This window comes from Zea mays, chromosome 6 (genome assembly GCF_902167145.1).
Source record: "Zea mays cultivar B73 chromosome 6, Zm-B73-REFERENCE-NAM-5.0, whole genome shotgun sequence".
Classification (NCBI taxonomy): Eukaryota; Viridiplantae; Streptophyta; class Magnoliopsida; order Poales; family Poaceae; genus Zea; species Zea mays.
In genome coordinates this window covers 159,313,686-159,385,096 of record NC_050101.1, presented here as the reverse complement: position 1 = coordinate 159,385,096, position 71,411 = coordinate 159,313,686, and the positions used below count along the sequence as shown (strand labels likewise).

General features: G+C 50.1%; 2 protein-coding genes and 1 non-coding gene across 6 annotated transcripts; 1 reads left to right on the top strand and 2 right to left on the bottom strand.

Annotated features, from left to right (window-relative positions):
* Positions 1-24,980: 24,980 nt before the first annotated feature.
* On the bottom strand, positions 24,981-28,825 carry LOC103630385 (uncharacterized). Of its 2 annotated transcripts, none has more exons than XR_002262902.3 (3): positions 27,048-28,825; positions 25,371-26,968; positions 24,981-25,295 (listed from the first exon to the last, which is right to left on the bottom strand). XR_002262902.3 is itself a non-coding variant. In XM_008651440.4 (3 exons), exons 1-3 carry the CDS (start codon positions 27,744-27,746, stop codon positions 26,765-26,767), a joined length of 834 nt encoding a protein of 277 aa, XP_008649662.2. In that variant the 5' UTR covers positions 27,747-28,825; the 3' UTR covers positions 26,114-26,764. The 2 variants fall into 2 exon arrangements, 1 of the variants encoding a protein (XP_008649662.2); XM_008651440.4 differs by lacking the exon at positions 24,981-25,295 and having other exon boundaries at positions 26,114-26,968; positions 27,048-27,208; positions 27,278-28,825.
* A 2,037-nt stretch (positions 28,826-30,862) lies between these two features.
* Positions 30,863-34,440, top strand: LOC100193321 (uncharacterized). 3 transcript variants are annotated; one of them, XM_035959381.1, is made up of 4 exons: positions 30,863-31,066; positions 32,238-32,290; positions 32,777-32,969; positions 33,050-34,336. In XM_035959381.1, the coding sequence occupies exons 1-4, from the start codon at positions 31,033-31,035 to the stop codon at positions 33,181-33,183; spliced, it is 414 nt and encodes a 137-aa protein (XP_035815274.1). In that variant the 5' UTR covers positions 30,863-31,032; the 3' UTR covers positions 33,184-34,336. The 3 variants fall into 3 exon arrangements, with proteins under 3 accessions (XP_035815274.1, NP_001353950.1, NP_001353951.1); NM_001367021.1 differs by having other exon boundaries at positions 30,915-31,066; positions 32,238-32,449; positions 33,716-34,440; NM_001367022.1 differs by having other exon boundaries at positions 30,917-31,066; positions 32,238-32,449; positions 33,050-33,639.
* Positions 34,441-55,906: 21,466 nt separating this feature from the next.
* On the bottom strand, positions 55,907-55,990 carry TRNAV-CAC (transfer RNA valine (anticodon CAC)). Its single transcript is given in 2 exon segments — positions 55,907-55,942; positions 55,953-55,990. It is a non-coding gene; the product is annotated as a tRNA-Val (tRNA).
* Positions 55,991-71,411: the final 15,421 nt, after the last annotated feature.

The window sequence follows — 71,411 nt, the reverse complement described above, 5'->3', positions numbered from 1 at the left end:
CGTCGATCCGGTGATCCGAGAGAGCAGGGTGAAGAAGGTGTCAGTGGACGGGGGAAGCAGCATCAACGTCACCTTCCCCCGGACACTCCAAGGCTTGGGAGTTCACCTCAAAGAGCTCCGCGAGTCGGACACTCCTTTCTTCGGCATCGTGCCGACCGAAGGGGAATACCCGCTGGGCCACATCTACATGCCCGTCACCTTCGGAACTCTGGAGAATTACAGAACCGAGTTCCTGAGGTTCGAAGTAGCAAACTTCGACTACGGGTACAACGCCATCATCGGGAGGCCGGGATTGGCAAAATTCATGGCCATCCCGCATTACACATACATGATACTGAAGATGCCAGGGCCACAAGCAATCATAACTGTGCGGGCTGACTTCCAAGGCGCCGCAGAATGTTTCCGAGTGGCCATCCAAGCAGCCCTCACCACCAAACCGTCGCCGACTTCTTCAGCGCAGGCGAACTCTAAGCCTGAGGAAGACCTTATGGCACCGGCGAACGAAGCTCAAGCCGCGACCTCTATGCGGCCGACTGAAGAAACTAAAAGGATCAACCTGGGGTTTGCTGATGAACGCAAGACTGCCATCATCAGCTCCAGCCTGAACGATAAATAGGAAGGCGCGCTCGTCCGGTTTCTGCAAGACAACCGGGACGTATTCACATGGCAACCTGCGGATATGCCGGGAGTCCCGAGAGAACTGGCCGAGCACAAACTGAAGGTCTACCCCCAGGCAAGGCTGATCCGTCAAAAACTACGTCGCTTCACGCCCGACAAAAGAGAGGCCATTCGCGCTGAATTGGCTCACTTGGTCGCGGTCGGATTTATTAGAGAGGTGTTACATCCCGAGTGGTTAGCCAACCCTGTTCTTGTACTCAAAAAGAATAAAGTGGATTGGCGCATGTGCGTCGACTATACAGATCTCAACAAACATTGTCCAAAGGATCCCTTCGGGCTCCCTAGGATAGATCAGGTGGTAGACTCCACCGCTGGATGTTCTGTGCTGTCTTTTCTGGATTGCTATTCCGGATATCATCAGATCAGTTTGGCAAAGGAAGACGAGGAAAAACAGCGTTCATCACTCCATTCGGTGCTTTCTGCTATACCTCCATGCCATTTGGCCTCAAAAACGCTGGAGCGACTTCTCAGAGAGCCATTCAAACATGCTTAGCCGATCACTGGGGCAAGCGTGTGGAAGCCTACGTGGATGACGTAGTAATCAAAACAGAGAACTCGGAAAACTTCATCGAAGATTTACAGCTGGTTTTCAACAGTCTACGGCGATATCGATGGAAGCTTAATCCCGAAAAATGTGTCTTTGGGGTACCGACAGGGAAGCTACTCGGATTTATTGTCAGCCACCGGGGAATTGAAGCTAATCCAGATAAGATTGAAGCTATCATGAAAATGGTAGCTCCATGATCACAAAAGAAGGTTCAGCGACTTACCGGATGTATGGCAGCACTGAGCAGATTTATATCCAGGCTGGGAGAAAAAGGTTTACCATTTTACAAGCTACTCAAGAAGGTGGACAAGTTTCAGTGGACTTCAGAAGCACAAGAAGCCCTAGATGCGCTGAAGAAATTCTTGACAACCCCACCAGTACTGAAACCACCGCGGCGAGCCACATCAACTCAACCAGCTGAAGACCTGCTGCTGTATATCTCTTGCACGACTCACGTGGTAAGCACCGTGTTGGTAGTCGAGCGAGCAGAAGAAGGACATGCCTACCCAGTGCAGCATCCTATTTATTTCATCAGTGAAGTTATGGGTCCCTCGAAGAAAAAGTATCCTCAAGTTCAGAAGCTATTATACGCAGTACTTCTAACTACCCGCAAGCTACGTCACTACTTTGACGACCACAAAGTCATAGTAGTCACTGGTTTCCGATAGGGGACATCCTTCACAACAAGGAAGCCATTGGCCGAATAGCCAAGTGGGCCTGCGAACTGGGATCTCATGACATCGAATTTCGACCTCGCACTGCCATTAAAACCTAAGCATTGGTTGACTTCATATCAGAATGGACTGAACAACAAGTACCAGAAAACCCAGAAACTGCAGAAGTATGGTGGATGTATTTTGATGGCTCGCTGAAGCTGCAGGGAGCAGGCGCGGGAATTCTCTTCATCACACCTGGAGGCGAGCACCTCAAGTATGCCCTCCAGTTGTTATTTCCAGCCTCCAACAATGCAGCCGAGTATGAAGCTCTGATCCATGGACTAAACATCGCCATATCATTAGGCATCAAGAGACTAATGGTATACGGAGATTCTTTGGTAGTCATAAGCCAGATAAACAAAGAATGGGACTGTTCGAATGATTCAATGGGAAAATATTGCACTACCGTCCGAAAACTAGAAGATAAATTTGAAGGCCTGGAATTTCATCATGTAGAAAGAGATCGAAACACGGCAGCCAATGTATTGTCCAAGCTAGGATCCAGTCGAACTCAGGTCCCACCCGGAGTCTTTGTACAAGAAATACCACAACCAAGCATCTTAATGGACCAGGCAGAAGAGTGTAATATCGTGAAACAACCAGAGTCAAGCTCTGATGACTGGAGAAGGCCGATCATCAGATATATAAAGAACGAAGAGGAGCCAAACGATAAAAATGCAGCCGAGCGTATCGCCAGACAGTCGGCTCACTGCACACTCATTGGGGAGACACTATACAGAAGGGATGCATCAGGCATCTTCATGAAATGCATTCTATCGTCCACTGGGAAGCAACTTCTGGAGGAGGTTCATGCTGGACAATGTAGAATACACGCAGCGTCCAAGACACTAGTCGGGAAGGTCTTCAGGTCGGGATTCTATTGGCCAACGGCAAAAAGTGATGCCGCCGAGTTAGTTCAGAGGTGCGAAGCTTGCAAGTACTTGTCGAAACAACAACATCTACCAGCACAGCAACTGCAGACCATATCGGTGACTTGGCCCTTTGCATGCTGGGGGCTAGATATGATTGGACCTTTCAAGAAAGCTCAAGGAGGATACACTCACGTGTTGGTAGCAATCGACAAATTCACTAAATGGATAGAGTTCAAACCCATTGCTTCTTTAACCTCAGCTAAAGCCGTGGAATTCATACAAGACATAATATTCAGGTTTGGAATACCGAACAATATCATAACCGACTTGGGGTCTAACTTCACAAGTTCAGAGTTCTTCGATTTCTGCGAGCAAAAAAGCATTCAGATCAAGTATGCTTCGGTAGCACACCCGAGAGCCAACGGGCAGGTTGAACGAGCTAACGGGATGATATTGGAGGCACTCAGGAAAAAGGTCTTCGACAAAAATGAGAAGTTCGCAGGAAAGTGGATAAGGGAATTGCCTTACGTCGTTTGGAGCCTAAGAACCCAACCTAGCCAGGCTCTGCATGGAAACACTCCTTTCTTCATGGTCTACGGGTCAGAGGCAGTACTACCTGCTGATCTCAAGTTTGGGGCGCCGAGGCTGATCTTTGAAAGCATAACAGAGGCCGAAGCAACTAGGCTGGAAGATGTTATTGTACTCGAAGAAGAGCGGCTAAACGCAGTAATTCAATCGGCACGGTACTAGCAGACCCTGAGACGCTATCACGACAAGGTCGTGCGACAACGATCCTTTTCAGTAGGAGATCTCGTCCTCCGCCGAATTCGAACGGGGGAGGGACGGCACAAGTTATCACCCTTATGGGAAGGACCATTCATAGTAGCAGAAGTCACTCGGCCGGGATCATATCGTCTCACTCAAATGGACGGCACAGAAATTGGGAACTCTTGGAATATAGAACACCTCAGGAAGTTTTATCCCTAGTTGTATTTCAAAAGCTATCGGGACGATGATGTACTCTGTAAAATGGGAAATATGTCATCAATAAAAAAGGCTTCAAAGATACTCAGTTTGTTCACGATTGACTTGCATTCTTACTTAACTCGGGGTGACCACTATGCCCTACCTAACGGAGCAATCGGCTTAAGTCAGCAATGACTTAAGGCAGTGCAACATGCTCGCGCTTACTAAACTCGGGGTGACCACTATGCCCTGCTAACGGAGCAATCGGCTTAAGTCGGCAATGACTTAAGGCGGTGCAACATGCTCGCGCTTACTTAACTCGGAGTGACCACTATGCCCTGCTAACGGAGCAATCGGCTTAAGTCGGCAATGGCTTAAGGCGGTGCAACATGCTCGCACTTACTAAACTCGGGGTGACCACTATGCCCTGCTAACGGAGCAATCGGCTTAAGTCGGCAACGACTTAAGGCGGTGCAACATGCTCGCGCTTACTTAACTCGGGGTGACCACTATGCCCTGCTAACGGAGCAATCAGCTTAAGTCGACAATGGCTTAAGGCGGTGCAACATGCTCGCGCTTACTAAACTCGGGGTGACCACTATGCCCTCCTTACGGAGCAATCGGCTTAAGTCGGCAACGACTTAAGGCGGTGTAACATGCTCGCGCTTACTTAACTCGGGGTGACCACTATGCCCAACTAACAAAAGCGATCGATTCAAGTCAGCAACGACTTAAGACGATTTCGCATGCTTACGAATACTCATATAGGGGTGACTTCTATATCCCATAAACAAGCTCCAAAACCATCACATATCACTTTACTACTGCAAATTTACGTACTGTCGAATTCCGAAACAATAGGGGAGTAACAATATCATTCAAATGCTGAACTGGTGTCTTCTAACAAATATTCGATCATGCTAACCACACGCTCAAAGCACGCAAAATGTTTCTCTATTTTGCAATATCTTTCTCAGGAGCGACCGACGAAGAAGGGTGACTTGAGGAATCAGGAGCAGCATTCACGTCAGCCCTTACGTCTTCATGAACAACCACGTCGGGTCTCCTCATCAAAATTCGCCCCGCGCGAATGGCTTTATCCATGGCTCTGTCGCGCTGAGCTCTCAGAGTAATGGAAGTTTCTTTAGCAACTTTGGCAGCCAATTGAGCGGTCTCTAGCTCCTGGGCGATGGATTTCTTGGAAGCACGGAGTTCTTTGATAGCAGCATCCTTAGCCGATATCAACTGCCTGAGACGGATCATATCATCCGTGGATTCCTGCAGCTTGCAACGATGATTGTCTAACTCCTCCATGGTAAAGCGATGACTTCTCTCCAAGATGGTCAACGAGTTGCTAGAATCACGATACAGTCTGTCAAGATTGTCGCGAGAAGCGACAAGGGTACTTTTTTCTTCCTGCAAACAAGAATCAACTCCTTCAAACATCAAGCGGACAATAAGAACACAGTAATACAAGGCACAGTTTCATAAGTCACCTTTTTAGAATCAAGCTGAGCGCGAAGAGCCGAGTTCAGCGTTTTAGCGTCATTTAGAGCAGCAGAGACCTGGGCCAGTTCAGTCTGGCTTTGAGAATACTTTTCCTCAAAATCAGAACACCGCTGGACCAATTCAGCCTGACCTTGAGAATGTTTTTCTTCAAGAATGGAAATCTGCCGAACCATATCTAGCAAGAGACAACCAAGCAAAAAGAGTCAAAATGTAAAGCAGTTCAATAAGGTAGACAAAGAGAAGCAAAAGAGTATTAACCAGCATTCGTCGCCTCCAAGTCAGAGACACGATGTTGGAGCAACACTGGATTCCAACGTGCCAGAGATGAAGCTCCTTCTGGAACAGAAGCACCTTGCAACCTCAGCTGACTAGTCATTCCGTCCACCAATGCCTGATATGCAGAACATATGAGCGTGTTGGCAGCAGTTCGTATGACGTAAAAGTCAGGCCAGAATATACCACAGTACCTGGAGATTGGAGAAGAACGAAGGGACTCCCAAATCGTGAGAAATCAATTGACGACCTGGTGTAAGGTCGCCACCCGAAGCAGCTTGCAATGAACCAGAAGGGACCAACTCGGTACCATCAACAGAGCCCAAAACTTGGTCAGCGGGAGCGCTAGCCTCTAAAGCGACTCCCTGGCCCAAAGCTTGGGCTACCACCATGCAACCAGAGCGCGGAGAAGATCCTACGTGAACATCCATGGAAGTACAAGAGGGAGACCCCGCTCGGACACCCTCGGGGGCTGGGCTATAGTTTGCGCTACCCACTTGAGCCAGATCATCTCCGGCAGTACCCTCGGGGGCTGGGCAGTGGCTTGCGTTTCCCACCCGAGCCGAGTCATCCCCGGCAACATCCTCGGGGGCTGGGCAAGTGTCAACACCATCCTTGAGGACCAATTTCTCCGCAGTAGCCACCTCTAAGGCTGAGGGTCCCTCAATTACTTCCATGGGAGCAAGACGATCCAAGTCAGTTTCCTAACCCTCGAGACCGCGCTCTAAGGTCGACGAGGCGCGGGACGCTGCCCGGGATGATCCCAACCCGACGTCGAGCACGTCAGCACAAACCTCCATCACACCATCATCTGCCGGCTCTGATAGCAGGTCTTCTGGAACCATATCTTCAAGAGTCTGATCAAAGTTTGCCATGGACAACCCTTGTAGACCAATGAGGGCAGACATAGCAGGAGAAGGAACTCCACTACTTTCCCCGCTGACGACATACCGCCGACTGTTCTTCCGAGTCAAAGGGACCTCATCTTCTTCCTCCCCGTCGTTTTCATCAGCAACACAGACAACACACCCATTGGGGTCAGCAGCAGATGGAGCACCCCCATTGGGGTCAGCAGCAGGTGGAGCACCCCCATTGAGGTCAGCATCAGTAAATTCAGGAACAGGCACTTCTTCAGCAGCAGGAACCGAAGGACCAACATCCCGATCCAAACTAGATACTCGCCAGAGACGTCTCTTTTTCTTTTTCTGCTCGTCAACAGGAGGATCAAGTTGATTGGCTCGGGAAGGGCGTCTCGGGCGAGCACTGACAGGCTTCTGAATATCCAAGGTTGTATCAGTTTCTGGGGGAGGTGCCACCACCAATGTCCCAATAGGAGCAGCATCAGAAGAGTCCTCAGCCAGCAAATCAAGCATAGCACTTATTTCTGCGTCACTGGGATCCAAAGGTACCTCAAAATGGACTTGCCGCTCTTCATCAGGAATTTCCCCGAGCGAGGCAACCAAGGCGTTAACTTCTTCAGCAGAGGGTCGCACTCTAAGGCCCAAACTGCCATCAGCGACAGGTGGATTCGAAACAAAATGAGTGAAGGCTTTGGAAGGAGGCAGGTTCCAGGCCGAATATGCCACTGGAGCACCAACGTTTGATACCTTGCCTCTAAGAATCATTTCAAGTCGGTTCACCAAGTCTACGGAGGGAATTTTTCTGTTGGTAACCCGAGTTGAGTCAGCTAGGCCTCGGTACAGATAAGCCGGGTGAGCCATGTCCTTCAACGGCTGAATGTTCTTAAAAACAAAATCAGCAATCACAACCTCAATAGTCAGACCCCTCTCTTTCAGCAGTCCAACTTCAGCTAGCAAAGCCCCTGCCTCAGCTACCTCCTGATTAGCGGGGACTCGGTCCAACTCGGAGTGCGAACATCCGGCTGTCTTCCCGACCGTGGGGGGAGAGAATTCCCGTGGTTCTCAACAATAAACCACTCCAAGCGCCATCCCTTGATACTGTCTTTGAGAGGGATCTCAAGATATCCAGTCTTCCTTCCACGACGCATCTCCAAACTAGCACCCCCAACCAGCTGATGCTGCCCCCCGGCCATTCCAGGGCGACAGTGATACAGATGCTTCCATAATCCAAAATGTGGCAGGACGCCAAAAAAAGCTTCGCACAGATGAACATAAATGGAAATTTGCAGAATGGAATTGGGGTTTAGATGGGTCAAGTTAAGACGATAGAAATCAAGGAGGCCGCGGAAAAAGGGAGAAATGGGAAGACCGAGACCGCGGAGAAGAAAATGAACATAAATTACGGATTCGTGGGTATCCTCTGTCGGGACAGTGACCCCATGGCAAATCCGCCAAGAACAAAGCTCCCTCGGGGGAAGGACCCCGATGGATACGAGGTGGAGAAGGTCAGGCTCGGAGACAACAGACATATGATTACCTGCGAAAGGCAACTGGCTGTTGGGATCGATGGGGGGAATCACCACAGCGGATGAACTCGAGGCCTTTCGCTTGGGCGCCATCTCAACTCTACTGACGAACAGAGCGGGAGCCGAATTGCAGAAAGGATTTGGAGGCAGGAAAGCAAGAACTAGGGCACGGAAAGCAGAGGCGGCTGAAAGCGCAGCACATATGGGATATTCCCGAGTCAGATACCGTTTCCAAAAGCGCCCAGTCAGCACCCGGCAGTTACTTCTAAAACACCGGTGTGCCACGTCGTCACCCGGTGGCTACTTCTAAAACCCTGGTGTGCCACATTGTCACTCGGCTATTATCCTCAAAGTGACCGACGCGGCTCGTTCTAACTCGGCTGTTATCTCTAAAACACCGACGTTATCCCCAGTCGCTCGGCAGCTATCTCTAAAGCGCCGACGATATCTTCAGTCGCTCGGCGGCTATCTCTAAAGCGCCGACGATGTCTTCAGTCGCTCGGCGGCTATCTCTAAAGCACCGACGTTATCTCCAGTCGCTCGGCACCTATCTCTAAAGCGCCGACGTTATCTTCAGTCGCTTGGCTGCTATCTCTAAAGCGCCGACGATGTCTTTAGTCGCTCGGCGGCTATCTCTAAAGCGCCGACGATGTCTCCAGTCGCTCGGCGGCTATCTCTAAAGCGCCGACGACATCCCCAGTCGCTCGGCATTTATCTCTAAAGCGCCGACGATGTCTCCAGTCGCTCGGCATTTATCTCTAAAGCGCCGACGACGTCCCAAGTCACTTTGTTGTCACCTCTAAGATCGCCGACGTGGTCAACAGCCATTCCGACACTGACATGGCTTCGTCATCACTCGGACTCTATTTCAAATGCATAAATATTGACAAAAATAGCTCGGCCATCACCCCTGAAGCGGCGATATGATGCCCGAGTTATTCAGATACTATTCCGAATGAATCAACTTCACAAATAAGAGATCAATTTACTATGAAGCAAAGCAATTGGCACAGGAGGAGACAAAGTCGTTCTTCATTAAGGGAAGTAATAGTACTTACAAATCAACTCATTATGAGTTGATACTCCCCTACTACTAATACTACTACATTATTTCACTATACTACTTCTAATCTATACTAATATCTAAAAACCAGTGGCATTTAGCCACTGGCCTTATTGCTGCCCTTGCTGCTGCCGCCTCCGCCGCTGCCCCTGCTGCTGCCGCCGTCGCCGCCCCTGCTGCCGTCGTTGCCGCCCCTGCTGCCGCCGTCACCGTCGTCGATGTCGTCGCCTCCGTCGTTGTCGTTGTCGTCGTCGTCGTCACCTTCGCCGTCCTCCTCGGGCGAGTCCTCCTCGTCCGAGGAGTACTCCGACTCATCTGAGCCCTCGAGCCCGGAGCGCTCGACGGCCCGGATGTAAGTCCAGACCTCCGCGGCAATAATCTAAGAGTCGTCCGAGTCATCGGACGACGCTGGGGGAGAGACGGGAGCCGGAGACCCCTCGGACTCAGAGGAGAACTCCTCCTCTGAGTATTCCGAGTCGCTAAAGTCCTCTGATGGAGGAGTCGGCTCGCGCTTGCATTTGTTGTTCTTGCCCATGGTGGAAATGCAAGGAGAGGAAGAAAGCAAGCAGCGGAGAGCAGCAAGGGTGTGATAAAACCAGAGAGGCAAAAGGCACTATTTATAGAAGAAGAAGGCAACCGCTCACCTCCAACCACAGTCACTGAACAGTCGCGAAGCATTCAATACACACTTCAACCCGTTTGAAGACACGTCAGGCGGCTGACGCCGTTTCACGCAACACAACACCCATTGGGGCTCCAGTCAACAACGCGGATGATATGATTACACCCACCGTCACATCACATTACTACTCAGAAACAGCCGGCTAAAACACTCAGCGTACCAAGCCGTCCCTTGCCCACACCCATTGGGGGGGACGCCCAGGAATTATCAGTATATTTTTCAAAAACTGTCACATCCGTGCAGGGCATGCAATGAATACCTCAAGACAAAAATGAGATATCAGTAAGGATCAGAGGAAAGCCAAATATAGCCAGTGAAGTACAAAATCTGACCGACAGAAGCGACGTGAAGACTAGCCAGAGAACGTCCATCAAATGTCCAATCAGTCGTAGAGCAAGTAAATTACACCACCTAGCAAGATATGAGCGGATCGCGAACTCGGCTGCAAAAGACAAAATGTATGCTGACCTCTAAAGCATAATATTGATGACATAATGCTGACCTCTAAGGCATTCGGAAAAAGAAAGGGTTACTCTCAGCAAAAAGACACGAAATGAAGACCTTCGAGTGGATTATCTTCAAAAACCCACTCGAAGCTCGGGGGCTACACCCATTGGGTGCACCTCCGGTGCACCCAATAAATCACCATTTCGAGATAAAGCAACGCCAGTTTCCAAGGCATAAGACAAAACTGAAGGCAAGATTTCTGATGAAGACCTTCGAGTGGATTATTTTCCAAAATCCACTCGAAGCTCGGGGGCTACACCCATTGGGTGCACCTCCGGTGCACCCAATGAAGTTCAGGCTCCTACAATATGAAATGCCGACTTCTAAGGCACAAGCATGAAACAAGGCTCCAGTTCACGAGTGATCAAAGCAGGAGGAGATAGTAAAAAATCGTTTTTGACAAACTGCTTGGAAAGCGTTTCTCGTCATAAACAAAGACTGTAAGCTGGACCTAGGATCTTTGGGCTGATTATCTCAAAATCAGTCCGAAGATCAGGGGCTTGTGGGGGACAGATATCCCCCGGGTCCACTAGAAGGATAAAAGACCTCACGAAAGGCCCAAGGGCCCAATAAATCATAAGGTCACTCCTTCATGGGCCTGGGGAGGAGCAACTAGTGAAGCAGATCGACATAAGGCCGGGTTGGTGCAAGCCCGGATGGCCCCACAGCGTTGAGCAAACGACCGCAACAGAAGATCCGACTTTCCCGCGCTGGAGCCCCGTACGACGTAACCAGGCGAGGATAAGTCGGCAGAATCATAGGAAGATAGACAAAAATGGTTCACTATCTTTTAGGTGCATATCCACATGTATTGCCTCACGGTCGAATATATAAGGCCTAGGGGGCACCCCTTCAGATCGATCGACCCCATTACTATTCAACCATCCACCTCAACTCTCTACGCTTTAGAGAGCTACCTTGTAACCCATACGCAAAGCATACTCACCAGGACGTAGGGTATTACGCATTTCCAAGCGGCCCGAACCTGTAAACATTGTCCATTGTTCCTCGTGCACCAGGCACGAACCATTTAGCTACAGTCGGTGACACCGTCCTACCCCTAAAACACCTTGAGGGGCAACCCTGGGTGTGCGGTCGGATCTAAAACACCGACAGAGTCTCATCCGGTGACTGTGGTGTCATCCTTCCCCCTGGGGGAGATCATCCAGTGCCGAGAGGCCTCGGGTAGGATAGCAAAATGGGCAGTGGAACTCATGGGCGAAACACTTTCATTCGCTCCTCGAAAGGCCATAAAATTTCAAGTCTTGGCAGACTTCCTGGCTGAATGGGTCGACACCCAATTGCCGACAGCTCCAATATAGCCCGAACTTTGGACCATGTACTTTGATGGGTCGCTGATGAAAACAGGAGCAGGTGCTGGCTTGCTCTTCATCTCACCCCTTGGGAAACATGTGCGCTACGTGCTGCGCCTCCATTTTCCGGCGTCAAACAACGTGGCCGAGTACGAGGCTCTGGTTAATGGGTTGTGCATCACCGTCGAGCTAGGGGTTCGGCGCCTCCATGCTCGAGGTGACTCGCAGCTTGTCATTGACCAAGTCATGAAAAACTCCCACTGTCGCGATCGAAAAATGGAGGCCTACTACGACGAAGTTCGGCGCTTGGAAGACAAGTTCTATGGGCTGGAGCTCAACCATGTTGCTCGACGGTACAACGAGACTGCGGATGAGCTGGCGAAAATAGCCTCGGGGCGAATGACGGTTCCCCTGGACTTCTCCAGGGACATACATCAACCATCCGTCAAAATCGACGACGCGCCCAAACCAGAGGAGACCTTGGCCCAGCCCGAGGTACCCTCGGCCGCCGAGGGTGAGGCCCTGCGCGTTGAGGGAGAACAGAACGGGGTTACGCCAAACCAAAACTGGCAGACCCCGTACCTGGAATATCTCCTCTGAGGAGAGCTGTCCCTCGACAAGGCCGAAGCTCGGCGACTGGCTCGGCGCACTAAGTCGTTCGTTTTGCTGGGTGATGAAAAAGAGTTGTACCACCACAGCCCCTCAGGCATTCTTCAACGATGCATATCCATTGCCCAAGGACAAGAGCTGTTACAAGAAATACACTCGGGGGCTTGCGGTCACCATGCAGTACCTCGGACCCTCGTCGGAAACGCTTTCCGACAAGGTTTCTACTGGCCGACCGCGGTGGCCGACACCACTAGGATTGTACGCTCCTGCCAAGGGTGTCAATTCTACGCAAGACAGACACACCTGCCCGCTTAAGCCCTATAGATAATACCAATCACTTGGTCGTTTGCCGTATGGGGTCTGGACCTCGTCGGTCCCTTGCAGAAGGCATTTGGGGGCTTCAAGCACCTGCTGGTCGCCATCGACAAATTCTCCAAGTGGATCGAGGTCCGACCCTTAACCAGCATCGGGTCCGAGCAGGCAGTGGCGTTCTTCATGAATATCATCCATCGCTTTGGGGTCCCAAACTCCATCATCATCGACAATGGCACGCAGTTCACAGGGAAAAGTTCCTAGACTTCTGTGAAAACCACCACATCCGTGTGGACTGGGCCACCGTAGCTCACCCAATGACAAATGGGCAGGTGGAGCGTGCCAACGGTATGATTTTGCAGGGACTAAAACCGAGGATCTACAACGACCTCAACAAGTTTCACAAGCGGTGGATAAAAGAACTACCCTCGGTGGTTTGGAGTCTGAGGACGATGCCGAGCCGTTTTTCCTAGTTTATGGGGCCGAGGCCATCTTACCCACAGACTTGGAATACGGTTCCCCGAGGACAAAGGCTTACGACGGCCAAAGCAACAAGACCAGCCGAGAGGATTTGTTGGACCAGCTGGAAGAGGCTCGGGACGTAGCCCTACTACACTCGGCACGGTATCAGCAGTCTCTGCGATGCTACCACGCCCGAAGGGTTCAGCCCCGAGGCTTCCAAGTGGGAGACTTGGTACTTTGGCTGCGACAAGACGCCCGAGGGCGCCACAAACTTACTCCTCCCTGGGAAGGGCCCTTCATCATCACCAAGATTTTGAAGCCCAGGACATACAAGCTGGCCAACGATCAAGGCGAGGTCTACAACAACGCTTGGAACATTGAACAACTACGTCGCTTTTACCCTTAAAATGTTTCAAGTCGTTCATGTATCTCGCTCTCTTTACATGCATAAATAAAGTCTAACCATCAAGGAAGGATCAGCCTTGCCTCGGCAAAGCCCGACCCTCCCTCGGGGGCTAGAAGGGGGAACCCCCTCTGCGTCAAATTTTTTCCTCGAAAAACTCTTCTACCAAAATGACTTTTGTGCTTTTCAACTATATCGATAACGGAATCCTAAAAACGACGAGAGAACATGTAAGCGTCAAGGCCGACCGAGCCGAGGGACTCCTACGCCTCCGGGATACGGATACCTCACTCACCACCTTCCGCGAAAAGTGACTCACGCTCGGATAAGCGATTCTGCTACCGAACAAGTCCGAACGCACGAAACAAGAGAAAAAAACGCAGCTTTATAATCCAACAATTAAAATGTTTAGGCCTCAGCGGCCACAAAAAACATACGCATACTTCAAGCAAACTGTTCTTGCAGGCTCAGACATCTACAGGGGGAGGAGCGACACCCTCGGCGTCGTTTCCACCCACGGCAGAATCCGACCCGGCCTCAGACGGCGATACGGGCGGAAGGATCTCCACCTCGAAGGAGGAAGCCAGTGCCGCGCTTGGGCCCTCGATAGCTACGTCAAGCCTCTGGACCTCGGCTAAGGCAGCCTCCTCTTCGTCGGGTAAGCAATACCCCTCGCTGACCCGCTCCAGATCCACGTTGTAGTGGGAAGCGAGCACGGTGAAGGCCCGCCTAACGTCGTGGTGCAGCGCCCCACGGAGTCTGTTGCGCACATGGCCGCCCAAGGCCCACAGATGACTCTAGGGGGAGCTACCCGAGGGGACGTCGTCGAGGCCAAAGGCCTGGCAGAAAGCCGAGATGGCCTCAGACATGGCCACACGGTCGGCCTCCTTCTGCTCAGCCGCCTGGGCAAGCGCCTGGCAGTTCTTGACGGACTCGTTAAGAGCCGTCTCGAACCCTGCAGACAACAGGACAACATTCTTCAGACGCAAGGAGAAGGATGGAGACAAAAACAAAGTCGCAAAGCAGGCAAAACATACCTTCGGCACGAGCACGCTGCTGCGAGGCCTCGGCTTGGGCGGACTGGGCAGACCCGACGGCCTCGGCCAGGCTCTCCGCAAGGGTCCCAGCCCGAGCGGACGCCTCGGCTAACCTGTAATACTCAAAAGTGTAATAAAGAGAATAGAGATAATCTCAATGGTTTGTGGCCTCTACTATTTATTGCATGTGCTCAACACTAGTTAAAAGTGGATGAATAGAACAATGAACACATAATTAATCTGTGCATCATGCTGAGTTTTTTTTATTGATTGTGCATTTTGTGACGATATAAAAAAAATGTGACAAGAAATATATTAAAAAGCCCAAAAGTGGAATTTAAGTTTTAAAGGAAATTTAGAATTTGAGATTTGAGAAAAGAGAAGAAATAATATACAAATGAGATGAAATAGATATATAAAATAACTAGATTTGGTTATTTAAATTTAACCTAAGTATGAACTCCACAAATATAAACTCAAAGTTTGAATTTGAATTTGAAAAGGAAAGAGAAAGAGAAAAGAAAAATAGAATTGAAAAAGAAAAGCCTGAAGCGTCTCTTGGGCCGAATTTTCCCTCCCTCGGCCCACCTAAGCAACTACCCTAGCCAGTCCGCGCGCGCTGGTTAGCTTTCTCTGGCGCGTGGCCCCGCCTTGACAGGGTGGGTTCTTCTGCGGTCGCTCCGCTCTGCTGCCACTGTCCTATGGACCCCACGACGTCAGTGCCGTCGTCTTCATCCCAACGAACAGCGAACTCCGCGGCGCCGAACCTGGAGCAAATCCCGCGCAAGTTTGACGCTGGTACGCGGGACCGCGTCGTCGGGGGTACCCCTCCCCACGTTGGCTCCACCGAAAAGCTCGGGGAAAATCCGGGCGGCAGTTCGGTAACGGTTGCGCGAGTTCCGTGGCGGCCACATCTCGTCGGCGGCATAAATTCTCCCCTCGCGAGTCCAGCTCCTGTTCCTTCCCCGCTCTTTCATCCTCCTCGCTGCCTTAGTACGCCTCACTGGATTCGCCTTATCTCGCCCAGTACTCACCCTTCCTCTCCAAGCCGCGCTGCACGAGCTAATTGCCGCCACCGTCTGGAGCGAGGTAGATCGACGATTGGCCCTTGGGGAGGGGATGATTGGAGTCGTGGGCATCTCTTGATGCTGGTTGTTGTGTCGCGGGACCTGGCGTACCACTGGGGAGCTTCCAATTGCTCGTCGTAGTTCATCGCCACCGTTGATCCGCACCGCGCCGTGGCCGACCAACCCTTCGCCTCATACACCCTTGGTAAGCACTTGAACCAGTTCGGCTCATCATTGCGCACGAATTGGACCCATCCGCGCTCGGGTTGTTCCATCAGGGCGCCGGATCGACTGATTCCGGCTGTCCGCCGCCGTGTCTTGTGGGCGGCGCCGCCGCGCTCTGCGGATTGGGCTGGAGATTTCGTGTGGGCCGTTGGATCCTAGTTCAACGTACGAGATTAGAAAGTGCGCGTCCCCTTTCGTTTGATTTGATCGTAGCCGTCCATCTGGATCGAACGACGAGCAGTACAACGATAATTTGGGGAATCTTCAGCCGTGGGATTTTTACCAGACGGCTGAGATTCAGTTCCAGTATGGAAAACCTAGATCTAATCGGAGCCATTCCTTCCTCATCCAACGGCCAGATCCATCCCATACCCCCTTCGCGGGTACATTTTGCTAAAGAAACCCTAGGGTATTTTATAATGAACCCGCCGTCCTACTTCCACTGTTCTCTGTGTCTAGGACGACTTACCCCGAGCCCCCTGCGCTTTCTAGGATTTGAGGCCCAGTCCATAGCTCTTTAAATTCAGTTATTTAATTATAGAAATTACTTTTTAATACAAAATAATTGCTAGAACTTTGATAATTCATAGAAAATACATATGAACTCCAAATTGAACCATTTCAATTTCTAAAATTTTGTAATATTATTCTCTAACACTTAGAGTCACTGTTTTGATATGAACTCTGTTAGAAAATTTATTTATCATTTAATCCTATTTCAAGCACATTAAATCTTAGAAAATCCATAACTTAAAATCTATAACCCCAAATTTAATGATTCCAGTTCCTGTGATCTTATTTTAATGTCTAGATTATTACTGTGTATTTTATTTACATGCTTGGTGTAATGTTAATTTTGCCTATACAATGTTTGTTTGTATTGCTACGACTAGAGCGAGGACACGTGTCATCTGAAAAGCAAGTTGGTACCTGGATTCTCAAGTGCCAGGCAAGTTGTGCCCTTGATCACCTCTTTTTACCTACTCATGTTCTGATTAATCATAATGATTTGCATAGGTTAATTTTGATGGGACCCAATAGGTTACCCTAGTTTGATTATCTTTATACCTTGTTTACCACTGAACTTTTTGGGTAGTACTTGCTAGTGCTTTATGTGGTTTTGGGTATGAAGATACATTGTTCACGATTACACTTTTATTATCTGTTTATTATTACTGTTCATGATAAGATCATTATGTTAATTGGAACATGGAGCGACCACCCGGGAAAACAGTGCTACCACAAGGGTTTAATGGGACGCCCTTGGCCGATTAATTAGGAAAGCTAGTGGAAGACTACCTTACCTGAAAGGGGCAAGGGCAGTAGGGGAGTGGTCAGTGTAGGGAGGCCCTCGGGAGGATTTTGCTGCGATGGCGGTCCTGCAAGGGATTCCTGCATTGGAGCTTCCTATAAACTGTAGCGGGTTTTCTGAAGCTAGTGGAACTTGTAAAGGCCTCGTAGTGTTACCCTGCCTCGCCTCCTCGGTAGAGGTGTATGGGAAGTCGCGATCCCTTGGCAGATGGGTAACATGACTTGTGGGTAAAGATGCGCCACCTCTGTAGAGTGTAAAACTGGTATACTAGCCGTGCTCACGGTCATGAGCAGCTCGGACCCTCACATGATTAATTTATGGAACTAAATTCAATTTGTCATATGCATTGCATCGCAGGTGATGTTGTTACTTTTGTTCTACTGCTTAATTGGGTTTGGTATTTACTTATACTTAGTAACTGCTAATAAAATTTTGACCAACTTTAAAAGCAATGCTCAGCTTCAGCCATCCTCTTTGGTAAGCCTTACACTTCACATGAGCTCCCACCTTTGGCGAGTTCATACACATTATTCCCCACAACTTGTTGAGCGATGAACGTATGTGAGCTCACTCTTGCTGTCTCACACCCCCACAGGTCAAGAACAGGTACCGCAGGATGAGGCGCTTGGAGGATGCTGCGATGTGTTCGTGAGAGGTCTAGGTCGTCGTCTCCCAGTCAACTTTGGGTTGCTGGACCGTTGTCTCCTTATGATGTAATTATTTAATTATTTTGTATAGAACTCCTGTTATATAGTAAAGATGTGACATTCGATCCTGTGCCATGATTCATCATATGTGTGAGACTTGGTCCCAGCACACCTGGTGATTATGTTCGCGCCCGGATCTTGGACCCCTAAAATCCGGGTGTGACATAACCGCTCCATAGCCTCCGCCAGCTGACCCCTAAGGGCCTCAGCCCGGCTCACGGCCTCGACAGCCTGGCTCCGAGGTTGGTCCCGCTCACCGATAGCCTGGCCGAGCTCCAACTACCGCTGCCGCATCTCCTCGACCTGGGAAGCCACCTCCTCCCGGACCGACAAAGCCTCCGCTCGTGCCAACGCCGCCTCTGTCCATGCCGCTGCTGCCTCCGACTTCAGCCCGTCACAAAGCAACCGAAGGTCCACCGCCTCGACGCTCCGTTGGGCAAGGCGCTCATTGGCTTCGGCAAGCACGACCCGCTAGGATCGCAGCAACTCCCAAACGTCACTTTCGCGGCGGAGGAACAGCGACTTGGCGGTGCTTGCGTCTGCGAGCTCCTGAGGAAGGAAAACAAGATGTCGCGAAGAATGCCCTAGTCACGCAAGGTGTACGTCTAATCCTTACCTGGAAAACCCTGGGAACGTCCCTGGAAAGGGTTTCCATGATCGACCGAAGCGACCTCATCGCCGCCTCGGTATACTCACGGAAACTATCCCGAGCCTTCTCCTCCAACTCGTCGTTGAGGAAGAGGAGGGCCACCGAGGTGCCATGGCCCTAGAACTGGAGCGGCTGCCCACGCCACTCGTTGGGATTGAGCTGCGTGGGGATAAGGCCGCTGCTCCTTGAGATGGGCCACGGCTCTGCGCGCCCCTCAACCGAGGCGTCGGGTCCCCCTACAGCCGATGCATCAGGTGCCGCCGAAGACGACGAGCTGGGCCTCTCCCCGGCTAAGGTGACAGGCCTCCGATCGCCAACCTCGGCGACGACGGCCGCCCTCTCCTCTTGGCCGGGAACGGGGAGGTCGGGGATAACCGCGGGCAACGGTGCCTCAACCGCCCCCGACGTCGGCGGCGACGGGCGGCTTCGCGGGCGGATCAGCGATGACTCCGGCAGGAGTCGATGTCGGCGCCGGCAACAAGTCAGCCGGGCTCGAGGCCGTGGCCGCATCAGCAGCCTCACCGGCGTGATGGCCGCTCCAATAGGGGGGTCAGCCAAGGAAGCTTGCCCCATGGCAACTCGTGCCACCTGCCCGCCCCACTGGAGGGCGCCTTACGCGGAGGCCAACCAACTTGCATGGCACGCCGTAGCACCGGCCGCCGAAGCTGCCTTCGTCTTAAGAGCCTTTGTGGGGGCCAGACCAGCCAAGCCCTGCCTCCGCTTGTTGAAAGAAAGAGAGAGCAAGTTCAAGGCACACAACAAAAGACCAAAACAGAGGTATCCTCAAATACTTACCCGCTCCGGGGCAAGGCCAATCGTGTATGTGGGGAGGCCCCTCAGGCCCCTATCCCCTTAGGCGCTGCCGAGGGCTGCCCCCCCGCCGGCTTCGGCACCGTTTCCGCCTCGGACGCCCGAGGCGCCGAGGGAGCGGCCTGCCCAGGCGTCGTCACGACGGCCGAGGACCGGCCTCCTGTGCAGCCAGCGCGGGGACCTGCTCTTGGGGAACAGGTGGATCGGCCTGACCCCCCGGAGTCACAACAATTATCTCGGCCAAGGGGTCAAGCACCCCCTCGGCCTGCCTCCGCTCCTCGGATTAGGACCTTGGTGTCCCGACCCCAAGCACTGGTGGTGCCAGCCCACTTGGAGGCTGGCTCGGTGACCCCTGGCCCAGCCTCGGGTCCGGGCTGAGGCCAAGTCGGGCCGCCATGTCGTCGTCTTCATCGTCGTCATCATCATCATCATCATCATCATCGTCGTCGTCGTCGTCGTCAGGCGTCTCCGGCGACGGCTCCCTCGGGAGCCCATCCCTCGCCTGCCTCCGACGACGCTTCTCCAAGGCTTCCCGAGCTAGCATCCTCTCGTGAGCTCGGGCCTTTTCCGCGTCCTTCTTCTCCTTCTCCTTCTTCGCGGCAAGCCTCCGCGCGGCTCGGTCCGCCGCGTCCTCTGGGACCGGTGGCCGGACGTGTTTATAGATTCTCAACCCCTGGTGACGAACAAAAATCCCAACAGTGAGAATCAAAGGCGTAGAGAACTCAGTGCGAAACAGAAGAAGGACCGGGTGCTTACCAGGGACACATACCCACGCTCGGGACGCATCGCGGGCTGGCTAAGGGCGCCAGCATCCAGCCTCCCAACCGTACCTACTACCCGCTTGAGGAGGTCGTCGACGGAGAGGGGGGTCGAGGACATCTGCGTGCCCTCCAAATCGACCCCCGACTTCATCTCCGCAAGCCGCAACCGCCGCTCCGCCAGAGGGAGCACCCTCCGACGATGGATAGCGGCGACGACCCCCGCAGCGGTAAGGCCCCCATCTCGTAACTTCTGCAAGGCCTGCAGAATAGGCTGGAGCTTCTCCTGGTTCTCGCGCGTGGCCCCCCAGCGCCAGTTATTGCCGGCGGCGGTCACCACTCGTTGAGAAAACGGCGGAAGCATCCCGCCGTTGTTCCAGAGATAAAACCAACGGTTCTGCCACCCCTTGTTCGAAGACACAAGGGAGGCAGGAATGTACAGCTGCGCGCGCCCCGGCCTCAGCTGGAGGGTGCAGCCACCGGCCCGCACCGCCATACCGACCTTCTTCGCCTCTGTCGTCGCGACGAAGAACTCCGCGGAGAAGAGATGGGTCCACAGGTCCCAGTGAGGATCAATCCCCAAAAAACCCTCGCAAACCGCCGCGAAGATGGCCGCTTGCGCGATAGAGTTGGGGTTGAGGTTGTGCAGCTCCACCCCGTAGTGGTGCAGGAGCGCCCGCATGAAGCGGCTCGCTGGCACTCCAAACCCCCGCTCATGGAAGGGGATGAAACTGACCACATACCCCGGTGGCGGAGTCAGATCAGCCTCGCTCGCGGGGGCCATCCACTCCGGCTGCGGCCCATCGGAGAGGGGACGGAGCAGACCATCGGCAACGAGGGCCTCCAGATCCTCCACAGCGACGGTGGAGAAAGGCCACGGGTCACGCGGCGGGATGATGGTCACCTTGTCAGCCATAGCCGAACGGAGGTGGTGGAGGCGGAAGGGATGAGGTGTGTGGTTTCTCTGGCTACTCTCTTAGGTTGCGGAAACCAAAGCAGAAGGCAAGCGCAAATGGCAGGGTAAAGAACCACCACCGGCCCCTCGTCCGGGTATATAAAGGCCCGGGCAAAATCCACCCAAGGCTTCGCCCGAACCCGTCGCGAAATTCAAACTCGAAGGTGAAACGGTCTTTCTGTTCCTCGAACGACTCGCGCACGCGCAACAGACGCCCCGTGAATCGTCCGTCCCGTCGCATTAACTCCTTGGCAGGGCAAGCGACACCTCCGGCAGGAGAAGCGGGCGCCGTTTCACCTCCGTCATGATGGTCGCGTCAAAAAAGGTGCGCCACATTATTTAAATTCATATCCTTTTTCTTTTCCTCTCTCTCTCTCTTGTCATAGGGACCGGGAAAGGGGATATTTCGAAAAAAGAACCTTCCCAGCGAAAGAAACGGGCCCCGAGCCCTCCTACTGATCAGGGGTTCGAAGGTTGCGCCCTCCGGGGTTCGACAACCACCCGAGGGCACTCGGGCTCCGAGCCCTTTACTGATCAGGGGTTCGAAGGCTAGCCCCTCGGAAGGGTTCGGCAGCCGCCCCAAAGCACACGGAGTCAGGGATGACCTTGGGTACGTCAGTTACATGGCCGAGGCTCGAGCTATGCTCCCGAGGTACCCTAGGACATTTCTGAGACCAGCAGGAACGATTTTGTAACGGAATCCCACCGGAGGGAGGCATCGAGCCCTCGGACCCTATCGAATGGGTCCGGGTCCGGCAAATCACCCGCATGTACTTTTGGAGCACGCCTCTGGGCCACTAGCCGACCCTTATCGAACGGGGCTCGGGCGTCCACTCGGATCACCCGCTAGCAACTCACCGGAAACACCATGTTCGGTGCCCCCCGAGGGTAACATGGCTCTCCCCCCTTCCTCCTTGCGGAAAGGCGACGAAGGGGCGTCCAATAAAAGTCGAGACGGTCCTTGATCGTCCTCTCGCTCCGTGCAGAGGCTCGGGGGCTGCTCTCGCACTAGGCTACGGCCAAACTGTTGACCACGTCAACAAACCAGCGTAAAAACTCGGAGCCTGACCGTGCACCCGGGCTACGGCCAGGCCGCATGAGGGAACAACAAGGCCGACCGAGGCATCGCAAAAAGAATTAAGACCTCAGAGGAGTCAAAACACTCCTCCGAGGCCTCGGGGGCTACACCCGGCGGGTGCGCTCGCGCGCACCCACCGGAACAAAATATAACCAAAAAGGGCTGGTCCCCTTGCAAAGAATCCGACAGAACCTCCAAGCGAGTACCAACACTCCCTTCGAGGCTCGGGGGCTACTGTCGGGGACCGTAATTAGGGGTACCCCCAATGCTCCTTAATCCGGCTGGAACACATCTTCAGAACGAACCATACATGGCTGATAGAGCGCGGTCCAAGTCAAGGCCACATCTACCAAGGGACGCGACCTCATCCAAGCCCAGCCTCGGGCGGCAACAGTAGTCCCGGACGGATTCACGCCTCGCCCGAGGGTCCCCTCAGGCAGCAGACGCACCCTCGGCTCACCCGAAGCCCAGCTCGGGCAGGCTTTGTCGTACAGCGACCTCGGCTGGATCGCCCTACCAACCGACCGTATCGCATGCGCATTTAATGCGGGGATCGCCTGACACCTTATCCTGACACGCGTGCCTCAGTCGACAAGGTAGAAGTGACCGCAGTCACTTCGCCCCTTTCACTGACCGTTCTGACAGGAAAACAGCGTTGTTCGCCCCGCTCCGGCTACCGTGCCAGTCACCAGGATAAGACTAGCAATAGCAAGTCGTGACCTCTCCCGAGTTCGGCCTCGGGCGCAACAGGGAGCTCCGCCTCACCCGACCTCAGGCCTCGGCCTCAGCCTCGGCCTCGGGAGAAGGTCTCCGCCTCGCCCGACCCAGGCCTCGGCCTTAGCCTCGGCCTCGGGAGAAGTCTCCACCTCGCCCGACCTCGGCCTCGGGCCGACTACGCTACAGGGGATACATCATTACCCTACTCCTGGCTAGCTGCCTCAGGCTACGAAGGAACAAGACCGGTGTCCCATCTAAGGTTACTCCGGTAACAGGTAATGATGGTTCCCCGCGTGCGCCCATGACGTCGGATTGCTCCCAACCTCCTACGAAAGCAAGGTGAAAGCATCTAGGCCCCTGGTTGGTTTTAGTGATTAATGACAACATAATATTATATGTGACTAACGTATGTTTTGCAGAGACAAATGGTAAGTTAGGTCGCATGACAGGTAGAAGTACTACAACGGTGAAAACAATCCCAGAGATAAGAACTCGAAGCGACGGCTAAAACGACGAAACAAAAGGTGAAGGTCTACGGAGTCCGAGTGTGAAGGAGATGTGGACACTCGCGATTTAGTTAGGTCTTTTATTCTCTTTTAGTCGTACTATAAAGAGGGGTTGTCGATGAGTAGTTTGACCAAGAGAGTTCTAGTGTAGTGTTGGTGCACAATAACACTCACATACAGTGCTAGGTGTCACTCTAGAACTCACTCACAAGTTAGAACGAAAACCGATTTGAAAATCAGCTGAAAAACAAGAGTTAGGGTTTCTGGCCCTGGGGCACCGGACTGTCCGGTGTGCACCGGACTGTCCGGTGCACCCTCTGCCAGGTGGGGCCAGGCTGGTCCGGGGAAGAAGCTTCCCTTCACAGAAAACCCGAGAGCGCCTGTTTCAGAAAGGAATTTTAGTGGCGCACCGGACAGTGCACCGGATTGTCCGGTGTGCACCGGCCAGTGACTGTTCACTGTCCAGTGTGCCATGAGTCCAACGGCTATCTATCAGAACTAGCCGTTGGAAATGACTGTTGGCGCACCAGTGGCGCACCGGACTGTCCGGTGCGCCATTGCGCAGTGAGTTGTCTGTAACGGCTAGTTGGTGGGTGAGGGCTATTTATACCCCTTCCACCCACCATATTCAATGTCTTGCACTCCACATTTATTCCAGCACATTGCTAGAGCATTGCAAGCACCAAAAGCCTAGTGAGGAGATTAGAGAATCTTAATCCGCGTTTGTTCCTCATTAGCGCTAGCGAGAGCCACCTAGAGCACACACCACTTGCATTAGGCTTCTCTTGGTCAAGCGAAAGTCTACGGCTTGTTACTCTTGGTGATCGGCATCACCTAGACGACTTGGTGGCGTTGGGAGCTCGGTGATCACCGTGAAGATCTTGTTGGTGACCCGACTCAAGTTTGTAAGCGGTTTCGAGGGATCCACCGCGCCGGAGTGGCAAAGGATCATCTCGTAGTGAGCACTTGGTTCTTGCGAGGACCAAGGGGGAGCGATACCCTTGCGCGGGTGCTCCAACGAGGACTAGTGGAGAGTGCCGACTCTTCGATACCTCGGGAAAAATTGGAGGAGTCTTCTAAACCTTGCTTTACATTCCGCACTTAATTCAAGCACTTTACATTGTGTATTTGTTTAGCAAGTATTTGAAGTATTGTCTTAGCATTGTTGCATTTCTAGTATTATTTTCTTAGTGCTAGTTGTTGGGGGTGAAGTTGGGCTCTTGCTTAGCTCTTGCTTAGGTTTTAATTAGTGTTGATTTTTAGAAAAGCCCAATTCACCCCCCCTCTTGGGCATCGTGATCCTTTCACAAGGGAACGTCAGCAGGATCCATGTCGCACCGCCAGCTATGCTTCTACAGGGCTCAAGGCGCCTCTCCGGTGGCCACGCTTGTACCTGTACAGGGCTCAAGGTGCTCCTCCGACAGCCACGTTAGCACACAGGGCTCAAGGCACTTCTCCGCCAGCCACGTTAGCACATAGCTACACCCCATTGTACAGCTAGGCATCTCCTTGTATCTATAAAGGGGGATGTTCAGGGCCTTCCTAAGGCACGTTGACGCAGGACGTTGACATAGGGGGAATGCAGGGACGCGGGGTAGACGAGATAGGCAGAGACGAACGCACATAGGGACTCTCTCCCTCTCTCGCTCTCACCCTCGCTCCCTCGCGATGCTTGTAACCCCTACTACGAGCACCCCGGTGCAAGATAATATAAGCCTCATTTCCCCGCTTGTGTTCCATCTTGCATCAACCCATCTGGGCAGGGGCACGCAGCAACAAATTCATTGGTCGGTTGACGGACCTCGCGTGTCTGAAACACCGACAAATATTTTACCTGTTAATGTATCTGAAGAACAATAAGCTGAAACTGGAGGCACTTCATTATCTTTTTCTTGCACCTTCAATATAGAGTTATTTGCATCCAAGTCTAGCTTATCTATGGCGTTCTCCAAATCATCAAGAAGCTCTTTAGATAAAGAACACTTCAATGCAATAGATGTCGCCTTTCGTGAGATACGTGCAACTTGAGTTGTCAAATTCTCCTTCTCGAGGCCATGTTTCTCAACAAAAAATCTGCTTTTCGCATATTTAGTCCATCTGTTGAGTATATATTTCGATGGCAAATAAAAAATATCCTTTTTGTTGAAGACTTTGAGGGCGTGCTTGCATAATATACCTGACATATATGTGAGACATTATTCATCAAACTATATCATAAAAATATATCATAGTTTAGAATTTTTGTACATACCTATAAAATCATACTTTCTGCAAGAACATGTGATGGTCATATTTCAATGTTGAACAGAACTGTTGCCCCTTAGTCTAATTGTATATGTGTAACCATATATGTCAAGATCAATCCCTCAATCTTTAACAATTGACCAGTTAATACAAATTGATCTTTAAATTCTGTCTCAAACTCCAAGTACATTCTCCTTGTATATAATTCAGCTGCAGTCTTCAACATAGGTAAATTTGGGTTGTAAGTAACTAGGATCTTACGACGTGAATGGAAATCTTCATTCACCTCGTTTTCACGAAGATTGCCGCACACCTTCTCACAATCTACAAGGAGTTCCGAAAGACCTAGTTTCCTACGAAACCTTTTCTTGAAGACATTATTCATGCCTTCGCTCCTTTGAGTAGAGGTTATGTCGGCTATAAAAGAGTCACGGTAGATAATAGCCCATTTCCCCCTCAAGTTATAAAGGTTCGCCATCTAGTCATTGTCCTCGAGGTCGTACTCCCGCACAAATCATGCCACTTTTATTGAAGTAATATTCTGATCTATCCTCATAGACATAACTCTTAAAAGCAGGCAGAAGCTCCTTATGCTTACTAATTACATGTATGAGATGTTTAGCATCATTAATATAAATATGCCATATACAAAGACAATGGCTTGTGTTGGAAATGCATAAGCAATAGCACCTGCCATGGCTGCGTCTTGATCAGTGAAAATTGTGCTTGGGTGCTTACCAGACATTACTGTTAAAAAACTTTCAAATAGCCATACAAATGATGGAATTGTTTCATCAAATAGCAACACAACTCCAAAAAGTATGGTTTGCTTGTGATGATTGGTACCAAGGATTGGAGCAAAAGGCATTTCAAACTTATTAGTTTGAAATGTGGTGTCGAATGACACACCATCACCAAGACATGCATAATCCATAATAGATTGGCCATCTACCCAAAAGAAATTAGCTATTTGACCTTTATCGGGTCCATCTTCCTGATCTATATCAACTGCATAGAAAAATGTTGGATCCTCACGCTGCTTATTCTTCAAGTAGTTACATAGTGTTTGTGCGTCATTGGATTCTAAGTACTTCTTGCGTTCATGACCAATCTCATTATTGCAATCCATCTTTGAGTATGGCACTTTGTCGGCTCCTCCATAGAACTCTTTCATGAACTCATACACTTGGGCAGGCCTCATTCTAGCTTCCTGTATCTGGCCTATTAGCTTTATATCTGCTTCTGAGACATGTCGTTGGGATCTTAGATTTTTCTTCTTATTTGGACTAGCAAGATAATGATTATGCTCAAGTACAACCTTATTGACTGTCTAAATTCCCTCTCTGTTGACAACAAGCTGAATGCGAAGCACCACATCCCGTCCGTCGTGCCTTTTGATGACTAAGTTTTTTCATGTCCTTCGGCACTGCAAACTATATATTTATGATATATAGTACCATCTGGTCGTAGCTTTGAGGAGCTCTTTCTAATGCTGAACCCAATTTTGCTAGCATAGTTGTTACACATCTCATAAGCATTGTCCCCAGATTCAAAAGCCATTCCAACTTTAGGAGCGATTGAAATATGCAAAAATTTATTAGCCACCTGTAGTATAACCTAATCCCGTGTCATACATTATCTACTATATGACAAAAAAGCGATCAAACAAACTACGTGAGCTTACTTGAGCTGTGTGATCCCCTTCATGAGTTGCATGAATCCCTGCATCTACACATTCCATGGTACGAGACTGTGTGTTGAAATCAACATCCTCATATCCGACGACATCACGATCTTCAACCGGAGCAGCGTCCTCACCGAGAGATAAATCAACCTCCATGACGACTAGGGCTAAGAAGATTAGTAGATGATTAAACAGGAACATGCATTTTTACGGTGGACTGCGGGCCTCACCACCACGACGACGACGATCGAAGGAGTCGCTTGAATTGGAATCGCACGAGCGGCGACGCAGGATCAAAGAGTCTCCAATCTGATAGACGATGGCGACGGAGTCGTTTCTAAACAAGAGAAATATGGAGTTGTGAACGGAATCGAGCCAAGCTGTGCTTGCGCCAACCGTCCGATAAGATTGGGGCACCACGGAAGTCCAGGTGGCGTCGACAACGAGTGGACGGGTGGTGGAGAACCCTGGAGGAGGCTTCCTGGGGAAGTGGGTCAGTGATAGAAGGCCGGTAAGGGCGTCAAGGGACGCCGGGTAGCCCGGTAGGCCAAGCCCGGAGGGGACAAGGCCGCCGGCGGTGGCAGCGCTGGGCGAGGAGAGGTTGGCGGGCAAGGGCGTAGCTGGGCGCGCGGCTGCACCAGTAGGGGCAAGGGGTGCGGCTGCGCCGACGATGGTGCAGTCCATCGCGTGCGCGTCCATGGCCGCCGAGGGTGTGGGCGGCAGCAGGCAACGCAGGGGCGCGATGACTGGCGCAGAGGAGCGAACGGAGGCCGACAGCCTGTAGTGGACTGGTCTGTGGGTGGCCTGGTTCGAATTCCGGGCGGTGGAGATCGCGAGCAGCAGGAGATGGGGGTGGGTCGAGCTGCCGCATGCCGGCCGTGAGCACCGTCGAGCTAGGGCGGGATCAGGCCATCGAGCTGGTTGAGAGCCTGAGCGAGTTGAGGAAGCGGCAGGTGGCAAGCTCGATGGGAATCACGCCGGTGAGCTGGTTGAGCCACGCGAGGGTGAGCGACTTGAGCTGGTCGAGCCGCGCGAGGGAGGCGGGGATCCGGCCATAGAGCTTCAACCTGGGCGGCGCCGCACCGGCGAGTCGGCGCCCCGGTGGCTGCGGACCTGCGCGAACCAGCGCGACGAGAGGGAGCAGAGGGGGAGGAGCGCGGCCGGAAGGGCACCGACAGTTGGAAGGGTGGGCAGCCGGCGGCTAGGGGAGGGCGGCGGCCAGGGAGGAGGCTGAAAACTTTGATACCATATTGGAGGGAAAATTCTAACCCTAACTGGGTTGGGAAATACATTTATATTAAGGGTATCTAGATCTAGGCCCATTACATAGAGAGACAGGGTACAACTCTAACCGCCACGCGAAAGCAATCCAGACTAATTCCCGCACACTGCTTGTTGCGGTCGGTTCGCACGGATTTTTTTTCCCCTCCAACATCTCCAACAAGTTTCTCTAATCTTTTCGCCCTCACGCATCTTCGCTGATCTCTCCCCTTGCATGAGGCCAAATCTCCCCAATCCCTGTGGGCTAGTTGTATGGACTCCAACGAGCCGGCGACCGACGACACAGCACTTCAGGCCACGACATGCAGGCGGATCTTGGCGGCCCTAGGCGGCGGCAACGACGACCTGTCCGCGGGGCCACGCAGCACGAACACTGCACCGTGGAGAGGTCGAGCGGCATGGGGGAGAAGACGCGCTGCAGGCAGCAACGCTTTCTCTTGCTGTTGAGCGCTAATGGCCTCGTCGGCTTCCGCGGCGCCGGTGGGCACACCGTGGCCGGCCGCACCAGGACCAGGCACATCGGGGTGACTCAAGCAGTGGCATCGATGTGCATGCAAACAGCGTAGCATACTAGCATTCATTGGCCAATGATGCACACGTGTTGGTTTCAAATATTTTTATGGACAATTTATTAACATTCTGGTAAGGGATTACATGTTTAGGGTTTTATTTTTCAAAGAACTCCTAATAAGAAGTGTTGGAGGAGGAGGGGGGACCATTTTTAATGTTTTTTTGGATGCTCTAAGAACAACACACAGAGCCTGAAACGATTTTATGAGCTCACGACCTCACACCCCTGCGATTGAACGACGGAACGGGTGTCGTGCTGTCAAGTATATATAACGTGTAAAACATTGTTTTGTAATGTTTCTTATATTGTTTACATAATGAAGTTTATAATAAAAAGTGATATAATGGTGGATGGGAAGACCGCTAGAGATAGTTCAAACACCGCCACTATACTCTTCGTTGTCTCTATCCTTGAGGTCACCACACCTTTGGGCAATCGGGCTCCAATAGCAATCGACACACTTGGCATTGTCAACCCAACCGACTAAACAAATAGGACCACCATGCAGGCATGCTACATCGAACGAAATCATCTACCTATCATATTGTCTTTAGCAACGTGCTCTATATTCGTCCTTTAGGGTCTTTTATAAAAGATTGTTTTCTACATATCTCATTCCTCTCCGGTAACGCCTCTATATCACATCCTTTATAGACAACTATGTATATTAGAAACATATTTTATTTTTAATTTTTTTATGTACACGTTTATTATACTCTCAAATATATTACACATATTTTACTTTTGCCAAATCTGTTGTTTAAGGTATTAGAATGGATAAAGAGGGGTGAGAAAAACTCTCTATATAGAGGATCCAGACACATTCCTTAATTGATTAAGCTGTCATTTAGCGTACTCTCCTTGTTTTCTAATTTAATCTTATATATTTTGTCCATAACTAGATGTTGTTACCTTTCTGCCTGTTCTGTACCCATTTACGTAATCCTCATTTCATCGTCGTGTCATGTACGTGTACTCGCCAAGAGGGTGCAGGCCCTCTGCAGGCCACGATTCCGCAGTGTTGAATCTCGATCGTGCTGGCCATGAAATCCGCAGGCCCCGAGCCATGCTCCGCAGTTGCCATGGCCAAGTAGTGCATAAAGCCCAGTAACGCGCGTTTCTGCCACCATGGCGGCAGGGGAGGGGGCTACGAACTCCAAGGTGGGACTGTGACCATCACTCCTCTCGCACCCTCATGGCACGCGTGATTGTGACCTGCACGCTCAAAAGACGTCTCATATAGGAGACGACGAGTAAACGAGGATTACATAAATAGGATAGAGAATAAGCAGGGGAGTAAAAGCGTCTAGTCAGGGTTAAAATACATGAGATTATACTATAAAAGGAAGAGAATACGCTAAATGGCAACTTAATCAATTAGAAGATCGTTTGTAATCCTATTTTTGTGAAGCAAAGTTTCTAGATGACATTATTGCGAAGGGTATGCTTAGAGTCATAAGAGCAAGCAAGGGGATTTGAGCCTCTTCAATATCCTCCAATCTTCTTCTCCCAAAACAAGCTCGTAGATATCCAATTATTCCGGTTGGAGACGACCTTAGCCCACATATGTTATGGTCTCGCTTGGCTAAGTCATTTGCAATTTTGCCATTATTACCTGTGGGCTTCGTCAAATTGTCATCAGACTCATAAATCATACACATAGATGATCCCACGAATTATAGACACAATTGATATAAGGCCTGTTTGGAACTACTATTTTAAAAAAAAACTGGTTTATAAAACTGAGGTGGTTTCAAACGTACCAATTTATGCTTAAATTTATAGAATTTGGTTTCACAATTTATTAAAAATCAAGAAGCTAGTATCTTGTAGGTAAAAAAAAATCGGTTTCTTATAAACCAGGTTTCTTACAACCAGAAATAACAGGAGTCAAGATGTGGGTGGCAAAATAAATACAAATCGGTTTCTTATAAACCAGAAATAACAGGAGTCAAGAATGTGAGTGGCAAAATAGTAATTTTCCCGCTCGCGGCTTGCCACTCTGCTTCCGTGCTTGGCTTGCTCGCTTTCCTTTCCCGTCTCGACTCTCGAGTCTCGACTCCTCGCATTCGCCGCTGCGTCAACGTGTCTTCCTTCCCGCGGTCTCTCCGCCGCCTCCCAGATCCGGCGGCCATGGCAAGGAACCCGGGCTGCACCGTCTTCATAGGTGAGATCTCGCCTCCTCCCCGCGCGCTCCCTTCTTGCTTGACTGCTCGAGGTCCGAGTCGCCGGGACGGCCCGGTGACCCCCGCGGAGGTTCAGTACCTCGCAAGGTTTCCCTTTCCTCAGTTTCTTCCGTGGTTGCGTGGATTTGCGTCCGGTGGTTAGAGCCTAGGAGTCTAACCTTGGTGGGGTCGCTGTCCACGCGCTTATCCTCTCATAGGCGGCTGGAGCTGTTGCTTCCGCCCCAAATCGGGATATTTCGTACTTGCTCCTCTGGTCTGCTGCTGGTTCTATGTCTACTAGGACATTTGGTGGACTCAGTCTTGTGATTTGTGGTTCAATTGAATGAAACGGTGCTTTGATAAGGTTCCGGCCGGCCCGCCCTCCCGGATTCTTATGTAGGTTGGTGATTGCCTTCCCGGATCCAAGTATAGCAGGAGCCGTTGCCCAAAACAGAACTTTTAGATTTTATCTTGGTTAACTGCATGAGCTTGCCGTCTTCTCTTGTAATTTTTCCCCTGTGATGAAGACAGATGAACTTAGGTATAAATCACTTACAAGTAAGTCAACAACTACTATGCAATCAGCTATTATGTGCAAGCAGGTCTCTTGATCCGTTAGATCTAGATTCAACTGTATGTCATATTTAACACTTACCCTTCCACCACCACCTCACTTAGTTAACCCTAACAAACCACGATTGCATCTATAGTTGGATCTAGATCTAACTGGCCAAGAGGTGCCATAGATGGTAATTGGACATCAGGATATTGAAGTGATTATCATGCCATCACGTTGCAGTTCAGTTTAGGTAGTTTTAATCATTTATTATGGCGAAAATATTGATCTTGCAGTCCTTTTCAAGTAAGGAATACGGAAAAATTGTCTCGTGTCAGCCTCATCTGTTATGTTCTTTGTTTAACTAGCAGGTGTTCTCAGACAGCCTGTTTGCTTATTCCTTGCTCCACTCAGGCTTCCTTCTGTACGAAGTCCTTTTTCCGGTGTTATATGAGTAGCTTCATGTCTATATTATGCTATTCTGCTACCTATAGTGGTTATTGCTTGCTGCGCAGCCCTGGTACAATTTAACCAATGTGGTCGTTTTGTTATTCTACCTCTTGTTTTTTGTTGCCAGACATAATATATTAGTGTTGTGTGTTATTTTTCTTAAATAGGTAACTTGGATGACAAGGTTCCTGAGAGGGTTCTGTATGAAATTCTTATTCAGGTAGGTCGTGTTGTAGACCTACACATACCTCGTGACAAGGAAACTAGCCGACCAAAAGGCTATGCTTTTGCTGAGTATGAAACAGAGGAGATTGCCCAATATGCTGTTAAGCTATTTTCTGGTCTTGTTCGACTTCATAATAAAACGCTTAGATTTGCGGTGCGTTTCTTTTTACTCCCTCATTTTACATAAGTTACATTAGTGTAGCTGGATAGTTGAATGTTACTGTCCCTTTTTATGGTATATAATACTCCCTCAATCCCTAAATGTTTGATATTAATTAGTTCAAAATTAAACTAACCAACGTCAAATATTTAGGGATGGGGTAGGAGTATCTATTACTATGTATGTATGTATGTGCCGGAACTTGGGACTCAGATTGAGCCTATCCCCATATATTTTTGTACTTCACTAATTGAGGCACTTTCAATTACTATATTCTTTTTAGTATAAGACTCAACTCTGAAATAACTGTAATTTTGGCAGATCTCTGGGCAAGACAAACCCTCATTAAATGGCAATATCCCTGTAACTCCTAGGTTAAACTCTGTACCACAGCCAAAGCCTCATCAACCTATGAGGTCTAGTGATACTCCTTTGCCACAGCATGCAGCAGTGAATGGCAGGAATGCCGGGTATGGTATCCCACCAAATCATTCATACGACACGCACACTCAAGGTGAGGAAAACTCTGGTCATTTTGGAATCCAAGTTAATGTTGAATTATGTGTTAAGTCTCACAACTCCCCTTTTGACCAGCACTGTCGAGTGGGTTACCGAATAGAGGACTAAGCAACGGTACATATGAATATAGTAGGCGTGTATTTGGTTCTGTTCTGAATGATGTTAGCCGTCGAGCTACCAGGGAACCAATCCCGTACCCGTCCTACTAGCATGTTGAGCCCCGGTGACTGTGACTCTGTGCTGACAGAAAATATTTCTGAAGATGTTGTCTGTTGTGTCAGCCACCTGTAATATCTCTGTACTCACCATTTCATGCCTGTAAATATGGGTTATGGTGGTAGGACATATGCTTGTTTTTTTGGTTCTGCTTCGCATTGTAGTGAGACTTGTCCCTGCTTGTTAGGTCCTTCTCATCCCCTAGTGTGAAGGCCATGCCTCCACTAGTATGGCTGCACTAGGAAATACCATTCCTAGTTACATGAATGGGTGGCAATATGCTGGCAATTGTGTTTTAACATTAGTGCCATTAGCTATTTCAATGTTACAGCAGGGCGTGTTTGTGTTTGCGATATTAGTATTTGGTGGATTTTGTGCTTCTCATCATGTATCTGGGACATCTGAAGGAGAAACATTGTTTTAAAAGAAAATTGTGAAATAAGTCCCACAATTTATGATGTTTGAGTATATGAATATTTGGTTACATATGACTTTTTGTTTGCTTGTGCTGTATGTCTGTCGCAGCACAAGCATTCGTGATCCGCCCAATTGGCTCTCAGGGTGATCAAGTTATACCGTTTCTGTTACCTGGCTGCTGTCCGGTATTTGCAAGTTGACCTGTTGTCATTTCCAAGTTCATTAGCGTGGAAGCTGGTGCTGCTGGATTTTCACTTAACTGGTGACTTATCTTGCATTGTGATAATGCCACTTCATCCTAGTCAGAAACCAGCTGGCTTTCTGAGTGGCAAACCAGCAGGATACCACAAATCCACCATATTGTTGGTCAAGATGGGTTAGATGCACATTTCTCATCGGGTTGTATCTGGAAGCCCCATGACTGCGATTATGATGAGCTCATATATCTACTGACCGTTGTATCTGTCTGTGATTTGAGCTCGTGTACCTGCAGTAGGCCGATAAAAGAATGGTAAGATATCAATACTTCTGAAGTTCGAACTTGGCCAAGTCCCGTTGGGATCCAAATTACAGGTTGTCGGAGTTCGTAATAGACGCTCAGACTATGAAATCAATCCGGGACAGAAAATATGATAGTGCACCATTTACCATTACGATCCATTTTGTATTGTGTAAGTAATGAACATTCATGGTGATCTGAACCTTCTGTCAGTTTTTCTTTTCACAGCACACAGCAGTGCCTCAATTTGTGTCACTACAGAATTGAACCATCGTCTCGAGACAATAAGACAATAAGGGAGTGTTTGGTTTAAGGAATCACTACATTTAAAATGAATGAGATGGTGCATCATGATTTTATTCATCAAATTTGGTGGGATGAACATATTTTTCATGTTAGTACTAAGAGTGTTTGAAAGCACCCAGTTTTTTAAGAACATATCAGTTTATACTTTAGTTTATATAAATTAGATTTCCAAATTTTTAAAAACCATGAAGTTAGCCTCTACTAGCTAAAAACATTAGGTTTTTTTTGTCTTGCAATGGGATCTAGAAGAACCATCGGCTTGGACCTATGATTTGTTTTTTTTTTGTCGAGCAAAGAGAAACATCTTCCAACAAAGGGAACCACAAGATACACTCGATTTGTACTGCAACTGCAGAATAGAAAAAAAAATAAAGAACTAATGGTTGCTGCCAAAGACGCATCACACAGTGGAGAGTTTTTCTTTTCACAGCACACAGCAGTGCCTCAATTTGCGTCACTACAGAATTGAACCATCGTTCGAGACAACAAGGGAGTGTTTGGTTTGAGGAATCACTACATTTAAAATGAATGAAATGGTGCATTATGATTTCATTCATCAAATTTGGTGGGATAAACATATTTCTCATGTTAGTACTAAGAGTATTTGAAAGCATCCAGTTTTTTAAGAACATATCAGTTTATACTTTAGTTTATAGAAATTAGATTTCCAAATTTTTAAAAACCATGAAGTTAGCCTCTACTAGATAAAAACATCAGTTTTTTTTGCCTTGCAATGGGATCTAGAAGAACCATCGGCTTGGACCTATGATTTGTTTTTTTTGTCGAGCAAAGAGAAACATCGTCCAATAAAGGGAACTATAAGATACACTCGATTTGTACTGCAACTGCAGAATAGAAAAAAAATGAAGAACTAATGGTTGGTGGCATCACACAGTAGAGACTTGAGTGCTGCGAAGAACTATAGACGCAGCAACGTAGCACACAGTGGAGTGGAGCACGTCGTCCGTTGCCTTTAGCTCGCCAGGCCTGGAGATGTGGCCGCGACCGCTGCTCGAGCAACGTGACCACGGCCGCTGCTCGAGTAACGTGGCCGCGGCCGCTGCTCGAGCAACAAACGGGGAGAGACCGAGAGAAGCAAGATAGTCAGCTAGGGTTCAGGGTTGGACTTTTGGCTAGTTGATTTTGGGCCCAAATTCACTTGGCCCATAACACACAACAGCCATCCCATGAGATTTTAGCGGCCAAGTCATATGAGATTTAGCGGTTTTAGCGGGATAATATAGGATATTAGCGTATTTGACCGTTTAGCGCTAAAATGTGATTATCTTCTCCCCATCCTTCTCCAGCAGCTATATCCAACTATATCGGCTGCTATATTCGGCTGTTGTAAACATTGTTTTAAACAATTCCAAATAGGACCTAAGTAACTATGAGTAATGAAGTAGTAATGGGTCGACTCATTCTATTTCACAAACCAAACAAAAAAATAAGAAGTGAGAAAATGATGGACTAGCTCATATCTCAAACCAAACGCCCTACAAATTTTGCTCGCAGTTCGGGGGGGCAGTTCGGGGGATAGTATGTAGACACTGACTCGCTGGTAGCACAAATGATTATTTTTTTCTATGACGAACCGAATTCCATTACTTGTAGCAGCAACGAGCCTATAGTAAGCATAGTAGTTTAACGATCCAATTCCTATTTGTCATGACTATCATCAACATGTGCTGTATGTTACGTTGCACAAGTATTAAAATTTTCATAGGTAAACTTAGTTCTCTGTCCACATGAGTTTGTGTTTATAAGTTTGTTCTAAATCAAACTATTTAAATTTTGACAACAATATATATATTAAATTAAATTATTTTAAACTAAAAGAGTTTTATATTATAATCGTTTAAGTTACGATAAATCTAATAATTTTACGTTTATGATGTAAGATCTTATGAAACATCAAAGTTGATAGTGATTAATTTAGGATAAATCCAAAACGACAAAATCATGTGGAACGGAGGTAGTAGCAACTAATAAAATTACTCATCTTTACTCAATTCATCTTTTAACACTGACCATTTATATTTTTCATTATCTCTATACAATCCTTATAAAGTCACCAAATATTCCGTGTGTATTTCCATCTGTTGTCTTGTACCATTATAGATTTTTAATATGTATTTCTTGTATTTTCGATAAAGGAAGCCTTATATTAAAAGGTTACCAAGAGCGATACATCAAGATGATACATAGTCTTGGTACATAAACTTTCGGCCTATGTCTAATGCACATAGCCAATCCTAAAAGAAAAAAGGAAAAAGAAAAAAACAAACATAACCGCAGTCGCTTTCCCAAGCTAGCGACAATCAATCCGAAGACTAGATCGTCACCCATGTACCCGAGGAAAAAATATCGTGGTTGTTCGCACCAAGAGCCGCGAACCCTCCACAACGTGACAACATCTCTCCTGTTATATTTCAGAGCAAAGGAGGTAGTGAAAGTGTATTTTGCTACTTTTGTTGACTAGCAGGTCTGGTAATCAACTTTCGATTTTATTCCCATGATTGTCTTAATATGAAGGAGTAATCTTGAAAGCAAGCAATGGATTGGAAAAATAGTATACGAGATTTTATTCCTATGATTATCTCAATACGGAGTAATCTTGAAAGCAAGCAATGGATCGGGAAAGAAAAGTGTACGTCATAAAATGGAAAAGCAAGCAATGGATTGGGAAAAAAAAAGTATACATCAACATGTTTGGATCTAGGAGCTAAAGCAAACTAAAATTATTTTTTACTATTTAGTCACTTTTGGCTTTTGTTGTTTGGATTTTTTTGGCCAAGTGACTAAACTTTAGTTATTTTATTTTAGCTCCTGTAGTTCAAACAAGCCCTTAAGACGGTATAAGCTTTGAATACGAATGAACAAAGAAATGCATGCGTGATAAAGGCAGGAGCTTAGAAGTGAGATTATACCTTTAGAAGTTCTCAGATGACGCGAGACAATACCGGATACAAATGTCAAAAATGGTCGACCGTTTTGGCGGTCATATTGTTCATGTATTGGTCGAGCTTATAGCATCTCCAACAGATCCCAATACTTTTAATCTCAATCTTTTATTTAGGGAAAAGTGAAAAAAACTACTATCCAAAAGAACCCTATCAATCCGCCCTTTTCTCCGCGCGCGAAAAGATGCCTCTCGCATGCAGTAATTTCCGCCACCGCCTCTTCTCCCAATCTTCCTTCCCGCGCCTCCTCCTCGTACCTCTACTCATTTTTATCCACTTTCTTGGACCAGCACGACGAGTGACGACGACATGAGTCGCACAGCGTACCGGTACCGTTGGCCTCAGGTCCCTCGTCCGGACACCTGGTTGCTGGTTGGTGAGATGGATGGCCGACACATTGGTGGATGGTTAGTGAGATGATGGGTGCTAGTGGTGGCGAGGCAACCAGAACGAGAAGGAAAGAGAGTGCCTTGAGTGCTTCAACAGTGGCTTGCTGCATGGTAGAAAACAATTGCCATGTGGAGATCGCGGCATGGTAGAAAATAAAAGCGGTCGTGGCTTGCTGTGCAGCTCTGGCCTCGTGAGGATTTTTTTGGAAAATTATAAGGAGCTATTGAAACATTGTCTTTTTTTGGATTTATGATCTCAATTTTCTTGTTTTAGGAGCTATAATGTAAGAAGTTGTTGGAGTTGCTCTTATATACAATTACAACTTTACTCCTTTCCTTTACAAAGTAACACCTTACATTTGGGGGTGCATATTGATATTTCACTATACATACGTATCATATGTCTTTCTCTTGGCCAAAGCTTTCTTTAGGCGTCGTTTTTAAACGAAGGCCTTATATATAATAATCTCTTCTTTATCAAGTAACTTCCCTATTGAGGTTAGTTCATATGTAAACTTCTTGATCTTATCGATGTACTATGCCATTGTCATAGTCTCCTTCTCTGTATTTGTTAGCGCAAATCTCAGATTTGGTACTTAGGCTCGAGTTTGTGAGGCGAACAATTCTTGGATCACTTTCTAGGCTTCGACAGATGTTTTCTTAGTCGCAACATGTGCCAAGACTTCCTTTTACATTGAATTCAGGAGATAAGCTAGCACTTGTTAGTCTTGGACGATCTATGCCACATATTATGGATTTGGCATGATTTCTGTCTTATCTTTTTGGTGACTGTGATTGTCTCTAGTGTGGGTTTCATCTTGTCACCAAGATAGCACAATAGTTATGCGCCTTTTGTTGTAAACTTAGAGAAATAAGTGACATGCTTTCTACATATTTAAATAGATTAAATATACTAATTCCGAATAAAACAAGCATATAACTCAGATAAATGCCATATGTAATTATAACAGCAATGAACAGTAGCAATTCCAGGACATGAAAACATGTAATATAGCTACTCAAATCCATTTGCAAATTAAACATGGCAAGTAGATGAAGAAGGCAGATTAAACAAATAAACATGATTGTTTATATTAAAATATTGCTCTCAAAATAGCGGGTTGCTGTAATAGACAGCCCTCCAACGCTAACGGGTGATCAAAGATCCTCGACTAACGTGACAGTCCTATCTTACCAAATCAGGGTTTTAGATCAAATATTATGAGCCTAGAAATCAAGCATGAATATTAAGATCAAAACAGTGTGCATAAGAATTAAGGAACAATAATGAACTTAAATAATCAGCTTGCACAATAGTAAGAAATAACTAGGCACAAATAATATCAATGCTGAAAATAACAACACACTAAAACCCAGACTGTCACGTCGTCTCACTACACCGCTATCATCATCGAGCACATAATCCGCCCACAAATTGTGCAATCACACCCAAGTAAATAATACTAGCAGATTGCACAAAATTATTCAATAAATAAATAGAGGCAACGGGTAACTCACAGCACGTAGATTGTCTACGTGGGAAGACCAGCTCAGCGAACACGAGGTTCTGTCCCAGAAAACCAATTCCGCCGCCCACGTCCGGACCTGCACGGCGGGAGGTTGACGGAGATACTGGAGCCGCTGCCGGAGCCGAGGGAGACGTCCTCGGCACCAGCCCGAGAAGAGGAACACCGTGCAGCAGGAAGCCCAAGCACCAGGCCACGGTGGACAGAGACCAGAGAATCAACGAGCAGCACCAAGGCACGACATCAACAGCACCACACCACCACCACCGAGAACAACAGACAGCCGACGATACGGACGAGACCAGGACACCCGGAATCGAGTAGATCGAAGGATTTCTCGACGGAACAGTGGATAGGATGGAACCGTAGAGCCCTCAGTTTCTGCGTTTTCCCTACGAGAGAGTACAGGGGAAGGGGATCCACTTAAGGAGCCGAACGAGAGACTGTTACCGAGAAGAGGGGAGCGATCTGCAGTCGTGGAACGAGGAAGCCGGAGAGAACGGAGCAGCGGTTGCCGCCGCCACCCAGCCGTTCGCTCGGCCTCCTGCTCGCTTCCCCTCTGCGGTCTTGGGCAGAGGCACCGAAGTGCCCAGGCCACCTCCCAGCCGGCTGGGCCGCTCGGCCTCCGAGCCTTGTAGTGGCCCAGTTGGCTGGCCACATATTTGCTTTTTTTAATTTCATTTCTTATATTTTCAATAAAGAAAATAAAAGGGAAAATCCCCTAAAATGAACAGCAATCCCCACCATTTTCACTGTTATTTTCTGATCAATGTCATTGAGCTCCCGTACTGTTTATATACTACTTTTTGGCAGAGGTACTTGTTAGGTTTGAACCAAAGTCTATCCCAGTGTACTCCAACCCTGCACGAGTAAGCGGAGGACTACGCCTTGATCCACAAACCCTAGTGTGAGAATCTTCGCACAAAAGGCACATAGTACTAGGCAGATTATCTGCTTCTCTTACGGGGCAGGGCGTTACGGTCATGCCCTTTGATATCTTTTCATGAGCTCACTAGAGAGAAAACCCCATTCTCTCCCGGACTGCGACCCCACAGTCAGCTCATATAGGTGAAATCATTAAGGAAATTCTGTAGGACAATTTCCCTGCTTAAAGCATTGACTTCATTAAGAGCATATCGCTCAACCTGCCATACAGACAGAGCACAGCAGCTCATGAGACTCTTTATCTTTTGTGCTCTTGGTTTCACAGTGCTTCGTTTCCTGGAGCCTGGATCTCGGGATCTCCGGTCACACAGGACAGTTATCCGCAGTTGAAACCGCTAACAGGGTACGAGTCCCATTCCCATGCACGCTGCTTGGATTGGCTTTTGAGCCAGCCCTTTGGTGAAAGGATCAGCAAGGTTCCTTTCAGACTTGATGTAATCTACGGTTATTACACCCGTCTCTCTAGCATGCCGACATGAATCAAGTCGTCTTCTGATATGCCTCGAGGATTTTTGGTTGTCCTTTCTACTGTTCACTTTCAGCAACACGGAAGTGTTGTCACAGTATACTAAGACAGCCGGTATCGGCTTTGCTAGCATTGGAAGGTCTGACAACAGGTCTCTCAACCATTCAGCCTCCAATGCTGCTGAATCAAGTGCAACTAATTCAGCCTCCTTGGTGGAACGTGTCGACACTGATTGTTTAGACGATCTCCATGACACGGCCCCACCAGCTAAAGTGAACACATAGCCACTTGTAGACTTCATTTGATCCGAGTCAGAGATCCAGTTTGCATCACTGAATCCTTCAAGCACTGACGGAAATCCGGTATATTTAATACCAAGATTCATTGCTCCCTTCAAATACCGAAGCACTCTGTACAAGGCTACCCAGTGTCTATCTCCTGGACTGGCCGAATAACGAGCCAGTCTGCATACTGCATATGAGATATCTGGTCTAGTTGCACTGCTCAGGTACATGAGAGATCCAATGATCTGCGAATATAGTAGCTGGTTCACAGGCTCGCCTTCATATTTACTGAGCGTGTAGGATGGATCATAGGGCGTGGTGACTGGTTTACAGTCCATATGTCCAAAGCGAGTCAGGACCTTTTCCACATAATGGGATTGTGACAAAGTAATCCCATCCTCACCCTTTATCAGCTTGATGTTCAGTATAACATCAGCTTCACCCAAGTCCTTCATATCAAAGTTCTTGGAGAGGAATAATTTTGTCTCCATGATAGCCTCCAAATCGGTCCCAAATATCAATATGTCATCAACGTATAAACACATGATGACACCTTTGCCCCCAGAGAAGCGATAATACACACACTTGTCGGCTTCGTTTACACAAAACCCGGCAGTGGTGAGAGCACCTAGAGGGGGGGGGTGAATAGGTGATCCTGTAAAAACTTCAAACTTAAGCCACAAAAACTTGTTAAGTGTTAGCACGATTATTGCCAAGTGGCTAAGGTGAAGTCTCAACAGTCTCAACAAAACACAGTACCACAAGAGAATCAAGCACAGAGTGACACAGTGGTTTTATCCCGTGGTTCGGCCAAGACCAACGCTTGCCTACTCCACGTTGTGGCATCCCAACGGACGAGGGTTGCAATCAACCCCTCTCAAGCGGTCCAAAGACCCACTTGAATACCACGGTGTTTTGTTTTCCTTTCACTATCCCGTTTGCAAGGAATCTCCACAAATTGGAGTCTCTTGCCCTTACAAGTATATGATCACAAATGAAACACAGAGTAAGGGAGGGAAGCAACACACACAAATCCACAGCAAAAGCGCACACACACGGCCAAGAATCGAGCTCACAAGACTATCTCAGAGTTCTCACTTAGAACAGAGCTCGAATCACTTAGAAACACAAACGAATGCGCAGAGACTTAGTGTGGATGATCAAGAATGCTCAAAGGTTGCTTGTGTATCTCCTCCATGCGCCTAGGGGCTCCTTTTATAGCCCCAAGGCAGCTAGGAGCCGTTGAGAGCAAATCCGGAAGGCCATCCTTGCCTTCTGTCGTCGGGGGCACCGGACAGTCCGGTGCACACCGGACACTGTCCGGTGCCCGATTTGTTTCCTTAAACGGCGAAGACGACCGTTGCAGACCGTTGGCAGATCTGGCGCTGTTGGCGCACCGGACATGTCCGGTGCACACCGGACAGTCCGGTGCCGTCTTCCGACCGTTGGCTCGGCCACGTGTCCCGCGCGGATTGCGCGGCCGACCGTTGGCCCTGGCCGACCGTTGGCTCACCGGACAGTCCGGTGCACACCGGACAGTCCGGTGAATTTTAGCCGTACGCCGTCGGCCAATTTCCCGAGAGCGGCCAGTTCGAGTCGCGCCAGCCTGGCGCACCGGACACTGTCCGGTGCACACCGGACAGTCCGGTGCTCCAGACCGAGCTGGGTCTTGGCAGCACACAGCCAAGTCCCTTCTCCTTTTCTCTATTCTTCTTCTTTCTGTTTCTAACACTTAGACAAATATATTAGTACTTAAAACCAATGTACTAAGGCTTAGAAACATACCTTTACTTCATGATTTTCACCTTGTTCATCCATGTACATAAATTCCCAATTAAGCACATGTGTTGGCACTCAATCACCAAAATACATAGAAATGGCCCAAGGGCACATTTCCCTTTCAATCTCCCCCTTTTTGGTGATTTATGCCAACACAACATAAAGCAACTAGAACAAGTGCAAAATCACTTTAAATAAAAACTCAAATTGGTTTTATTCAATTATGGCATATATGGATCATCCTTTGCCACCACTTGGTTTGTTTTTGCAAATCAAACTCAAATCTCTAAGTTAAACACACATGTAGAATCATTCCAAAAGAGATTGATCAAAGATTTCGAAAACTCCCCCTATTTCCCATAATCAATACTTCTCCCCACAAGAAGCCAATTATTGACAAGAGAGACAACATAAGAATTTTGACAAACCAAAAATTCTATTCTACTATTTTCAAAATCTCTCAAGTGGTAGCTGATCCATTTATCACTTTGGCCTTTATTTTCTCCCCCTTTGGCATCAAGCACCAAAACGGGATCAATCTTGGCCTTTGAACCCCATTGCCTCACCAAAGTCTTCAATAAAGAGCAAATGGTAATAAGATTTCATGAGATGAACTTGGAATTAGTTACCCTCTCATCGGAGTGCAGTGGAAGTCTTTCATGGTCCAAGTCCACCTTTTTCCTTTCAATCCTCCTTCGAGACTAAATTATCAAACTCAAGCACATGGTTAGTCTCAAAGGGTCAAGTTGTAACACATCTCCCCCTAAACATGTGCATCACTTTGCAACGGACTTGTGAGGTCCAGGGAGGGTTTGTACAACTTGAGCACCACAATAAGCAACAAAATGCAGAATGAACCTGATCAAATGCATAAACACATGTATGCTACAATTCAATCCAAGTTCCGCGAATCCAAGACATTTAGCTCACTACGCAGCCTGCAAAAGGTCTTCTCATCTAGAGGCTTGGTAAAGATATCGGCTAGCTGGTTCTCGGTGCTAACATGAAACACTTCGATATCTCCCTTTTGCTGGTGGACTCTCAAAAAGTGATGTCGGATGTCTATGTGCTTTGTGCGGCTGTGTTCAACAGGATTCTCCGCCATGCGGATAGCACTCTCATTGTCACATAGGAGTGGGACTTTGCTCAGATTGTAGCCAAAGTCCCGGAGGGTTTGCCTCATCCAAAGTAGTTGTGCGCAACACTGACCTGCGGCAACGTACTCGGCCTCAGCGGTGGATAGGGCAACGGATGTTTGTTTCTTAGAATTCCATGACACCAGGGACCTTCCTAAGAATTGGCACGTCCCCGATGTACTCTTCCTATCGACCTTACATCCAGCATAGTCGGAGTCTGAGTATCCAACTAAGTCAAAGGTAGACCCCTTTGGATACCAGAGCCCGAAGCAAGGCGTAGCAACCAAATATCTAAGAATTCGCTTTACCGCCACTAAGTGACACTCCTTAGGATCGGATTGAAATCTAGCACACATGCATACGCTAAGCATATTATCCGGTCTACTAGCACATAAGTAAAGCAAAGAACCTATCATTGACCGGTATGCTTTTTGATCAACGGACTTACCTCCTTTGTTGAGGTCGGTGTGTCCGTCGGTCCCCATCGGAGTCTTTGCGGGCTTGGCGTCCTTCATCCCAAACCGCTTTAGCAGATCTTGTGTGTACTTCGTTTGGGAGATGAAGGTGCCGTCCTTGAGTTGCTTCACTTGGAACCCAAGGAAGTAGTTCAACTCGCCCATCATCGACATCTCGAATTTCTGCGTCATCACCCTGCTAAACTCTTCACAAGACTTTTGGTTAGTAGAACCAAATATTATGTCATCAACATAAATTTGGCACACAAACAAATCACCATCACATGTCTTTGTAAAAAGAGTTGGATCGGCCTTCCCAACCTTGAAAGCATTAGCAAGTAAAAAGTCTCTAAGGCATTCATACCATGCTCTTGGGGCTTGCTTAAGTCCATAGAGCGCCTTAGAGAGCTTACACACGTGGTCGGGGTACCGTTCATCCTCGAAGCCAGGGGGTTGCTCCACGTACACCTCCTCCTTGATTGGCCCGTTGAGGAAAGCGCTCTTCACATCCATTTGGAACAACCTGAAAGAATGGTGAGCGGCATATGCTAGCAAGATCCGAATTGACTCTAGCCTAGCCACAGGAGCAAAAGTCTCCTCAAAATCCAAACCTGCGACTTGGGCATAACCTTTTGCCACAAGTCGAGCCTTGTTTCTCGTCACCACCCCGTGCTCGTCCTGTTTGTTGCGGAACACCCACTTGGTTCCCACAACATTTTGCTTCGGACGAGGCACCAGTGTCCAAACTTCATTGCGCTTGAAGTTGTTTAACTCCTCTTGCATGGCCAACACCCAGTCCGGATCTAGCAAGGCCTCTTCTACCCTGAAAGGCTCAATAGAAGAGACAAAGGAGTAATGCTCACAAAAATTAACTAATCGAGATCGAGTAGTTACTCCCTTGCTAATGTCACCCAGAATTTGGTCGACGGGATGATCCCTTTGAATCATCGCTCGAACTTGGGTTGGAGGTGCCGGTTGCGCTTCTTCCTCCATCACATGATCATCTTGTGCTCCCCCTTGATCACACGCCTCCTGTTGATGAACATGTTCATCGTCTTGAGTTGGGGGATTCACCATAGTTGAGGAATAAGGTTGATCTTGCTCTTCTTGTTCCTGTGGTCGCACATCACCAATCGCCATGGTTCGTATAGCGGCTGTCGGAACATCTTCTTCATCTACATCATCAAGATCAACAACTTGCTCTCTTGGAGAGCCATTAGTCTCATCAAATACAACGTCGCTAGAGACTTCAACCAAACCCGATGATTTGTTGAAGACTCTATACGCCTTTGTATTTGAGTCATAACCTAACAAAAACCCTTCTACAGCTTTGGGAGCAAACTTAGAATTTCTACCCTTCTTTACTAGAATGTAGCATTTACTCCCAAATACACGAAAGTACGATACATTGGGTTTGTTACCGGTTAGTAGCTCATATGACGTCTTCTTGAGGAGGCGATGAAGGTAGACCCTGTTGATGGCGTGGCAAGCCGTGTTCACGGCTTCCGTCCAAAAGCACTCGGGGGTCTTGAACTCTCCTAGCATCGTCCTCGCCATGTCGATGAGCGTCCTGTTCTTCCTCTCTACCACACCATTTTGCTGTGGTGTGTAGGGAGCGGAGAACTCGTGCTTGATCCCTTCTTCTTCAAGGAACTCCTCCACTTGAAGGTTCTTGAACTCGGACCCGTTGTCGCTCCTTATCTTTTTCACTTTGAGCTCAAACTCATTTTGAGCCCTCCTGAGGAAGCGCTTGAGGGTCCCTTGGGTTTCAGACTTATCCTGCAAAAAGAACACCCAAGTGAAGCGGGAAAAGTCATCAACAATAACTAGACCATACTTACTTCCCCCTATGCTTAGATAGGCGACGGGTCCGAAGAGATCCATATGCAGCAGCTCCAGGGGTCTTGAAGTGGTCATCACATTCTTGCTGTGATGCGCTCCTCCCACCTGTTTCCCTGCTTGACAAGCTGCACAAGGTCTATCTTTTTCGAAATGAACATTGGTTAGACCTATCACATGTTCTCCCTTTAGAAGCTTGTGGAGGTTCTTCATCCCCACATGTGCTAAGCGGCGATGCCACAGCCAGCCCATGCAAGTCTTAGCCATTAAGCATGCATCTAGACCGGCCTCTTCTTTTGCAAAATCAACTAAATAAAGTTTGCCGTCTAATACACCCTTAAAAGCTAGTGAACCATCACTTCTTCTAAAGACAGACACATCTACATTTGTAAATAAACAATTATATCCCATTTGACATAATTGACTGACAGATAGCAAATTATATCCAAGACTCTCCACTAAGAATACATTTGATATAGAATGCTCATTAGAAATTGCAATTTTACCTAGCCCTTTTACCTTGCCTTGATTCCCATCACCGAATATGATTGAATCTTGGGAATCCTTATTCTTGACGTAGGAGGTGAACATCTTCTTCTCCCCCGTCATATGGTTTGTGCATCCGCTATCAATAATCCAGCTTGAACCCCCGGATGCATAAACCTGCAAGGCAAATTTAGGCTTGGGTCTTAGGTACCCAACTCATGTTGGGTCCTACAAGGTTAGTGCAAATATCCTTAGGGACCCAAATGCAAGTCCTGTCTCCCTTGCATTTTGCCCCTAACTTCCTAGCAACTATTTTCCTATCCTTTCTACAAATAGCAAAGGAAGTGTTTAAAGCACAATAAATTATAGAAGGTTCATTCACTACTTTCCTAGGAGCATGAATAACATTCTTTCTAGGCACATGAGCAATATTTCTCCTAGGCATATCCCTATCATGCTTATAAGAAGAACTAGAGGCAAACATGGCATGAGAATCATAAACATGTGAATCAAAATCATTATAAGCATTTCTAGCATTTCTCCTATCATAATACATAAAAGCATGGTTCTTTTTAGCATTACTAGCCATAGGGGCCTTCCCTTTCTCCTTGACGAAGATGGGAGCCTTATGGCTTGTTAAGTTCTTGGCCTCTCTCTTGAAGCCAAGACCATCCTTAATTGAGGGGTGTCTACCAACCGTATAGGCATCCCTTGCAAATTTTATTTTATCAACTTCATTCTTGCTAGTCTTAAGTTGGGCATTAAGACTAGCCACTTCCTTATTTAATTTGGAAATTAAAACTAGATGTTCACTACAGGCATCAACATCGAAATCCTTACACTTAGTGCAAATCTTAACATGTTCTACACAAGAATTAGATTTATTTGCTACTTCTAACTTAGCATTTAAATCATTGTTAACACCTTGTAAAGTAGAAATGGTTTCATGACAAGTAGATAGTTCATAAGAAAGCATTTCATTTCTTTTTACTTCTAAAGCATATGATTTTTGTGCCTCTACAAATTTATCATGTTCATCATACAATAAATCCTCCTGCTTTTCTAAAAGCCTATCCTTTTCATTCAATGCATCAATCAATTCATTGATTTTATCTATCTTAGATCTATCTAAGCCCTTGAACAAGCATGAATAATCTATGTCATCATCACTAGACTCACTATCACTAGAAGAAGCATAAGTGGAGTCTTGAGTACTCACCTTCTTCTCCCTTGCCATAAGACATGTGAGACGCTCGTTGGGGAAGAGAGCCGATTTGTTGAAGGCAGTGGCGGCGAGTCCTTCGTTGTCGGAGTCGGAGGAGGAGCAATCCGAGTCCCACTCCTTTCCTAGATGCGCCTCGCCCTTTGCCTTCTTGTATTGCTTCTTCTTTTCTCTTTTGTTCCCCTTTTCCTGGTCACTTTCATTATCGGGACAGTTAGCGATAAAATGACCAAGCTTACCGCATTTGAAGCATGAGCGCTTCCCCTTGGTCTTGGTCTTGCTTGGCTGCCCCTTGCGACCATTTAGCGCCGTCTTGAATCTCTTGATGATGAGAGCCATCTCTTCATCGTTGAGTCCGGCCGCCTCAATTTGTGCCACCTTGCTAGGTAGCGCCTCCTTGCTTCGTGTTGCCTTGAGAGCGAGAGGTTGCGGCTCGTTGATCGGACCATTCAAGGCGTCGTCCACATATCTCGCCTCCTTGATCATCATTCGCCCGCTAACAAATTTCCCAAGAACTTCTTCGGGCGACATCTTGGTGTACCTGGGATTTTCACGTATATTGTTCACCAAGTGAGGATCAAGAACGGTAAATGACCTTAGCATTAGGCGGACGACGTCGTGGTCCGTCCATCGCGTGCTCCCGTAGCTTCTTATCTTGTTGATAAGGGTCTTGAGCCGATTGTATGTTTGCGTTGGCTCCTCGCCCCTTATCATTGCGAACCGTCCAAGCTCGCCCTCCACCAACTCCATCTTGGTGAGTAAGGTGACGTCGTTCCCCTCATGAGAAATCTTGAGGGTGTCCCAGATTTGCTTGGCGTTATCCAAGCCGCTCACCTTATGGTATTCATTCCTGCACAAGGAAGCTAGAAGAACAGTAGTAGCTTGTGCATTCTTATGAATTTGTTCATTAATGAACATGGGACTATCCGAACTATCAAAATGCATTCCACTCTCTACAATCTCCCATATACTAGGATGGAGAGAGAATAGGTGACTACGCATTTTGTGGCTCCAAAATCCGTAGTCCTCTCCATCAAAGTGTGGGGGCTTGCCGAGTGGAATGGAGAGCAAATGAGAATGTGAACTTTGCGGAATACGAGAGTAATCAAAAGAAAAGTTCGAATTAACCGGTTTTCTTCTCTCGTAGTCGTTGTGGTCCTCGTCCTTTTGGGAAGAAGTAGACTCGTCGCTGTCGTAGTAGACGATCTCCTTGATGCGCCTGGTCTTCTTCTTCTTCCCTTCCTTCCGTCTTTGGCCCGAGCCGGAGTCGGTAGGCTTATCGTCCTTCGGCTCGTTGACGAAGGATTCCTTCTCTTTGTCGTTGATCACTATACCCTTCCCCTTAGGATCCATCTCTTCGGGCGGTTAGTCCCTTTGTGAAGAGAACGGCTCCGATACCAATTGAGAGCACCTAGAGGGGGGGGGGTGAATAGGTGATCCTGTAAAAACTTCAAACTTAAGCCACAAAAACTTGTTAAGTGTTAGCACGATTATTGCCAAGTGGCTAAGGTGAAGTCTCAACAGTCTCAACAAAACACAGTACCACAAGAGAATCAAGCACAGAGTGACACAGTGGTTTTATCCCGTGGTTCGGCCAAGACCAACGCTTGCCTACTCCACGTTGTGGCGTCCCAACGGACGAGGGTTGCAATCAACCCCTCTCAAGCGGTCCAAAGACCCACTTGAATACCATGGTGTTTTGTTTTCCTTTCACTATCCCGTTTGCAAGGAATCTCCACAAATTGGAGTCTCTTGCCCTTACAAGTATATGATCACAAATGAAACACAGAGTAAGGGAGGGAAGCAACACACACAAATCCACAGCAAAAGCGCACACACACGGCCAAGAATCGAGCTCACAAGACTATCTCAGAGTTCTCACTTAGAACAGAGCTCGAATCACTTAGAAACACAAACGAATGCGCAGAGACTTAGTGTGGATGATCAAGAATGCTCAAAGGTTGCTTGTGTATCTCCTCCATGCGCCTAGGGGCTCCTTTTATAGCCCCAAGGCAGCTAGGAGCCGTTGAGAGCAAATCCGGAAGGCCATCCTTGCCTTCTGTCGTCGGGGGCACCGGACAGTCCGGTGCACACCGGACACTGTCCGGTGCCCGATTTGTTTCCTTAAACGGCGAAGACGACCGTTGCAGACCGTTGGCAGATCTGGCGCTGTTGGCGCACCGGACATGTCCGGTGCACACCGGACAGTCCGGTGCCGTCTTCCGACCGTTGGCTCGGCCACGTGTCCCGCGCGGATTGCGCGGCCGACCGTTGGCTCACCGGACAGTCCGGTGCACACCGGACAGTCCGGTGAATTTTAGCCGTACGCCGCCGGCCAATTTCCCGAGAGCGGCCAGTTCGAGTCGCGCCAGCCTGGCGCACCGGACACTGTCCGGTGCACACCGGACAGTCCGGTGCTCCAGACCGAGCTGGGTCTTGGCAGCACACAGCCAAGTCCCTTCTCCTTTTCTCTATTCTTCTTCTTTCTGTTTCTAACACTTAGACAAATATATTAGTACTTAAAACCAATGTACTAAGGCTTAGAAACATACCTTTACTTCATGATTTTCACCTTGTTCATCCATGTACATAAATTCCCAATTAAGCACATGTGTTGGCACTCAATCACCAAAATACATAGAAATGGCCCAAGGGCACATTTCCCTTTCAAGTGGTCAGAGTATTATTAAACTTCTCATGCCATTGTCTGGGAGCTTGCTTAAGACCGTATAATGATTTAATCAAGCGACACACTTTGTTCTCTTGACCTTTAACCACAAATCCTTCTGGTTGCTGCATATAAATTTCCTCTTCCAGCTCTCCATTTAGGAATGCTGTCTTTACGTCCATTTGATGAACAAGAAGTTTATAAGCAGCTGCCAGAGCTAAAAGCACACGAATTGTGGGCAATCGAGCCACCGGAGAATAAGTATCAAAATAATCCTCCTCTTTCTTTTGAGTAAAACCCTTAGCCACAAGACGGGCCTTGTACTTTTCAATAGTACCATCAGGTCTCCTCTTCCTCCTAAAGATCCATTTACAGCCCACAAGCTTGCAACCAGCTGGGAGATCAGTTATCTCCCAAGTTCCGTTCGAGATGATTGAATCCATCTCGCTACGGACAGCCTCCCTCCAGTACTCTGCATCCGGAGATGTATATGCCTCTGTGAGGGAGCGTGGTTCTTCATCCACTAGATAAATAATATAATCATCACCCAGAGACTTTTCAGTCCTTTGTCTCTTACTCCTCCTTAACTCCAAATCTGGAGTCTGGTCATGGACACTCGAGGGCAGAGAATATGTCCGAGATGGACCATCTGGGGCTACTACTTCCTTATCCCGCATAGGGAAGATGCTCTCAAAGAATGTCACATCCCGAGACTCCATTATTACATTTACAGCGATTTCGCTTGTCTCGGAATGGACCACTAGAAATCTATAAGCTGCACTGTTATGTGCATAACCCAGGAAGACACAGTCTACGGTCTTAGGGCCTAACTTTCTCTTCTTCGGCAACGGGACATTCACCTTTGCAAGGCAGCCCCAAGTTCGAAGATGCGAAAGATCTGGCTTCCTTCCTTTAAATCCTTCATAGGGTGTGGCCTCACGGTTGCGAGGCGGTACCCTGTTCAGGACATAGCATACTGTGAGTACTGCCTCGCCCCACCATATGTCAGGCATCCCCGAACTTTGCAACAAAGCATTAGCTAAGTCACACACCGTTCGGTTCTTCCTTTCAGCTACCCCATTTGACTGAGGTGAATATGGAGCAGTGGTTTCATGAATGATTCCACACTCTTTGCAGTACTCATCAAAAAGGTTGGAAAGGTATTCACCTCCTCTATCAGACCGGAGCCTTTTAATTTTCTTGTCTAACTGGTTTTCAACTTCAGTCTTATAGATCTTAAAGTGTTCTAGTGCCTCATCTTTAGTTCTGAGTAAGTAAATATAACAGAACCTGGTAGCATCATCTATCAAGGTAAGAAAGTATCTTTTACCGCCTTTTGTGATTATACCATTCATCTCACAGATATCTGAGTGAATTAGTTCTAAAGGAGTGGTACTTCTGCCTTCAACCGTATGAAACGGTTTTCTAGGCTGCTTAGCTTGCACACAAATACCACATTTTACACCTGTAACATGTTTATATTCAGGAATTAAAGACATGTCACTTAATCTCTTAATGGCCTCAAAATTCACATGACACAAACGGGAATGTCATATATTATTAATGGAATCGTTATTACAGACCACATTAACATGGTAAGAAGAATGATTGTTCAAAACAGAAAGACGGAACAAACCGCCTGACTCATATGACTTTCCAACAAAAGTACCAAACTTAGACAGGACCACTTTATTAGACTCAAACACTAATTTGAGACCCTGTCGACATAGCAGCGACACTGAAATGAGGTTCCGGCTCATCGAGGGCACATAGAGTACGTCCTTCAGCACGAGCGTCTTTCCTGAAGTTAACTTCAGGTAGACCTGTCCAGTACCTCGAACTGCTGCCGGAACACCATTTCCCATCAAGACTGGTGCGCTGTTGAATCCCTGGAATGAAGAGAACATGGATCGATCAGCACAAATATGAACAGTAGCACCGGAATCCATCCACCAGTCATCTGATGGACTTGCCATAAAGGCCTGAGGTGCATACCCTGGGGTGGAGTTAACCACCACGTTCCCTTCTTTGCGCTGAGGTGGAGGACCTTTTCCCTTCCTAAGTTTGCATCTCCGAGCTGTATGCCCCGAGACTCCACAAACGTAGCAGATAAAGTCCTCCTTTTTCTTCTTCATCTTTTTGGACTTAGGTTGGTTCATATTCTTCTGTGGAGAGTTCTTCTTCTTCTGGAATTTTCTATCTCCACCCTTCTCAACAACGTGAGCCTGAAGTTGCTGGGATGGCTTGTTACTGGACCTTGCACGCTCTTCCACATTTATCGCAGCTGACAACTCAGTGAGAGTCATTTGCTTCTTCATGTGGCGGCGTGAAGTCACAAAGTCTCGCCAAGAAGGCGGGAGCTTTGCCAGTATTGAATTCACCTGAAAACTGTCTGGTAGGACGCAGCCATATTGGACCAAGTCCCTAACAAGGAGTTGAATCTCCTGTAGCTGCTCCATAACAGACCTTCCCTCAACCATTTTATAGTTGAGGTAGTTTTCCGTTGTGAATGACTCATTGCCATTGTCAACTTCAGAGAACTCGTTCTCAAGTTCAGTCCATAGACCCTTGGCGGAGGTGAAACGAGAGTACACGTCAAATAAGCGGTTCAACAAGACGTTCAGCAGACGAGACAAGCATGCCTCATTGGCTTCGTCCCACTTGGCCTTCTCCGCTAGTGCGGCAGCCTTCGCTGCATCATCAGAATCATCTGATGCAGCCTGGGGAACAGCCGACGTCACTACCCAAAATAATTTTAGGTCAGTGAGCCACATGCGAGTCTTAATCTGCCAGCGCTTAAAGCTTGCGCCGTCGAACGCTTCAGGCTTAATGACATCAGAACTGGAGGCCATTATACGGATTGGTTTTCTGGATTGTTGTAAACTTAGAGAAATAAGTGACATGCTTTCTACATATTTAAATAGATTAAATATACTAATTCCGAATAAAACAAGCATATAACTCAGATAAATGCCATATGTAATTATAACAGCAATGAACAGTAGCAATTCCAGGACATGAAAACATGTAATATAGCTACTCAAATCCATTTGCAAATTAAACATGGCAAGTAGATGAAGAAGGCAGATTAAACAAATAAACATGATTGTTTATATTAAAATATTGCTCTCAAAATAGCGGGTTGCTGCAATAGACAGCCCTCCAACGCTAACGGATGATCAAAGATCCTCGACTAACGTGACAGTCCTATCTTACCAAATCAGGGTTTTAGATCAAATATTATGAGCCTAGAAATCAAGCATGAATATTAAGATCAAAACAGTGTGCATAAGAATTAAGGAACAATAATGAACTTAAATAATCAGCTTGCACAATAGTAAGAAATAACTAGGCACAAATAATATCAATGCTGAAAATAACAACACACTAAAACCCAGACTGTCACGTCGTCTCACTACACCGCTATCATCATCGAGCACATAATCCGCCCACAAATTGTGCAATCACACCCAAGTAAATAATACTAGCAGATTGCACAAAATTATTCAATAAATAAATAGAGGCAACGGGTAACTCACAGCACGTAGATTGTCTACGTGGGAAGACCAGCTCAGCGAACACGAGGTTCTGTCCCAGAAAACCAATTCCGCCGCCCACGTCCGGACCTGCACGGCGGGAGGTTGACGGAGATACTGGAGCCGCTGCCGGAGCCGAGGGAGACGTCCTCGGCACCAGCCCGAGAAGAGGAACACCGCGCAGCAGGAAGCCCAAGCACCAGGCCACGGTGGACAGAGACCAGAGAATCAACGAGCAGCACCAAGGCACGGCATCAACAGCACCACACCACCACCACCGAGAACAACAGACAGCCGACGATACGGACGAGACCAGGACACCCGGAATCGAGTAGATCGAAGGATTTCTCGACGGAACAGTGGATAGGATGGAACCGTAGAGCCCTCAGTTTCTGCGTTTTCCCTACGAGAGAGTACAGAGGAAGGGGATCCACTTAAGGAGCCGAACGAGAGACTGTTACTGAGAAGAGGGGAGCGATCTGCAGTCGTGGAACGAGGAAGCCGGAGAGAACGGAGCAGCGGTTGCCGCCGCCACCCAGCCGTTCGCTCGGCCTCCTGCTCGCTTCCCCTCTGCGGTCTTGGGCAGAGGCACCGAAGTGCCCAGGCCACCTCCCAGCCGGCTGGGCCGCTCGGCCTCCGAGCCTTGTAGTGGCCCAGTTGGCTGGCCACATATTTGCTTTTTTTTTAATTTCATTTCTTATATTTTCAATAAAGAAAATAAAAGGGAAAATCCCCTAAAATGAACAGCACCTTTTACCACCAAGACGAATTGAGACTTCCATAATAAACAGTTGTGTCTTATAAGATCCTTTGTTGTCGAATCAAATTGGCATGATCGCCGACGAATACGAAGAACTTGCCAATATTTCGACGGTTTTTTGGAGAGTTAGATGTGTGAAAAAGTTGACTCTGCCATGTGAAAATATATTAGTGTATAAGGTTGTGACCTGTACTTATATTAGAGGTCGCAATAAGTCGACATCAGTTATAATCACTTTATCAAGTTTATATATCCTTCGACTGGTCGTGGAGCGGCCAGCGGCATGTGCAAGTCCGTCGACAGGACGAGGGCCATCCACAGCGCCTGCGGCGAGGGCGACGGCGCCGTCTGGAGCGCCACGATCTGATATCTGATGCCCACCGAAACCATGATCAGCACCGGCTTTTTGAAATGTTTTTTTCTAGTTTGTTTCCTGTATAATTTTCTGGAACTTGGAAACCATCGTACAATGACGGTAGCAGCTCGAGTTTATACTGTATCTACTCTCTGCAGCAGCTCATTAAACACAGGGCTAAAATTGTACTAGTTGGCTACTTAACAAGTTTCAGAAGAAGCCCATGCTGTTAGTTGTACTATACAGTGAACACACTTAAACCAACAACGGGAATTAGTACCTACGCTTGGGCTACCTCGGTGGCCTTCCTCTTACCGGTGACGAAGCCCACTGCCGCCGCCTCCAATCCAACCCTGCGACGAAAAATTCGCCGACCAACGCCGACGTGAATAAAAGGCATTAGAAGAGAAAGGGAAGCCAAAAGAACCAACCAAGTTCAAGTGCAGGCTGCTGCGCCGTCGAGACGTCCACGGCGGCGAGCTGTGCAGCGAAGGCGCGAACGGATATATGGTCCGGCAATGGGGCGCGTCGCAGCTGGGTCCGGCAATGGGGCTGTCTGCGAGGCCGGAGAAAAAAGAAAGAAAAAAAAGATCGAAGCTCAGAGGTGCTCGAATCACCCGAGACGGTGACAACGTGACGCGACCCATGCGTCACGGAGCTTTTCTTCATCGTTTTGACCGGAATTTGGGGTGAGAGAGGCTCGAACTCTCGACCTCAGGATCACTCACAGATGTGAGACCTACGCGCTAGCCAACTGCGCCACCACCCCGTTGTGATATTTACGCAGATGAAGTACATAAAAAATAAAGTTGCCACAATGGTGAACGGAATAGCAAACAACATTGGAAGGGGACATAGTTAGTGGCGGATCCAGGATTGCTCCAAGAGGGGGCTACTAAGCTAAATCTATAAAAATTTTTAAACCAAATAAAAAATATATAATTGATGTTTAATATGACACAAGAAGCAATATATAATTTAAACATTTAAAATATTTTAATCTTAATATCTACAAACATATTACACTCAATATAGCATAGCATGTTGTTATTCATCCATTCATCACAAATTAAATATGAGATTATTACCAAATAAATAATCAAATCAAAACTTTAAATAAACTTCAAATCACAAACCTCTCCTTAGCTCACGGTCACAGGCTCACGGCTGCTCGGTGCACGTCTCGCGTGCTCCCATGCCCTGGACTCCGGTCACCGCGTGGTCGGCGGCTGGACAACGACGAGTCGGCGGCCGGCGGCTGGACAACCTGCGAGTCAGCGAGTAGGCGGCTGGACTTCGGGCGCCGGCGGGGTGAGGGGCCTGCGACCTGCGGCAGTGCTCCGGCCGACCGGCGGTCCGGCCTCCGTGCTCCGGGCGAGCAGCGCTGCGGGCTCCAGCGGTGCTCCGGGGTCCGGGCGTGGGCGGCTCCACCTCCACGGCTGGCGGCGGCTGGAGCTGGAGGGTATAGGATAGAGGAAGGATGTTCACGAGGCTGGGCGCGGCTGGAGCTAGGCTGTCGCGCGGCGATGGACCTATTCGTTTTAGTGGACCGCGACCGGGGCTGCAGCCCAGGCAGCCCCGGTCGGAGATCCGCCACTGGACATAGTCTTACTACACATGCGACTTTCAACGGTGGACTTAGTATATACGACTATGATTATTTAGTGGCTCATAATTTATTATTTCAGAACAAAAGACAACAACCGTATATTAAAGTTGTTTCTCTAATCATACGACGTGAAGCACTTTTGTTGTGGACATGAATTACACGAGTGAGCACTTTCTTTTTGATAAGGACTCAATTATATTAAGATGATTAAAACAAAGTATAAAGATTTGGGGCCATCCATTTCAAAGAAAGATTTCCAAGACAGTGGATTCAAATATTTAAGGTTGCAAAAAAACTGCAAGAGGCACCTACCTTTGCTACGACACGGTGTGGATTCCAAGAAAGCAAACTTAAGCAATTTAAATTCATTTTTCATTTAAACTTAAGTTGGTAGGCATATCGTAATATTAAGGGAGATGCAATATGGTGATAGTTAATTGCTTATAAGTGACCAAGCCAACCTTGTTCTTTTTGTCTCGAATTTTATTTTTGGAAAGGGTGCTCTATTGTTGACTCTCCAAGCCATAAATACATATGTGGTAGCCTGAAAATTCTAGAGTGGGGTTGTTCTAGGGTGAACAACGCACTACAGTGCATACCTGAAAGTTGCCTAGAGGGAGGTGTGAATAGGCAAGCAGAAACTTTTCAACAAAAACTAGAAACGAACTGGGTAAAACCGGTTCAGCCGGTTTGCACGAGCTCAACTAAAGAATGAGATATAAACTGAATTGATCTCGAAATTCACCCATTTAACTTTGGAAATGAGATGTTCTAGTTGATCCACATGGTTCAAAGTAGTAGATCTGAGAAAGGCACTTCTCAAAATCCACACACCAAAAAGATATAAATAAATCTTCCACATAATGATGAGAGAATGAAGAACACGAACAAACACAATGAGCAAGAACACAAGAGACACAAGATTTATCCTGAGGTTCGGTCACACCACCAAGGTGCCCTACTTCCTCGTTGAGGCGCCCACCAAGAGCCGGGTCTCTTTCAACCCTAATCCTCCATTTGCCGACCACAAAGGTCAAGCCCACAAACTATTCTTTGCTCAAACGAGCGGGTAATACAAACTTTCTTGTGGTCTTCCACAAGATTTAGAGACTCACAAGAGACACCTAGTCGTCTAGGAGTTAGAAGCTCCAAGAGTAATAAATCCATAAAGAACTTGATGTAGTGCCAAAGCTCGAATCAAGAAAAACAAGAAGGATTTAGAGATGAAGCACAAAAACCACAGCTCTTCAATCTCACTCAAAGATTTCTCTCCAAAGATTTGAAATGGGATAGTCAAGAGGTGTGTGAGAGAGAGTGGGAGGTGTTTCTCAGGTTAGACTGTGTCCAACAAGGACCGCTAAAACGTCCTCTCTGGTAAATTTAGAGTACACAGTGCTCCTTTATGCGCCCAACAATAAACGCTATAAAGTGCGCTAAAATTTAGAGTTTGTTGTCTAGACGCTAAATGTGGAGAAGTCTTGTTCGTCCGCTATCCTGCGACCTGCTTGCATGTGGGGAGTTCTCGTGTGCATTTTGCCTCCAAGGCCAGCAACGGTATTTGAAAAACATGGTTTCACAACTTATTTTTACCTTTTTCTACACTAATTATGAAAGAAAATACTTGTTTAATGACATCGATTTCCCCTTGTGTATACAAGGTATTTTTTTTCTTGTGCGATATTGTAATAATATATATTAGAAATTTCTAGTACATTGTTTTGCTAAATATGAACAATGACCAATTTGTCTATAAATGAAAATGTATTGTAAAAAGTATTTTAGTTTCATCAAATAAGCAATTAAAATAATTGTGTATAGCCCAAATGAAATTAATCAAACTAGATTGTGAATTCAGGTAGTACTGTACATATAGAGACCGAATTTAGAGGACGTTGCTGGAGATAAAAAAAGATATAGAGAACGAAATCTTTTAGAGGGTGCTGTAAAGGACAAAGAATATTCCTTTAGAGAACGAAATTTAGAGGACGCTGCTGGAGACAGTCTTAGGAATGGAGTTTGAGTCGTGCTCCACAATGGGGGAGAGAGGTAGGAGTGAGTATATATAGGTGGGGCTCCAAAACTAGCCGTTTTTTACTTTTCTGCACAAAAACTGGTTGAACCGGTTTCCAACAGACTGAATTCCGGTTTAGTGACCGGCTTAGCTGGTGGGTGGACCGGAGTCAAAAACTGGCTGAGCTGGTTTTTGAATACTAGCTGAATCAGCGTGAAAACTAGCTGAGCCAGTATTTTGCAGAGAGCAATTTTGGCCAAATTAGACTTAAAAAAGTTGTACTACATACTTTCGCTAAGGATTAACAAGGGTAAAATAGAAGTTTTGGATCAAGGATTTTGAGCTTTAGTACCAACACCAACATTCTTTTTGGATCTCCTTGAGAGTACGACGATTACTATACTCAAGTTAAATAAAATTGTCGGGGACCATAATTAGGGGTACCCCAAGACTGCTAATCTCAGCTGGTAACCCCCATCAGCACAAAGCTGCAAAGGCCTGATGGGTGCGATTAAGGTTGTCGGGGACCATAATTAGGGGTACCCTCAAGGCTCCTAATTCTCAGCTGGTAACCCCCATCAGCATAAAGCTGCTAAGGCCTGATGGGTGTGATTAAGTCAGGGATCAGTCCGTTCGAGCGACTCGATCACGCCTCGCCCGAGCCTAGCCTCAGACAAGGGCAGCCGACCCCGGAGGATTTCCGTCTTGCCCGAGGCCCCCCTCCGACGGCGAACATATTTCCGGCTTGCCCGAGGCCCTGCCTTCGCTAAGAAGCAACCCTGACCAAATCGCCGCACCGACCGACCAAATCGCAGGAGCATTTAATGCAAAGGTGGCCTGACACCCTTATCCTGGCATGCACCCCCCGGTAGAGCCGAAGTGACCGCCGTCACTTCGCCGCTCCACTGACCGGCCTGACAGAAGGACAGCGCCGCCTGCGCCGCGCCGACTGCAGTGCCACTTGACAGAGTGAGGCTGACAGGCAGTCAGGTCCTGCAGAAGGCACCACAGGAAACTCCGCTCCGCCCGACCCAGGGCTCGGACTCGGGCTCAGCCCCGGAAGACGGCGAACTCCGCTCCGCCCGACACAGGGATCGGACTCGGGCTAAGTCCCGGAAGACGGCGAACTCCGCTCCGCCCGACCCAGGGCTCGGACTCGGGCTAAGTCCCGTAAGACGGCGAACTCCGCTGCGCCCGCCCCAGGGCTCGGACTCGGGCTAAGTCCCGGAAGACGGCGAACTCCGCTCCGCCCGACCCCAGGGCTCGGACTCCGCCCTGGCCTCAGACGACGACCTCCGCCTCGCCCGACCAGGGGCTCGGACTCGGCCTCGGCCACGGAAGACAGACTCGACCTCAGCTTCGGAGGAGCTTCCACCTCGCCCAACCTAGGGCGCAGACCAGCCACGTCAACGGGAGGCGCCATCATCACCCTACCCCGAGCTGACTCGGGCCGCAGGAAACAAGACCGGCGTCCCATCTGGCTAGCTCTGCCGAATAGGTAATGATGGCGTCCCGCAAGCTCTGTGACGACGGCAGCTCTCAGCCCCCTTACGGAAGCAAGAGGACGTCAGCAAGGACCCAACCGCTCCGACAGTTGTCCCTCCGCCAAGCTCCATCGCTCCTCCGACGGCCACGACATCACACCAGCTGGGTGCCAAAACCTCTCCGGCTGCCACGACAGCATGTACTCAGGGCGCTAGCTCTCCCCCGCTAGACACGTAGCACTCTGCTACACTCCCATTGTACACCTGGATCCTTTCCTTATGCCTATAAAAGGAAGGTCCAGGGCCCTCTTACAGAAGGTTGGCCGCACGGGGACGAGGACGAGACAGGCGCTCTCTTGGGGCCGCTCGCTTCCCTCTCCCGCGTGGACGCTTGTAACCCCCTACTGCAAGCGCACCCGACCTGGGCACGGGACGAACACGAAGGCCGCAGGATTCCCACCTCTCTCACGCCGGTCTCCGGCCGCCTCGCTTCTCCCCCCTTCGCGCTCGCCCTCGCGCTCGACCCATCTGGGCTGGGGCACGCGGCGACACTCACTCGTCGACCCGAGGGACCCCCCGGTCTCGAAACGCCGACAGTTGGCGCGCCAGGTAGGGGCCTGCTGCGTGTTGACGAACAGCTTCCCGTCAAGCTCCAGATGGGCAGTCTCCAGCAACCTCTCCAGCCCGGGACGGTGCTCCGTTTCGGGAGTCTTGAGTTCATGTCCTTCGACGGCAGCTACGACATGATACTCCTTCCCCCGCCGTGCGACAACGACAATGGCGGCCGACAGCCCGCCCGCCGGCGGCGGAATCGATGACGTCTTCCCCGCGTGGTGGGAGAACAACATTCGAGTTCACCCCGTCCTATCCCCCGTCGACGGAGGAGGAGGCGGGGCAACCAAGGCCAAGCAGGAGGCAGCGCCTCGTCGGCTGTCGAGCGAGTCGACAGCGCCGGCACCCCAACGAGGGGCGCACCGGACATCGACCTCGCGTTTGAGATGAAGACGAGCACCGTCTCCCCGCGACACGCCGATCCCGAGCAAGCGGACGACGCCAGCGCGCTCGCGGAGAGCTTGCTGGACGTCATCCTCGTACCTGAGACGACGGCGCAGTCAGTCCCCGACGTGACTTCATCGCCGCTCGTCGACCAAAAGGTACCGACCGATTCGCATCCTACGTCATTTGGATTCAGTCTCAACCCGCCTATCGATCTCGCTTTGGCGGACGCTCTCATAGGGGCGAGTCCAAACCCTCTAGGGTTTCGCATGCGGTCTCCTTGGGGCCGGCTGACGGACGTCTCGACCTACGGGCCCTCTAGGTCCGAGGAAGACGACGAGCCCAGCATCTGTTGGGATTTCTCTGGACTTGGCAACCCCAGTGCCATGCGGGACTTTATGACCGCATGTGACTACTGCCTCTCCGGCTGTTCCGACGGTAGCCGCAGCCTCGACGACGAGGACTGCGGCCCAAGACGTGAATGTTTCCACGTCGATCTAGGGGGTCCCTCCGAAGGCAATCTTCTCGGCATGCCGGAGGACGGTGATCCCCCTAGGCCGGTGCCCCGCGTTGACATCCCACGGGAGCTAGCTGTGGTCCCCGTTCCGGCGGGGGTTCACGGCCCACAGCTCGAGCAAATCCGCGGGGTGCAGGCCAGGCTCGACGAGGGAGCAGGAGCGCTTGAGCCGATCCGTCGGGACGTTGGGCAGGCATGGGCGAACCAACCCCCAGCCGGAGAAATACGTCATCTGCCCCAGGGTCTCCAGCACCGCGTCGCCGATGACGTCAGGGTCAGGCCACCACCCGCGTCTAGTGGGGTCGGCCAGAACCTGGCTGCAGCAGCGATGCTCCTCCGCGTGATGCCGGAGCCATCCACCACCGAGGGTCGGCGAATCCAGGGGGAGCTCAAGAATCTCCTGGAAGGCGCTGCGGTCCGATAGGCCAAGAGCTCTGCCTCCCGAAGGCAGGGATACCCCTCGGAACCCCATGCCGCGACTTCCCGATTCATGCGGGAAGCCTCGGTCTACACCGGGCGCACGCGCAACACCGCGCCTGCGGCCCCGGGCCGCCTCGGCAACGAGCACCATCATCGCGACCGTCGGGCCCACCTCGACGAGAGGGTGCGCCGAGGCTATCACCCCACGCGTGGAGGACGCTACGACAGCGGGGAGGATCAGAGTCCCTCGCCCGAACCGCCCGGTCCGCAGGCCTTCAGCCGGGCCATCCGACGGGCACCATTCCCGACCCGGTTCCGACCCCCGACTACTATCGCAAAGTACTCGGGGGAGACGAGACCAGAACTATGGCTCGCGGACTACCGTCTGGCCTGCCAACTGGGTGGAACGGACGACGACAACCTCATCATCCGCAACCTCCCCCTGTTCCTCTCCGACACCGCTCGCGCTTGGTTGGAGCACCTGCCTCCGGGGCAGATCTCCAACTGGGATGACCTAGTCCAAGCTTTCGCCGGCAATTTCCAGGGCACGTACGTGCGCCCCGGGAATTCCTGGGACCTCCGAAGCTGCCGGCAGCAGCCGGGAGAGTCCCTCCGGGACTACATCCAGTGATTCTCGAAGCAGCGCACCGAGCTGCCCAACATCACCGACTCGGATGTCATCGGCGCGTTCCTCGCCGGCACCACCTGCCGCGACCTGGTGAGCAAGTTGGGTCGCAAGACCCCCACCAGGGCGAGCGAGCTGATGGACATCGCCACCAAGTTCGCCTCTGGCCAGGAGGCGGTCGAGGCAATCTTCCGAAAGGACAAGCAGCCCCCGGGCCGCCCATCGGAAGATGCTCCTGAGGCATCTACTCAGCGCGGCGCCAAGAAGAAAGGCAGGAAGAAGTCGCAAGCGAAACGCGACGCCGCCGATGCGGACCTTGTCGCTGCCGCCGAGTACAAGAACCCTCGGAAGCCCCCCGGAGGTGCCAACCTCTTCGACAAGATGCTCAAGGAGCCGTGCCCCTATCATCAGGGGCCCGTCAAGCACACCCTTGAGGAGTGCGTCATGCTTCGGCGCCACTTCCATAGGGCCGGGCCACCCGCGGAGGGTGGCAGGGCCCGCGACGACGACAAGAAGGAAGATCACCAAGCGGGAGAGTTCCCCGAGGTCCACGACTGCTTCATGATCTACGGTGGGCATGCGGCGAATCCCTCGGCTCGGCATCACAAGCGAGAGCGCCGGGAGGTCTGCTCGGAGCTCGGTGAAGGTGGCGGCGCCAGTCTACCTAGACTGGTCCGACAAGCCCATCACCTTCGACCAAGCCGACCACCCCGACCACGTGCCGAGCCCGGGGAAATACCCGCTCGTCGTCGACCCCGTCATCGGCGACGTCAGGCTCACCAAGGTCCTTATGGACGGAGGCAGCAGCCTCAACATCATCTACGCCGAGACCCTCGGGCTCCTGCGTGTTGATCTGTCCTCCGTCCGGGCAGGCGCTGCGCCCTTCCATGGGATTATTCCCGGGAAGCGCGTCCAGCCCCTCGGATGACTCGACCTTCCCGTCTGCTTCGGAACGCCCTCCAACTTCCGAAGGGAGACTCTGACGTTCGAGGTGGTCGGGTTTCGAGGAACCTACCACGCGGTACTGGGAAGGCCATGCTACGCGAAGTTCATGGCCGTCCCCAACTACACATACATGAAGCTCAAGATGTCGGGCCCCAACGGGGTCATCACCGTCGGCCCCACGTACAAGCACGCGTTCGAATGCGACGTGGAGTGCGTTGAGTACGCCGAGGCCCTCGCTGAATCCAAGGCCCTCATCGCCGACCTGGAAAGCCTCTCCAAAGAGGTGCCAGACGTGAAGCGTCACGCCGGCAACTTCGAGCCAGTGGAGATGGTCAAGGCCGTCCCCCTCGACCCCAGTGGCGACACATCCAAGCAAATCCGGGTCGGCTCTGGGCTCGACCCCAAATAGGAAGCAGTGCTCGTCGACTTTCTCCGCGCAAACGCCGACGTCTTCGCGGGGAGTCCCTCGAACATGCCCGGCATACCGAGGGATGTCGCCGAGCACTCGCTGGACATTCGAGCCGGAGCCCGACCCGTCAAGCAGCCTCTGCGCCGATTCGACGAGGAGAAGCGCAGAGCGATAGGCGAGGAGATCCACAGGCTGGCCGGCGGTCAAGGCGAGGTCTACGGCAACGCCTGGAACATCCGACGGCTACGTCGCTTCTACCCTCAAGATGTTTTCAAGCCGTTCGTATACCTCGCTCCCACACAAGCCTCAGTCGTCAAGGAAGGGTCAGCCTCGCCTCGGCAGAGCCCGACCCTCCCTCGGGGGCTAAAAAGGGGGGAACCCCTCTGCGTCAAGATTGGGCGCACCTCTCCGCATCCAAAATTTTCGGTCAAAAAGGCTTTTGCGTTCCCCCAGCTGCGTCGGAAGCAGGGCCCTAAGGAGCGAACGTGGGTGCATGAAAGTGGCAAGGTCGACTGAGCCGAGGAATTCCTATGCCTCCGGGTTAGGAACACCTCACTCATCACCCGCCACGAAAAATGACCCCTACTCGGGAAGCCACCCTGTTATTGACAGGCAAAGCCGGACACACAAAATAAAAGGAAGAGGAGTACAACTTCATGCAACGAAAGCAAAGTGTTCAGGCCTCAGCGGCCGCAGGAAGACACACGCGCATCCAACAGAAACTGTTCCAACGGAGTTAGGCGTCGCCTTGGGAAGGAGCCGCACCTTCAGCTCCGTCCCCGCCTTCGGTAAAGTCCATCTCGGCTTCCGGCGACGGCGCAGGGGGAAGGATCTCCGCCTCAAAGGTGGTCGCCAGCACTGCGCTCGGACCCGCGGCGACCGCGTCGAGCTGCTGGACTTCTGCCAGGGCAGCTTCGTCTTCGTCAGGAAGACAATACCCCTCACTACCCCGCTCCAGGTCCACAACATAGTGGGAAGCGAGCACGGCGAAGGCCCGCCTGACGCCGTGGTGTAGCGCCTCGCGGAGTCTGCCGCGCACGTGATCACCCAAGGCTTGAAGGCGACTTTGAGGGGAGCTTCCTGAGGGGACGTCGCCAGAGCCAAGGATCCGATAAACGTCCGAAACGGCTTCGGACACGACTGCGTGGTCGGCCTCCCTCTGCTTGGCCGCCCCGGCAAGCGCCTTGGCAGACTCATCAAGGGCAGACTCGAGCACTGCGAACAACCAGAAGAAAGATCTCAAACACAAGCAGAGGAAACAAACAGGAACGAGAACCAAGGATGGCCAAGGCGTACCTCCGGCTCGGGCACGCTGCTCCGAGACCGCGACCTGGGCTACGACTAGGTCGGCCGCAAGGGTTTCGGCCCGGCTTTCGGCCTCGGCAGCCCGGCCCCGAGATCGGTCCCGCTCCTCAACGACCCGGTCGAACTCCGACCGCTGTCGTTGCGCTTCTGCGCGCGCCGCGGCCGCCTCCGCGCGCGCCGCTGCCACCTCGGCTCTCAGGTCGGTGCAGAGCAACTGGAGGTCCGCTACCTCGGCACCCTGCTGAGAGAGGCGCGCAGTAGCCCCGGCGAGCGAGGTCCTCAGGGATCGCAGCGAGCCCCAGACGTCGACCTCGCAACGGATGAACGATGACTTGGCGGCGCTCTGATCCGTCAGATCCTGAGGGAAGGAAGCGGGGCGTCACGAAGAACGCCTCGGTCACAGAAGAGGAAAGGTATGCCTTATACCGTTACCTGGAGGATTTTGGGGACGTCCCTGCAGAAAACCTCCAGCGACGACCGAAGCGACCCCACCGTTGCTTCAGCACACTCGCGGAGCTCATCCCAGGACTGGTCCTCCCGTTCATCGTCAAGAACGAAAACGGGGTCCGAGGCCTCATGGGTCCGGAACCGGAGCAGCTGGCGCCGGCCCTCGGAGCTCTACCGCACAGCGACGAGGCTGCCGTCCGGTGGGACGGATCGCGCCTCCACGCCCCCCTCTTCCAAGGCACCAAGCGCCGACGCATCAGTCGTCTCGACGTCGGCAGCAACTGGTCGCTCTCCGACTGGAGCGGTGGCAATCTCGGTAGCAGCAGGCGCCGGCATGGCCGGCACGACCGGTAGGATCGGGACCGCGCCAGCGTCAGCCGCCTCCCCTGTCACAATGGTCGCCTCGGCAGAAGAGCCAGCCTCGGGAACCTGCTCCACGGCGACCGGTGCCGCCCGAGCCCCCTGAGGTGGAACGCCTTGCGAGAGGGACGGCTGAACGGCAAGGCCCGGAGCGGCTCTGGCTGCACAGGCCGGCGTCGTCTTAAGGGCCTTCCAGGGGGCCAGGTCAGTCAGGCCATGGCTTCGCTTGCTGAGAAAAAAGGAAAAATCACGGCCAGGACATATGAATGGAAAGCCAGGACGAAGGCATTTCCGAGATACTTACCCGCTCCGGGCCATGATCCACCGTGCCTGGGGGGAAGTCTCTTGGATCTCGGCCCTCGGAACCGCAGCCGAGGTCTGCTTCGCCGGCAACTTCGGCACTACCCTTGCTTTGGACACCCGGGGGGCAGATTGCCCAGGCGCTGTCACGATGACCTAAGGGTCGCCTCCCTGCGCTGCCGGCGCGAGCGGCGGTTCTCGGGGAGCAGACGCCCTGGCCTGGCCCCCCGGGGTCACCTCAGCTCCTCCAGCCGAGGGGTCAGGCGCTCTCTCGGGTTGCCCCCGCTCCTCGGGCCGGGACCCCGACGCCCCGACTCCGAGGACTGACGGCGTCAGCCCGCTCGGGGGCTGGCTTGACGACTCCTGGCCAAACCCCAAGTCGGGGCTGAGGCCAAGGCGGGCAGCCATGTCATCCTCCTCGTCGTCACCTTCATCATCGTCGTCGTCGTCGGGCGTTTCCGGCGATGGCTCCCTCGGGAGCCCCTCCCTCTCCTGCCGGCGACGGAGCTTTTCCAAGGCGTCTCGAGCCCGCCTCCGCTCGCGGGCCCGGGCCTTCTCCGCGTCCTTCTTCTTCTTCTTCTCCTCCGCGGCGACCCGCCGCGCTGCTCGGTCCACCGCGTCCTGCGGGACCCGTGGCAGGGAAGGCTTGTGCCACCCCACCTCCTGAAGAAAGGGGGGAAAAACCCCGGTCGTGAGAACCAGGAGCAACCCGATGTATGAAGAGGGAAGGAGTGGGCACTCACCTGAGTCACGCACCCTCGGTCGGGGCGCATCAAAAGCTGGGAGAAGGCGTGGGGGTCCGGCTTCCCCAACGCAACGGACACCCGCCATTGGAGGGCGTCGAAGGGAAGAGGATCAGCGGACATCCGCGACCCCTCCCAGTCGGCCTCCGGGGTCATCTCCCAAAGCGACAGCCGTCGCTCCGCCAAGGGAAGCACCCTCCGACGGTGGATGGCGGCAATCACTCCCGCAGCGGTGAGTCCCCCCTCCCGCAATGCCTTTAAGGCCTGGAGAAGGGGTTCGAGGTTCTTCTGCCTTTCGTGTGGGGTCCCATGGCGCCAAGCGTCGGCGGCAGTGGTGACTACTCGCTGGGAGAATGGCGGGAGCAACTCGCCGTCATTCCGGAGGTAGAACCACCGGCGCTGCCACCCCTTGTTCGAGGACGCGAGGATGGCAGGAATATACAACGACGCCCGCGACTGCCTCAGCAGGAGGGTGCAGCCGCCGGCCCGCACCGCTGCGCGGACTTTCCTCTCCCCCGTCGGCGAGGCAAAAAGCTCCACGAAAAAGAGATGGGTCCACAAATCCCAATGGGGGGCGATCGCCAAGTACCCCTCGCACACCGCTACGAAGATGGCGGCCTGCGAGATGGAGTTGGGGGTGAGGTTGTGCAACTCCACCCCATAGTGGTACAGGATCGCCCGCATAAAGCGGCTCGCCGGCACACCGAATCCCCGCTCGTGGAAGGAGATGAAGCTCACGATGTACCCCGACGGTGGGGACGGAGCGGCTCCGCCCACGGGAGGAATCCATTCCGGTCGCTGCTCATCGGTGAGAGGGCAAAGCAAACCCTCGCCGACCAGATCCTCCAGATCACTCGCCATCACCGTGGAAAAAGGCCATGGATCGCGCAGCGGAATGATGGTCACCCGGTCGGCCATCACCGAGCGGAAGGGATGGCGGCGCAAGGGGCAGGAAGGGCGGTTTTCCTCTTCTCTGGCTAAGTTTCTCGGGTTGCGAAAACCAAAGAGGGAGGCAGGAAGCGGAGCAAAGAACCGTCAACAGGCCCTCACCCAGGTATATAAAGACCAAGGCAAGACCGGTTCCAACGTTCCGCCCGGACCGGACGCGGGATTCAAAAACGCGAAGCGAAACAGCCATTCCTCGAACGGCTCGCGCACGCGCAACGGCTGCCCCGCCAACCACTCGCCCCGTCGCGTTAACTCCGCGGCGGGACAGGCGGCGCCTCTGGCAGGAGAAGCGGGCGACGCTTCGCCTTCGCCATAATAACCGCACCAAAAAAGGTACGCCACGTTGTTCAATTTCGTACCCTTTTCCTTTTTTCCTCTTTCTCTCTCTCTCTCTTGCAACAGGGACCGGGAAAGGGGGATACCCCGAAAAGGATCCTTCCCCGTGAAGGAACCGAGCTCCGAGCCTCCATACTGATCAGAGGTTCGAAGGCTGGCCCCCCGAAGGGTTCGACAGCCGCCTCAGATCGCGTGGGCCCTACACCCACTACTGGTCAGAGGTTCGAAGGCCGGCCCCCGAAGGGTTCCACGGCCGCCTCAGGCTACTTGGGCTCCGCGCCCATTACTGATCAGGGGTTCGAAGGCTGGCCCCCGAAGGGTTCACAGCCGCCTCAGACGCCGAGCGAGGGATGACCAGGGGTACGTTCGATACATAACCAAGGCTCGGGCTGCGCTCCCGAGGTACCCTAGGACATTTCCGAGACCAGCGGGAGCGATCTTGTAACGGAATCCCATCGGAGGGAGGCATCGAGCCCTCGGACCCCGTCGCCAGGGGACCGGGTCCGGCAGATCACCCGCAGGTACTTTTGGGCGTGCCTCTGGGCCCCTAGCCGACCCCTAACGAACGGGGCACGGACGTCCACTCGGATTACCCGCTTGCAGCTCACCGGAGACACCATGTTCGGCGCCCATCGAGGGCAACATGGCGCTTTCCCCCCCTCCTCCTTGCGAAAAGGCGACGCAGGGGCGTATGTAAAAAAGCCAAGTCTGTCCCTGATCGCCCTCTCGCCCTGTTGTCACACCCGGATTTTAGGGGCACCAAGACCCGGGCGCGAACATAATCACCAGGTGTGCTGGGACCAAGTCTCACACATATGATGAATCATGGCACAGGATCGAATGTCACAAGTCACAACTTTACTATATAATAGGAGTTCTATACAAAATAAATAATTACATATAAGGAGACAACGGTCCAGCAACCCAAAGTTGACTGGGAGACGCCGGCCTAGATCTCTCACGAACTCATCGCAGCATCCTCCTTGCGCCTCATCCTGCGGTACCTGTTCTTGACCTGTGGGGGGGTGTGAGACAGCAAGAGTGAGCTCACATACGTTCATCGCTCAACAAGTTGTGGGGAATAATGTGAATGAACTCGCCAAAGGTGGGAGTTCATGTGAAGTGTAAGGCTTACCAAAGAGGATGGTTAGAGCTGAGCATTGCTTTTAAAGTTGGTCAAAATTTTATTAGCAACTACTAAGCATAAGTAAATACCAACCCAATTAACTAGTAGAACAGAAGTAACAACATCACCTGCGATGCAATGCATATGACAAATTGAATTTAAGTTCCATAAATTAATCATGTGAGGGTCCGAGCTGCTCATGACCGTGAGCACGGCTAGTATACCAGTTTTACACTCTGCAGAGGTTGCACATCTTTACCCACAAGTCATGTTACCCATCTGCCAAGGGATCGCGACTTCCCATACACCTCTACCGAGGAGGCGAGGCAGGGTAACACTACGAGGCCTTTACAAAGTTCCACTAGCTTCAGAAAACCCGCTACAGTTTATAGGAAGCTCCAATGCAGGAATCCCTTGCATGACCGCCATCGCAGCAAAATCATCCCGAGGGCCTCCCTACACTGACCACTCCCCTACTGCCCTTGCCCCTTTCGGGTAAGGTAGTCATCCACTAGCTTTCCTAATTAATCAGCCAAGGGCGTCCCATTAAACCCTTGTGGTAGCACTATTTTCCCGGGTGGTCGCTCCATGTTCCAATTAACATAATGATCTTATCATGAACAGTGATAATAAACAGATAATAAAAGTGTGATCATGAATAATGTATCTTCATACCCAAAACCACATAAAGCACTAGCAAGTACTACCCAAAAAGTTCAGTGGTAAACAAGGTATAAAGATAGACAAACTAGGATAACCTATTGGGTCCCATCAAAATTAACCTATGCAGATCATTATGATTAATTAGAACATGGCTGGGTAAAAAGAAGTGATCAAGGGCACAACTTGCCTGGGACTTGAGATTCCAGGTACCAACTTGCTTCTCAGATGACACGAGTCGTCGCAATAGTCGTAGCAATACAAACAAACATGGTATAGATAAAATTAACATCACATCAAACATAAGAACAAACTGAATAATATAAATCTACGCATTGCTATGATACTAACGCAACTTGAACGGATCAAATCGGAGTTAAAACGGAGGAGTTATGATTTTCTGAAGATTCTATGTGTTTTGTATAAGATTAAATGGGATATAAATTTTAATGTGATTTTCATGTCAAAACAGTGGTACTAGATGATAGACAATAATATTACAAAATTATAGGAATTGGAGCGGATTAATTTGGACTTAGTATGAATTAAATATGATTTATGCAAGTTTCTCGAAATAGTTTTGTACTAAAAATCAATTTCTAAATGATTTTCTCTGTTTTATAATCAGTCTGGACTGCGCCTCAATTTCTAATAAAGACAAGGCCCTCAGCGCAAAAGTCCCAAGACACAGTGAATAACCATGAAGGATGGCGGGTTCTATTTCTAAAAAGCCTAGGGTTGCTTATGCTAAAGTGCTAGGGCGTAGGGGTATGTGCCAATCTAAGTCGTTGGATCAACAGCCGACGATGGAGATTAGATCATATCTTATAACGAAACGGTACACACCGAGAGCCCTCGGATCGTGAATCAACGGTTCGGACCCAAAGGCGCCTAGAACAACTCGCACCCGCCCGATCCGGATCTAATGCTCTAGATCGACTCAGCTGAA

Excerpts from the sequence above, each read along its gene's own strand:
- LOC100193321 (NM_001367022.1), top strand. The coding sequence starts at position 31,033 with ATGGCAAGGAACCCGGGCTGCACCGTCTTCATAG. Across the intron at positions 31,067-32,237 it reads GGGCTGCACCGTCTTCATAG|GTAACTTGGATGACAAGGTT; the intron begins GTGAGATCTCGC and ends TTTCTTAAATAG. Across the intron at positions 32,450-32,776 it reads ATAAAACGCTTAGATTTGCG|ATCTCTGGGCAAGACAAACC; the intron begins GTGCGTTTCTTT and ends TAATTTTGGCAG.
- LOC103630385 (XM_008651440.4), bottom strand. The coding sequence starts at position 27,746 with ATGGACGCGCACGCGATGGACTGCACCATCGTCGGCGCAGCCGCACCC. Across the intron at positions 27,209-27,277 it reads CGATCGTCGTCGTCGTGGTG|TCGTCATGGAGGTTGATTTA; the intron begins GTGAGGCCCGCA and ends TCTTAGCCCTAG. Across the intron at positions 26,969-27,047 it reads AAGGGGATCACACAGCTCAA|GTGGCTAATAAATTTTTGCA; the intron begins GTAAGCTCACGT and ends GTTATACTACAG.